At 37.5% G+C, this 70218-nt stretch overlaps 9 protein-coding genes and 1 long non-coding RNA gene across 12 annotated transcripts in view; 4 read left to right on the top strand and 6 right to left on the bottom strand.

Moving 5' to 3' along the window:
- Nucleotides 1–2213: 2213 nt before the first annotated feature.
- On the bottom strand, nt 2214–10674 carry LOC103407763 (uncharacterized). Its single transcript, XM_070809529.1, has 15 exons — nt 10178–10674; nt 9907–10037; nt 9686–9818; nt 9438–9594; nt 9277–9355; nt 8922–8962; nt 8722–8838; nt 8553–8633; nt 8236–8298; nt 8112–8163; nt 7876–7950; nt 7738–7785; nt 7541–7576; nt 7379–7453; nt 2214–2504 (listed from the first exon to the last, which is right to left on the bottom strand). Exons 1-15 carry the CDS (start codon nt 10335–10337, stop codon nt 2430–2432), a joined length of 1323 nt encoding a protein of 440 aa, XP_070665630.1. The 5' UTR covers nt 10338–10674; the 3' UTR covers nt 2214–2429.
- A 579-nt stretch (nt 10675–11253) lies between these two features.
- LOC103421924 (ethanolamine-phosphate cytidylyltransferase-like) lies at nt 11254–15285 on the top strand. The gene is made up of 9 exons (XM_008359971.4): nt 11254–11864; nt 11964–12199; nt 12313–12494; nt 12728–12799; nt 13150–13217; nt 14039–14159; nt 14450–14515; nt 14622–14744; nt 15063–15285. Exons 1-9 carry the CDS (start codon nt 11518–11520, stop codon nt 15132–15134), a joined length of 1287 nt encoding a protein of 428 aa, XP_008358193.2. The 5' UTR covers nt 11254–11517; the 3' UTR covers nt 15135–15285.
- A 1019-nt stretch (nt 15286–16304) lies between these two features.
- Nucleotides 16305–17357, bottom strand: LOC103407747 (protein LURP-one-related 5-like). The gene is made up of 2 exons (XM_008346625.4): nt 16980–17357; nt 16305–16786 (listed from the first exon to the last, which is right to left on the bottom strand). Exons 1-2 carry the CDS (start codon nt 17238–17240, stop codon nt 16382–16384), a joined length of 666 nt encoding a protein of 221 aa, XP_008344847.1. The 5' UTR covers nt 17241–17357; the 3' UTR covers nt 16305–16381.
- A 12876-nt stretch (nt 17358–30233) lies between these two features.
- LOC103450797 (uncharacterized) lies at nt 30234–31143 on the bottom strand. The gene is made up of 2 exons (XR_011574073.1): nt 30913–31143; nt 30234–30817 (listed from the first exon to the last, which is right to left on the bottom strand). It is a non-coding gene; the product is annotated as an uncharacterized lncRNA (long non-coding RNA).
- A 1762-nt stretch (nt 31144–32905) lies between these two features.
- On the bottom strand, nt 32906–36242 carry LOC103450796 (probable serine/threonine-protein kinase PBL8). 3 transcript variants are annotated; one of them, XM_008390186.4, is made up of 6 exons: nt 35905–36228; nt 35605–35820; nt 35009–35479; nt 34777–34913; nt 34550–34673; nt 32906–33459 (listed from the first exon to the last, which is right to left on the bottom strand). In XM_008390186.4, exons 2-6 carry the CDS (start codon nt 35654–35656, stop codon nt 32993–32995), a joined length of 1251 nt encoding a protein of 416 aa, XP_008388408.1. In that variant the 5' UTR covers nt 35657–35820; nt 35905–36228; the 3' UTR covers nt 32906–32992. The 3 variants fall into 3 exon arrangements, with proteins under 3 accessions (XP_008388408.1, XP_008388409.1, XP_008388407.1); XM_008390187.4 differs by having other exon boundaries at nt 35605–35806; nt 35905–36068; XM_008390185.4 differs by having other exon boundaries at nt 35605–36242.
- A 548-nt stretch (nt 36243–36790) lies between these two features.
- On the top strand, nt 36791–48235 carry LOC103451258 (large ribosomal subunit protein bL17c). The gene is made up of 2 exons (XM_029089761.2): nt 36791–37261; nt 47708–48235. Exons 1-2 carry the CDS (start codon nt 37003–37005, stop codon nt 48115–48117), a joined length of 669 nt encoding a protein of 222 aa, XP_028945594.1. The 5' UTR covers nt 36791–37002; the 3' UTR covers nt 48118–48235.
- A 534-nt stretch (nt 48236–48769) lies between these two features.
- LOC139189910 (F-box/kelch-repeat protein At3g06240-like) lies at nt 48770–50092 on the bottom strand. The gene has a single exon (XM_070809177.1). It carries the CDS (start codon nt 50090–50092, stop codon nt 48770–48772), a length of 1323 nt encoding a protein of 440 aa, XP_070665278.1.
- Nucleotides 50093–51989: 1897 nt separating this feature from the next.
- On the bottom strand, nt 51990–53300 carry LOC103451255 (putative F-box protein At3g21120). Its single transcript, XM_008390682.3, has one exon. The coding sequence runs from the start codon at nt 53298–53300 to the stop codon at nt 51990–51992; it is 1311 nt and encodes a 436-aa protein (XP_008388904.3).
- An 11526-nt stretch (nt 53301–64826) lies between these two features.
- Nucleotides 64827–66377, top strand: LOC103429254 (protein LURP-one-related 8-like). Its single transcript, XM_008367401.4, has 2 exons — nt 64827–65435; nt 65556–66377. Exons 1-2 carry the CDS (start codon nt 65169–65171, stop codon nt 65946–65948), a joined length of 660 nt encoding a protein of 219 aa, XP_008365623.3. The 5' UTR covers nt 64827–65168; the 3' UTR covers nt 65949–66377.
- Nucleotides 66378–70108: 3731 nt separating this feature from the next.
- Nucleotides 70109–70218, top strand: part of LOC103450793 (2,3-bisphosphoglycerate-independent phosphoglycerate mutase) — a 4759-nt gene continuing 4649 nt past the window's right edge. The window contains exon 1 of the mRNA XM_008390181.4: nt 70109–70218. This exon is cut by the window's right edge and continues 257 nt beyond it. The gene's annotated coding sequence lies outside the window, so the exon portion shown is untranslated.

The following is a 70218-nucleotide window of genomic DNA, read 5'->3' as shown; positions in this document are numbered from 1 at the left end:
TCAGGAATATTCCGTTAAAACCTAACGGTACCGTTAACGCCGTTAGGAATATTCCGTTAAAACTAACAGAATATTCCTGTTTCTTCTCTGATGGTCTCTCGCCGGACTCCGGTCACCGGAAAACTAGGAATTTTTCAAATTAACTATTCTCACACGTTTTTCGTCCATTTTTCTCGAATTTTATACCAAATCGAAGCCCTTAACATGTAGAACCACGATGGAATGGTTTTAAGCACTAAAAACCACGGGATCATACCTTCCAAAATTTCAAGAAATCGGCCAAACGTCGAACTAGGTGATTCCGACGTCCAAAACTTCCAAACGACACACTCCGAGCTTCCTTGGGACTTCCTAAAGCTCATTGTGAGCTTAGTTTGGCCTAAAACACAACCAATTCAAAGCTCGTGAACAGTACACATTATGGGATCTTTAGAAACCCTACGTGATCGTGGAGTCCTCAGGAATGCAATGGTAGCCTTAAATCTGACGATGGTAGAAGTTTTGGGTGGTTTTGGTGGTTGCTTGTACGTTCGAGAGGGAGAGAGAGAGAGTGAGTGTCTGAGGAAGAGAGAGAGTGACAGTATACGGGAAATGGGGAGGGAATTAGGGTGTGAGGCCCTACCTAAACCCCCAAACACAAAATTAATACATAGAAATGTAAATCTAAGTCCTAGTTTAAGTTCCTAACACTAATTAATATTCTAATTAACAATAGTTTAGGAACTTTAGGTAAAACTAATGTCGAATTTACGCACCTTAATCCCGTTTGAGGTCATTTTTGTAATTCCACGTCCTCGGAATTAATAATTCCGGGACGGGCTGTGACAATAATACTATTAGAAACAGTTACAATAAAAGAATTCAAACATTTTGATTGAATAAATGGATAAAAACTATGTAAAAATAAGAAATAATAAATGGCAAAAGAATGTATCCATAGTGTTAAAAAAATTGGTACATTTTACAAAAAAATTGGTTCATTACACATATGTACATTAATAAAGAAGAATGGGTACATTATAAATAAATTAGGGTACATATAAAAGATTAAAAAATTATGAGTACAAATGAATTTTTAAATAATATAGGCCCTAAAAGAAATTAATACATGGGTACAAAATAAAACTAAAAAGAAAATACTACAAATTTAAAAAAAAATGTTGCAAATTAAAAGTGGGTACAAACTAAAAATATAAATATATGATACAAAGTTTAGGCATAAAACATAAATATACCATATGTAATTTTTCTATCATTGATTAAATATACAATGTCACGTGACGGTATACACATGGGTACAAACAAAAATAAACCTTTAAAAAATATGGGCACAAAAAGAAACTAATATATGAGTACAAATTAAAAATGAAAAGAAAATAGGTACAAATTAAAAAAAAATATTTGCAAATTAAAAATAGGTACAAACTAAAAATAAAAATACATGATAAAAAATTTAGCCATAAATATAAACATACTAATTGTAACATTTTTAACACTAAAGGAATATATTTAAAAATAAAAATATTTTATTATTCAAATAATTAATGATGTTATTAATACCAAGGACCTTGATAAAAAATTAAAAATGAAAAGGATTTTAATCAATGGAGTAACAAAAAGAAGGATATAAACCTAATTTCTCCTTTTTCAATATTTATCGGAATCTAAATATTTTAAGGTTAAAATGTTCATAAAATTAAATTATGATAGCCTACATATTTAAAAAAAAAGATACTTTAAGAAAAAAATTATCCTAAATTCACTTTTTAATAATAGCGGGCTAAAAATTTAACCCATAAAGGTTTAAAACCTAAATTTTCTGGCTTAAAATTTTTAAGTTTTAACCCAGAAATTTGAGATGGTCTAACACCTTTTTAGTTAGTCAATGTGTTGTTTTGGTGACAAATCAATTAGTCACGGAGGCTTCAGTCTCATTTATAGATCTTTTTCGTGACTAAATGTTTTAATCACAATATTTTGTACCTTTAGTCATGAGACAATAGTTGTCACTGAAAGCCAAATTTTTAACGGGCCTTTACAGAAATAAAGAAATCAAGTGGGACTCCCTCTGCCCTTTTGCAGATAAGCAAATGCTCCCCTCTCTGTAAATGGTGATGCGCAAAGAAAGGAACGGACTTTTTCGGCACTTCAAAACTTTTCGGTTACAATTTTCGACAAATAAATGGTCACGGAATTTTGCTGATGGACTTGAATTTTCGATAACTGGCTGTCGGGCAGATATGTAATATACGAAGGATTTATAATACAACATTCTGTGCACCATCCAACCATCGCATGCCCTGATGATGCAACGTAAAAAAAACGAAATGAATAACGTGATACAATTCAATGCTGACGGAAAAGTGCGAGCATCCATGCGGCATGAAGTTAAAACGTCCACTCTTCAATCTGCGCAGATGCAACAACACTCATTCTTCAACCTCGTTCGCAGTTTGCACCGACTCTGCAACTGGCGGTATGCAATCTACCTTGAAGCGCAGAACCTATGTTCCAGAAGATGAAAGGATAAAAATGTAAGAAAATTCCCATATTGGACGTACCAAACAAGAAACATCGGCTCAAAACGGGTACCAAAAGATAACAATGATGCATGTAGAATTCAAATGCGATCAGTTCATGATACAACAACAACAACAACAACAACAAAGCCTTTTCCCACTAAGTGGGGTCGGCTATATGAATCCTAGAACGCCATTGCGCTCGGTTTTGTGTCATGTCCTCCGTTAGAACCAAGTACTCTAAGTCTTTTCTTAGAGTCTCTTCCAAAGTTTTCCTAGGTCTTCCTCTACCCCTTTGGCCCTGAACCTCTGTCCCGTAGTCACATCTTCGAACCGGAGCATCAGTAGGCCTTCTTTGCACATGTCCAAATCACCGGAACCGATTTTCTCTCATCTTTCCTTCAATTTCGGCCACTCCTACTTTACCTCGAATATCCTCATTTCCAATCTTATCATTTCTTGTGTGCCCACACATCCCACGAAGCATCCTCGTCTCCGCCACACCCATTTTGTGTACGTGTTGATGCTTCACCGCCCAACATTCTGTGCCATACAACATCGCTGGCCTTATTGCCGTCCTATAAAATTTTCCCTTGAGCTTCAGTGGCCTACGACGGTTACACAACCCGCCGGATGCACTCTTACACTTCATCTATCCAACTTCTATTCTATGGTTGAGATCTCTCTAATTCTCCGTTCTCTTGCACGATATATCCTAGGTAGCGAAAACGGTCGCTTTTTGTGATCTTCGCTAGATTGCTCCGATCATTAGTGTGGATAAGTATATAAATGGATATAGATAGGAAAGCAAACACAAGATGTACGTGGTTCACCCAGATTGGCTACGTCCACGGAATAGAGGAGTTCTCATTAATTGTGAAGGGTTTACACAAGTACATAGGTTCAAGCTTTCCTTTAGTGAGTACAGGTGAATGATTTAGTACAAATGACATTAGGAAATATTGTGGGAGAATGATCTCGTAATCACGAAACTTCTAAGTATCGGAATGTGGTATCGTCTTGACTTGCCTTATCTGTCTCACAGGTAGATGTGGCATCTTCTCTGGAAGTACTCTTCCTCCATCCAGGGGTGGTATCTTTAACTGGTGGAGATGCACAAGGTAATGTATCAATTTCACTTGAAGCTTACTTGTAGTTTCAGGCTTGGTCAAGCGCGATACAAACCATGTAGTAGGAGTCCCTCAAGTTGCCGAGCTAGGGGATTTGCTGAAAGAGGTGACAGACAAGGTAAGCAATCAGAGCTCCGGCTGATTGTTCACATTCTCCCTATCTTGCAGGCAGCATGAAGGATAAAGAGAAGAAAAATGAGAAGAGATGATATGGGATACTTTTGCTTTTGAAGAAGTAACTTTCCACAGGCTTATTCTTGAACTGAGCTGGAGGGTTTTCTGGTTTCCTCCAGAGTATAAGGCCGACTGAAGAATTTGAGGGTCAAAACAAGTCCATCAAATCTAGAGTACGTTCGACCCTACTGATATGGGATACTTTTGCTTTGACAGAGTAATGGATGTATCGGCACGTGTGCTGTTACGCTTGTCTCCACATGCTTCCTTGTATCCTTCTCACTTGCCCTATCTGTTCCTCAGGCAGATGCGGTATCTTCCCTGGAAGCATAAGATGTTGAAGATGAGTACTCGAGAGCAATGCCAGGTAAGTAAGTTCCAGGCAGTCAGTTCCTGGCTGGAAGCTTGATTCCAAGTGCTGACTGATTGCTCTCTTTCTCCTTGTCTTGCAGGTAAGAACAAGGCCAAAGGAAAAGACAGGGAAAAAGCATGATATGGGATACTCTTGCTTTTAACCCTGATGATATGAGATATTCTTGCTCTAGTATAACTTGTTTGCAGAGGTATTATCGGGGGGAAAGAAAGCTGAATATTTCGAAAGGCTTCGTTGAGAGTGCCCTCTCATATATGAGGAAGGGTTGAGCATTTTTGCAGGTCTGTCTGTCCGTTGGGGATGGAGGTTGACATATATAGGAGTCTCCTTAACAACAAGTAGTAATGCTATTCCTTTACCCTGTCAGAGCACTTTGAAAAAGTGGTCTGTGGTATGTGGAAAAATGATGTTGCGTGTGAAGATTACAGACAGCTTTATCCAAGGAGATCCGGCTCTTGTAGTTGGGAAAGTGTTGCCTCTTCGGTTTTCGAACAAGCAATCCTATCAGGGATCTGGCTCTCGAGATTCGGAGAACGATGTCTCTTCGATTTTTGAGAAAGCAATCCTGCTGGGGGTCTGGCTCTCGAGATTCGGAGAGCGGTGTCTCTTCGATTTTTGAGAAGGTAATCATGTTGGGAGTCTGGCTCTCGAGATTCGGAGGGCGGTGCCTCTTCGATTTTGGAGCAAGCAATCTTGTTGGGGGTGTTTTCTCGAATGTGAGTAAAGGTTGGGCATGTTTGCTAGTCTACCTTGCTACGAAGCACAGAGGTTGACACACAGGGACTTTCCAATTATCCAGCAATGGTACTGTTCCTTTACCCTCTCTTCGATTTTTGAGAAAGTAGTCATGTTGGGAGTCTGGCTCTCGAGATTCGGAGGACGGTGCCTCTTCGATTTTGGAGCAAGCAATCTTGTTGGGAGTGTTTTCTCGAATGTGAGTAAAGGTTGGGCATGTTTGCTAGTCTACCTTGCCACGAAGCACAGAGGTTGACACACAGGGACTTTCCAATTATCCAGCAGTGATACTGTTCCTTTACCCTTGTGGGTAATAATATGGGGTAGCTAGACCTTCAAAATTTATGTGTCTAAACTTTGTTAGTGCTGTTTCTTTGCTATTCTTTTACCCGTCTTGGTCAGAGCGATGTAGTGGAAGCTGCAAGCTTCACGTGCTCAACTTTGGCAGAGAACTTTGGCAAAGTTATCTGTGATACACATGAGCTACTATTGCGTGTGGGAAGTGGGTGATTGAACAGTAAGACTCATGTGCTTTCTACTTCACCAGAAGTCTTCGACAGAATGCCCATAATTTCCGCAAAGCTGAGTGTGCGTGTGACAGGTGCTGCCAAGGCTGGAAAAGTAGGTGCCTCTTCGATTTCTGAGATCGGCCCTCGTGGTCTCTGAGCAGCCCAACTTTTGAGAAAGCAAGCGCCTCTTCGATTTCTGAGATCGGCCTTCGTGGTCTTTGAGCAGCCCAACTTTTGAGAAAGCAGACGCCTCTTCGATTTCTGAGATCGACCCTCGTGGTCTCTGAGCAGCCCAGCTTTTGAGAAAGCAAACGCCTCTTCGATTTCTGAGCAGGCGCCTCTTCGATTTCTGAAGCTCCGTCGAGTGCAGATTTTTATAGGGGCTGGCATTAAGTTCCAAAGCACACTTGAATCTCCCCCAGTAGAAGCTCCATTCTTACACTTCTAAGATCTTGATTTGTTCGACCTCTTCTCTCTTCAACACCTTTGAAAATGTCTGGCCCCTCCGACCGTCGTTTTGACTTGAACCTTGTTGAAGAGGCAGCCCCGCCTTCTCCAGACAACATATGGCGCCCATCCTTCGTCTCCCCTACTGGTCCTCTTACCGTTGGGGATTCCGTTATGAAGAATGATATGACCGCTGCGGTGGTGGCCAGGAACCTTCTCACTCCCAAAGATAACAGACTACTTTCCAAACGATCTGATGAGTTAGCTGTTAAGGATTCTCTGGCTCTCAGTGTTCAGTGTGCAGGTTCTGTGTCTAATATGGCCCAACGCCTATTTGCTCGAACCCGCCAAGTTGAATCATTGGCGGCTGAAGTGATGAGTCTCAAACAGGAGATTAGAGGGCTCAAGCATGAGAATAAACAGTTGCACCGTCTCGCACATGACTATGCTACAAACATGAAGAGGAAGCTGGACCAGATGAAGGAATCTGATGGTCAGGTTTTACTTGATCATCAGAGATTTGTGGGTTTGTTCCAAAGGCATTTATTGCCTTCGTCTTCTGGGGCTGTACCGCGTAATGAAGCTCCAAATGATCAACCTCTGATGCCTCCTTCTAGGGTTCTGTCCAGTACTGAGGCTCCGAATGATCCCCCTCCGGTGCCTTCTCTTTCTGGGGCTCTACCGACTGCTGCGACTTCTCCTAAGCAACCTTTGTGAAGGCTCTCTCTTGTTTGTTTATTTTGACTCATGTATATGTACATATTTGTAGCTTATCGGGGATATCAATAAATAAGCTTTCCTTCATTTCAACGTATTGTGTTAAATACACCAAAGCCTTCTTCTCTAAGTTCTTTGAATTTTCTTTTGTTGGAGCTTTGTGAGTGGAGCATGTAGGTTGAGGTAGTGTTCCCTTAATTTCCTGAGTGAGGAAAACTTCTCGGTTGGAGACTTGGAAAATCCAAGTCACTGAGTGGGATCGGCTACATGAATCTTAGAACGCCATTGTGCTCGGTCCTGTGTCATGTCATTCGTTAAATCCAAGTACTCTAAGTCTTTTCTTAGAGTCTCTTCCAAAGTTTTCTTAGGTCTTCCTCTACCCCTTCGGCCCTGAACCTCTGTCCCATAGTCGCATCTTCTAATCGGAGCGTCAGTTCATGATAAAGATTGAAAAATGGTCAGATTTCACTTTCGATCTCTCAAGTTCATATTAAAGTCATCTGACTACCTTAGCTACTTTTGTAGAGATGGAGACTTGGCAGCCACTATATGCGGTAACAAACGATGATTGAATATAAATGTAACAGAATATATGGAAAAGACGCCAATTCTGTTGATAATGAGTTATGATCCAACAAAACTTAACGGTTCAAACTTCAAAGTAAAGCTTTCAAGTAGCATCTAAGGCCCAGTCGTTTTCAAGCAAGAATACGTAAACTGGCGTAGTAGAACAAAATAAGAATATATAGAAGATACCGAAACATGTCTGCGCACCTTCTTAAAAAAATTTGAATAGGAATTGTCCCAAATCAGTTTGTAGATTCCAGCCTCGCATGTGCAGAAGTTTCCCTGTAAACGAACACTCATATTGAGGCCAGGACATTTAATATCACAAATGATCTAACACCACAAAAAGCCCGAAATAGCAAAACTTACTTGGTCAGAATCGTAGCGTCGGTAAGGTAAAATGAGCTGTGGTAAAACCAGCAATGCCCCAAAGTAATTACAAGAAAAGAATTAAGTTAGAAACAGAAATGAGAAAGTGAAAAAGGAAGCAACAATACAAAGGTTGAAGAGGAGGAGACCAAAGTAAACATAGTAATTAACAACGGAGACATCATAGTTAAACTTACAGATTTTTCCCCAGAAGAATTTGTGTACTCGACACTAAATCCAATATCCTGACCAACAAACATAAATCTCAATATGGAATTTACACTGTAAAAACTTTAAGTAAACAACATATGACCAACAACGTTTAGGAACAATACCAAGTTTATCTTCCCCTGTACAAGCGAGAAATCCCAAGCAATATATGAATTTATCGCATCCACAGCCAATAAAACCTATAAGAGTAATGAAGCCACATTTATTACCGGCTGGGGTAATAGTTAAACGGCCAGCGTTGTTAAGAAATAAATCAATAGATTTACACACATGCATGTGAACACAAAGCATCTTCAGTCATGAGGAAAAAGAACAAGTATCACAAGATATATAAACAGACCTCATGAGTTTTCCCAGCTGGAACACTCGTCTCTTGGTAATCATCATTATTCCTATACAGAAGAAATTAGCAAAAGTTCTTATTTCAAAATTACAAAAGATAGTTTAGAGCTTCAGTGCCTCACCTTCCTTCTAATGCGCCCGCAACCTCTGCTGGGATAAAAAAGGGGGAATTTGCAAAGACCTCACTGAAAAAAAAAATGCATATGTAAATTGATATAGCACAACCTAGCAGCAGGACAAAGGAAAAACAGGCTTGCAGCCCAATAAGACAACACAGCTTTATTTTGGGTTTTCAAGTGTGCGAGTTCTATTATGCGTGTAATACACAAGCAACCATGATTAGCAATTTTTTACCTCGACACCTTTTTATGGATCAAAAGGATAGTCAAATCAAAACCTTAGCGAAAGGAAGGGGTATATAAATTGATAGGAGTAATACCTGATGAACGTAATAAACCTTTCAAACTCAGTGGTGTAGACATCAACAGCTTCTTCCAAGACAGCTAACTCTGGCTTCTTTCTGCCCAAGTCATAAAATAAAAGAGTCACCGTAAAGATAAATAGAACTACATCTTGAACATAAAAGCCAAAGATAAAAAGATTCTCACAATTTTCTATTCTCAAAGCGCCCCCAAGACAGCGAAATAAGGAGTCGTATAAGAAGCACCATAGTTGTAAGGCTGTATAAAGGGGGTCCATAACGTTGCCGTTGCTCTTCCATGGGCCTATTAATGAAGGATACAATAAGTGTATGAGACATTAATTTACCATAGAAAATGCAATTAAACTACAACCACGAAAATCTTACCCATCATCATCATTTATTTGGCAAATAAAATCAAGTAGAACCTGCACCCAAAAGGAAGCGCAGGAACAGTTACCAACACATGGAGTCAATAAAACATACTTTTGAAGTTCATCTACAAATAATATAAATAGAAGCTCCATTGAATAACCACCTCACTGACACATACAAATGCAGAACGAGAAATCTAAGCAGATAGGCAAGTAAAATTGTTAAGTATTTATCACGACATTAAGAACATTAACCATGCCAATGAACAAACTAGCAGTGGACATTCGGGTCGAAACCCAGCAGTGGATATGGAGTAGTAGGCAAACCCAGCGAATAATGTGGCAAGCAACTGCGTAGAGGAGCATACCTGTGGAACCCCAACCAAGTACTTGACAAGCGTCTTGTAGACACCAGTTGCAGAACCAAGCTGCGCTAACAGTCTCCTCCTGAAAAGTTTTTCGGCCAAGTAGAACGTAAGGTGGAGCACATGTTGCTTTTAACCTGACTGCCAAACGAAAGGAGTCTCACCTCTCCATTTGCTGATTCCACAAGAGAGCATAACGTTCACGTATAGTTGCCCCAGAACTAACCAAAGCTTCAACCTCTGCTTGCTTATTCCTCTCTGAACGCTCCCGCTGTTGTCTGATGAGCCTCCCCCGAAAATCCTGAGGAATGTAAGTCATAACTGCAGGCAGATTCAGCAATTCCATTATGATCAAAGCAGATTCACGAATACCTCATCTAAACACAACACGGGCAAGCGATAGGGAACTAACCCGTGTTGAACACACGTTCGGAATTTTTCGCTTGGAAAGACTCCAGTGTCTTCAAACTGGTTTGAAATTTCTGGCGGAGGCGATCAATCACAGTAGCAAGTTCAGCATCATCAGGACTCGACTGCTCTCGAAGCTGCCCAACCAAACACGAATTAAAAAACAACGAAAAGGCAGCATCTTTCGCAGCAAAAACCGCTTACATTAACTTAGCTTAGACTTACAGTTTGAGGCCAATGGGGTTTTTCAAGCAAAAACAGTATCTCCTCCATATGCTCTCGATTCTTCCACATGTTTTCGTCGACTTTGTGCGGCGGTTCACTCTCCAATTCACTCACTAACAATCTCTCCTCGCCTAAAAACCACACCCGTTTTATTCATTCATTCTCCAAAATACTGAAATTTTATAAATTGCAAGAAAAAAAATTTGAAAAAAGACGATCACTTTAGCAAAAATATGTAAAATTTTCAAGAGGGTTTTGAAATCACGATGACCTTGAGCCGCCGGAGAGTGGTGGAGCAAATCGGCGGTGAAGGAGCGAATCTCGGAGGAGAGGCGAGCGACGTCGTTTGAGAGAGCGGGGAATTGGTACGTGTCGTAGTAGGACGCGAGAAAAGCCCTGGTTATTGGTACTATACCCTCCGTAGAAGCCATGGTTGCTTGTGAGCAAGACCAATCCAAGGCGATCTCTCTCTCTCTCTCTCTCTCTCTCTCTCTCTCTCTCTAGCTTTCTGAGTTCGTCGGCAGGAAGAGGAAGAGGAAGAGGAAGAGGGGAGTTGCGGTGGAATAACGGAATTTGAAAGGGAATAAACGAAACAGAGAGTAGTAAAGTCCACGCCACCGGCCCACCGCCCACCACCCTCCACTCACCGATGCAGTTATTTTTAAACTTTTAAGTTAATTGTATTTCAACTCATCTGGTTTAGTGCAAGTTTACAAAATTGGAGTAGGATTCTACCTCTTTCAAATCTCCACTCCTCATCTCCTTTTTTATATTTCACTTTTTTCATTGTCTTTTTAAAACATCTTTACGAATTTGAAGAAGAGATGAAAAGATGATCTGTGATAACATTTATCGCAATTTAATAAAAATAAATTGATGTTGATAATTGGTGAATGAAATTTTATACAAATAAATTCATGTTGATAATTGGTGAATGGATCAATCAACAAAGTAGACTAAATTCAAGGTTTTTTTTTTTAGCCAAAATGACTTTTAATCATTCCGTGAGAATGCTCCTTTAAATAAGACCAAAATACTAAAAATACTCTCAAATTTTGTTAAATCATTTTGATATATTGTTTGCTAAATTAAGGATATTCCTATTATTTTGGTCCTTATAGAAACAAAGATATTTAACGAATGACTAAAATGATTGATGGTGGACAAACTCAGTCCACTGCTATCAAAATGAAGAGTTATATCAATCTCCGAACTATTTTGAATAAAATGCCAAAAATCAATAATAACTTACAAAATTTACTCAATTAATTTTTTTGGCGCAACTAACTTAATTTTGAAGAAAGAAAAATGGGCTTAACAAAGTCCAACTCAGAATCTGTTTGACCCAATAAAAATCAAAACTTTGAGTTGGACTGCAGCCCCAGACCAAGAATCACCCGCCGCACAAGAAAAAGAAAAAGTGAGAAAATTGAGCGTGGGAGAGAAAAGTGAGGGGAACCCCGAACCAAACCCAACAATTTGCAAATCAGAAAGTGCCCGACTTTATTCGATTTCCCGATTCGATACCCGAAAAGAAATGTTGGGTTGTATCAAATAACTGAAGCTATCACTTTCGTTTGATTTCATTTGGGAAATTTCGGAAGCTGCGAGATGGGTTTGGAAGATGGGAACTCAGAGAACGCGCGAAGCTGGGCGAGGTTTCTGGCCACGTGTCTCGCCGGTGGGGCGGTGGTGGCGGTGGGGGTCGGCGTCGGGGTGTCGCTTCTGGGTTCACAAGAACGCGGCGGACCTCAGCTTCCTCTGGGACTTCGATGGCGGAGGAAGAAGAACAGACCCGTGCGGGTTTACATGGACGGCTGCTTCGACATGATGCACTACGGCCACTGCAACGCCCTCCGTCAGGCGCGCGCTCTGGGCGACCAATTGGTCGTTGGGGTCGTCAGCGACGCCGAAATCATCGTCAATAAAGGCCCCCCTGTGACTCCTCTCAACGAAAGGTACCGACTTTTTGTGTTAATGGAGCTGATTAGATTCGAAATTTTGGGTTATGGCATTATGTGAACGTGTGGTTAATCCTAATTAGTTGTCTTAATTAGGATGATTATGGTTAATGCTGTGAAATGGGTTGATGAGGTGATTCCAGATGCACCTTATGCCATAACCGAAGAGTTCATGAAGAAGCTGTTTGATGAATACAATATTGACTATATCATTCATGGAGATGACCCATGTGTGCTTCCTGATGGTACTGATGCTTATGCTCTTGCGAAGAAGGCCGGTCGCTACAAGCAGATCAAGCGGACAGAAGGCGTTTCCAGCACCGACATTGTTGGTTAGTTCTATTTCTAGCATTGGAGCTGATTAAATAATGAATACTTATGTTCTGTATAGAATTACAGTTGTTTTTGTTAGTCTAACTTCGTTATTTGCTAATGCTGTGTATAGGTCGTATGCTTCTCTGTGTAAGAGAGAGATCTGTTAGTGAAATCCAACAGCATTCTTCCTTGCAAAGACAATTCAGCCACGGTCACAGCCAGAAGTTTGAAGATGGTGGGTCTGGAAGTGGAACCCGTGTGTCTCATTTCCTACCGACATCTCGAAGAATTGTTCAGTTTTCAAATGGAAAGGTAATGTTGTCTCCGTAACTGTTTCTCTGCTGGTTGTTTGAAGTGGAGCAACTTTTAGTATTCAATCCCTCACTTAGATTCCGAAGTTCGTCTCTTTATAAACAAGGGAGATGAAAGGGGAAAGACAAAACTTGATTTCTACGTCACATTATCACATATACTTATTTTAAGTGCCACACTCTGGCATTGCATTACTACTTTGTCACTTTTTAGTGGTTTATGCCTGACTGCAGGGGCCTGAATCGGATGCGCGCATAATTTATATAGATGGTGCATTTGATCTTTTCCATGCTGGACATGTGGAGGTAATGTGGATGAGTTTGCTCACATGATATTTATCCTTTACTCTCTTACAGTATCCTTTACTCTATTTAGAGTGATCTGATTCCTGAAAATTGCCACCTCTCTCTCTCTCTCTCACACACACACACACACACAAACCTAAACACACAACACAGACACATTACACATTATATCTGCACCATTGTTGTTAGACGTGGGATTTTTTTTTTTTTTTGTTCATTCTACTATATTCATGCCATTACGGTCTTCTTGTCTGTTTTTCTTTTGTTTTCCAATTTTTACTTTAGATTTGATAAGCTATTGAGGGAGAAAAAACTGACCTTTTGGTTACATGGCCATCTTTTTCATATAGATCTTAAGGAAAGCACGAGAGCTTGGGGATTTTCTTCTTGTTGGAATACACACTGATCAGACTGTCAGGTATCATCTCCATCTTACTCTCACTCTCACATGTCAATTTCTATGACCAGTAACCCTTTAATCATTTGGGTCTACTTTAGAACCATATATAGTTTGACCATAATAGAAAAATCAAATCCAATAGTAGTGACTTCCACACACGTGTGTGTATATTATCTCTTCACATGAAAAACAAATTAATCCGTAAGTCAATTTTGTACCTATTGTTCTAGGTTTTCTCATTGAATGGGTTTTCAGTAGCATACTAGTTGCGATAGAACCTTGTCACTGGTCACCACTTTGAAAAAATTGGCTGAGTATCAGTTTATCTTTCATGAAAGTTGATTTACTTAATCTACCTTTACGGTTGGTGCCCTTTTCCCTACCTTGTGTGCATTTTGGTGTTACATAAAAACACAACTTTGCTCTCACCATATATGTGGATTATTTCTAATTCCTGGGAAGCAACTTATCTTTATATAAATTTCACCAATACTTCAGTTCATGAGAGGTCGCACTTGGTGCGATGGCAAGTGCCTTCGCCCATGAGCGGTAGGTCTCGGGTTCGAGACTTGGGAGCAGCCTCCCCATAAATGGGGGTAAGGCTAGCCGACATTCACCTCTCCCAGACCCTGCGTTAAGCGGGAGCCTTGTGCACTGGGTACGACCTTTTTTTTTCAGTTCATGAACTTCCATCTCTTACAGATGTTCATTTATTCTTGCAACCTCTGATTAGGGTATTTTGTTTTACTTCCAAGTACACATCCTTTTTTTACTTCCATCTCTTATACTGTATTTCAAAACCCACTAGGTAATAGCTTTATCTAATATTTGCATTACAGTGCTAACAGAGGAGCACATCGCCCAATAATGAACCTTCACGAAAGAAGCCTAAGTGTTTTGGCTTGCCGCCATGTGGATGAGGTTATAATTGGTGCTCCATGGGTAATCTCAAAAGACATGGTGAGCTTGTCTTCTAATTTGTACTGAATTTGCTTCATTATGTATTTAGTCAGCCTTCATGCTTTTCCTGTATTCTTCTGGTTGTTTTTCTCATCGCAAAATTTTCTTATTCTTGAAGTTGGTTATAGTCTCTTTTTTTTCTCCCTCAGCATTAGTGTTAATTGAACTAGAATTTGGGTCTACCCGTAATCTTGTTTTAGTACTTTCCATATTTTTGTGAACTTGACTTGTTTAAAACAGTGCTCACACTTGTATTATATAATTCCTCATGGAATATCTTGTTGCTGCAGCTCACAACCTTTAACATCTCCTTAGTGGTCCATGGAACGGTAGCAGAGAATAGCAACTTTGAAAAGGTAAATTGCAAAACAAGTTCCTAATGCTGATGTCTTTACTTCATTAGCTTAATTCTGGAGCCGCCAAGATGCATTGGTTAGTTACACTTTTTTTTTTGTTTGGCAGGAAGAAGGCAACCCATATGAAGTCCCAATCAATTTAGGCATCTTCAAAGTTTTGGAAAGCCCGCTTGATATCACCACTTCCACAATAATTAGAAGGATTGTATCCAATCATGAAGCATACCAGGTTTTCCCCTATACCTGAGTTTCCTTGCAATACTATTGTTCGAATTTGGACCCGTCATTTATAATGAAAATTTCAAACATTATAAATACAGGGAATTGTTGTTAGCACTCCAAAAATTTTATTTAGCACTCCAAACTTCCTATAATTAGAAAGAAAAATACACATGTGACGAGTGTAGAATGATATTTTTGGAATGCTAATAACAGTTCCCTAAATATAAAGCATTTTTATGTTTGACTATTGTTTTACTTGATATCGTTTTGATTTCTACTTAGCATGCTTCAAACGTATGGCTTATCACTATTTCTTTTCCTGCAGAAACGTAACGAGAAAAAGGCAGCAAGCGAGAAAAGGTATTACGAAAGCAAGGGCTATGTTTCCGGTGACTGATAGACATAGATCTCTGAGGCCGATACATGGCTAGGCATTGAGTGCACCTGTTATTTTGGCACTTCGACGAAATATTACTAACTTCACAGATGACACAGCTGGGTTTTGGTACATTCACATGATGTTATTCACAAATCCTATTTTACGTGTATTTTACGAGTGATTCCCGAGTCTTGTTGTCTTGCAGCTATCTATTTGTTGTTTACATAGCTATTTCGGATTCAATCCAGAACCTCTAGAACTTGAGAAAAACTAGTTTGATGGGTTGATCGGGGCAAGCTTTTCGGAGTTTGCAAGTTCAAGCTCCTATTTTTAAAAATTAATACAAATTTAGCATGCAAGGAGTTTGCAAGTTCACGCTCCTATTTTTAAAAATTAATACAAAATTAGCATGCAATATGATTCTCCTGATGTGTAATGTCATACTGCTCTCGCATATACGCGCCTTGTGTCACTCAGGTGACGCGTGCGAGGATGATGCATACGTTATGATCTGAAGAGAATTTTTCTTTCTTTTTGTTTGTTTGTTTGTTTTTGTTTTTGTTTGGGAAATTGGTTGAATTTATCATTTTACTGTTTTAGTTGTTGAACCGATTTTGGTTGAATTTATCATTTTACTGTTTTAGTTGTTGGACCGATCAAAATCAAATAGCGGTGATATACAAATCAAAGATTTAACTTAATATCAACCAATCATTAAAAGAGAGCATCTCAACGAGATTAGTAAATAGATCATTTTAGCCGATTTCCATGTTTTCAGCTTTGAAAAAAAATTGTTTCTGTTGGGCTGTGAGAATAGGTTCATTTTTACTGCTTCACGTTTTTAGTTTTTTTTATCCAAAACTGTGAAAATAAGTTGTTTTTAAGTGTTTACCAAATATTTTTCTTTAACTCAGTTTTTTTTTTTATACCTATTTTTCATAAAATCACCTCAGTATCAAACTGTTACTTAGAAAGCAATATTCAAACTTTTCCGACTTTTCAGGAAAATAAATATGAACTGGAGAGCAAAAAGGCACTGTCATGGCCAGTTGACTTAATCCAAATACGCAAACTTCTGTTGCATTTAGATACAAGTTTTTATTTGGATACAAGAAAATTGGAGTGATGGCTCATATATATATATATATATATATATATATATATATATATATTGCTGGCTCTCTACCCTTACATAATATGAGATTCTATAGGGTAAAAAAGTATCCTATTTACATGGGTTTATTTCTGTACATTAGAAGGTAAAATCAAGAACACAAAATTGGTGTAAATGTCTTCCCACAAATCCGATCCAAAACCATTACAAAACCCATAATTAATTCAAGATCAAATCCAGGTTGCACCACCAAGCTGAACACGTCGTTTTCAAGCAAGACTGAATTATTTACTCTTTTTCTAGACACAGTGGCAACAAGTTCTCCACTGCGATCTCTGATTTTGCAGTTTCTTCTCCCAAAACAACCTTCAATTCTGAAATCTGGTGTACTATTTGAACTTGGCCCTCCCATGAACACCTCTGCCGCTTCACTTTTGTTTCTGCTGCCAAAAAGATTTGATCCACTTTTCATGGTGAAGACTCTGCTGGATTTAGGGTTCTTTCCATATCCATCTTCTCCTCTATATGCATTCCATTGAACTTGCAAGCTCAACATCTGTTCATTACAAAAATGGATTTGAATAAGCTTTCATGTATCAGATAATATATAGAGATACGAGCATGCTGCTCTGGTCAACTGATCTAATTCACGCTTGCTTTAACTCATATAAGTTCAACTTATTATTATTTGTATTGGCTACTAAACATGCATACTACACCAAAAGGAGGATTTGATAACAAATAATTACCTGGGGTTTGAGGGTTAGCAAGGCTCTTCCAGCTCCATCCATGAGGACAAGCCCTCCTCTAACACAACAGTTCTTCCTCGAATAATTGTCTACTCGAAAACTTAGTATTCCGCGATCGTCAAACACTGTAAATCCATCAGTTCCCTGGAAACTCATGCTAGATCTCTTCCACACGGTGAGCACAGACGGTGGCGCATGAACATCTTCCAACTGATGATGAACCCTTTCTTTCAACGCCGATGCTGGATGTATCCTGGACATGGCTAGCTAGCTAGAGAGATGGTAGAGAGGAATATGAGTAGTGACAAATGGCTTAGCTTTGGTTTTGCTGTCTGAAACTTGAGAATAAAACTATGTCCAAAGATGTGTGTGTATATAGAGAGGCAGGAGCCTATATATATATAATTTGGTATATACTCTGAGGACGTATGTACGTCGAAACAAAGAGAGAGAGCTTTGTGTTCTCTCTGTTGTCTAGCATAGTGGTTGGCACAGAATTCTTACGTAGGTCCCCAACTTTTTTAACGTTGCAAAAATTAGTATCCGGTGCTTAGTTACTAATGTTCATTGACTGAGATCTTATTAGTTTTTAAATTTTGATTGAAGTCCTAGCATTAATGTGATAATAAATTTACATGTTTATTACATATTTTTTAAAATAAAAATTAGTAATTGATTTAGGGTTTTAAGACTCACACCTCTATTAAACTCCTAATTAATTTTGAATTCAAACATTTCTAAAATTAAAAACAATAGAATAAGTTTGTACCCATTAGTTTTTTATAAAAAGATTCTTAATTTTTTAATCTTAAATGTACCCATCATATCATTTTCAATTTTTTTAATCTTAAATGTACCCATTTTTAAATATACCAATTTGTTATATGTAAAATGTACATTTTTTTTAATATAAAATGTACAATTTTTTTAATATAAAATGTACCCAATTTTTTAATATAAAATCCATTAAATTTTTTTAATCTATTTTAAACTTAATTATATGAGTACATTCTTTTTTTGTTGATTTGAGAATGTATCTATGTCAAGTTTAATCAAAGAAATTTACTAACGTTATTAAGTCTGATATCTTCTTTTTTCTGTGTTTTGGAGAATATATCCATGTTTTGGTACAATTTTTTTTTTTTGTTAATTTTGATGAATGTGCCCACACACACACACACAAAATATAATAGAGGGTATTAATTTATATTTTATTATTTTTAATCCCACAAATTATGAGTTATATTTAAAATCTCATTAATACAAACAAATACAATTTTCAATTTTTAATTTTTAATTAGAAAATAGAGTAACTTACATTATTACATTAATTCAGGAACTTCGATCAAAAACTAAAAATAGGCAAGATTTCAGTAAAAAAATATTAATAATTAGAAACCACATCCAAAATATCTCTATTTTTTTCATCATTTTTTATATGCAACTTACAATTATTTATATACAATTGCCAAGACTCTCTGACCTCACCAAATCACCAGTGACCAGCCCACCTACTTTACATATATTTACAGGTTGTTTGTAATAGTAAATTTATTTTTGTTGTCACATAATCTGGTACTTCAATAGATCGGGCTTAATTTGAATTTTTCGCATGTTATTCTGTGTTTTTTTAAGGAAGTAGCTAGTGACTTCGTCATGCCAATTGATTTTTTTTTGTCCAAAAAGACTAGTAGAGACATTTTAGCCTTCCTTTGCCACATCGTGTGATTTATGAGTACCATGAATCGAATCTAGAATGTGCCATATGAAAAACAAGTATGAAATTCATCTCCAACCACTAAGCCACCCCATGATGGTTATGTTAGTATGTGTTATTAACTATTGCCTTACCATTTATTAATATAACAAAAATATGACTTCATTATTATGTAACATTGAATTGTAAACTTTGACGATTGTAGTGTAACCTTATTTTTTCTTGTTATTCATACATTGAATGTTAACTTATTGTTGTAGCACCATTAAGCAGAGAGGTAGGGAGCCCATTGTATAACAATAAAGAGTAATTTTCTGACGTCTACTATAATAATACTTTTAAGTTTATACAAGGCGTTTATGGTTTAATAATCGACATTAGTAGTGTAATAAACAATACCATTTTATAAACCTCACCATTATTATGTAATGTTAGACGGTAAAGTTTGACATTTATAATGTAATTTTATTAAAACAAATGATATCAATAACTTTTTCTAAAGGGTACCGTAGAATTATATTTTTGGCTTTGTGAATGTTTTTAAGTTGTAATGTTCAATCTTTTGGGGGGGGGGGGGGGGGGGGGAGGGGGGGGCACATTAAGTGCATGGTCGAGGGGTTAGGCCACAGTAATCATTTTAATTATTTGGCTTTGTGAATCCATTAGCAAACATCATCAATTTTCATGTTTCTCATGAACCTAAAGAATGCATCAATGGCACTAAAGCCAGACAAAGTGGGACGAACTGTCTTGTTTGCTTTACAAATAATGATTAGTATAAGCCTCGATCGATCTGGCTTAAGATCAATGAACTTCATGATGAAAGTGATATAATTCAAACAATTATGCCCCAAGTAAAAATATTTGTTGCTCATTAGTCCAAACTTCATGCATACATTTGACTCCATTTGTCGGCATACTGAAACTTTGGACCAATAATTCCCATTTGTATATTTCAATTTGGGATATTATATAAGCTAAACATCCTATATTCTACTCTATATGACCAATATTATTCGAAACCAAGAATATATTTTGGTGGGATTTAGTTGGAAAACAAGAGATTTCTTGTTCTGATGTTGTGTGTCGTGATTCATAATATGTAGTTAGCCGATTAATTTGTTCATAAAAAAAACTCTTAAAAAAGAACTAATTACCTTGGGAAATAATACACAAGAAATGTTTTGATCAAGGGAATGTATTATTTAATATAATATCGTTAGTTTAGAGATTTAAGCAAGTTGCTTAGTGTTAGTGCCCATTGTTTTGAGTCACTGAATCACTACCAAATCACTATAATGTGTTGATAATATTTATGTCTCTACTGAAAAAATTACCACTTTTCTAAAATCATTAGTCAATTTTGGTTTTCATGATGAATTTTTGACACATCATAAGTTATGGATTAAGGCGGGATATGAAATTATTACACTAGAAAATGAAAGAAACTCTATGTTTTTTAACAATTGATATTATCTATAATAAGGGGATGGGGGAGTAGGCTAAGCCTCACAATGGGCTAGCTATGGCAACTCGTCCCTAATTTTACAATTTAATTAATTTTTAAAAGAATGAATTGACGAAAATAACCCTTAAGGCGATGACTTTGACTTTCGATGACTGTCATGGTGTAACATGTATGAACCATTCTCCTAGCATATTATCGTAGTACTCGTCGCTACAAGCGCGTGGGCTCAAGTGAAATCGAAATCGAAGTTACGGTTAAAATTTTATGGAACTACAAACGGGAAGGGCATTTTAGTAATTTCATGTTTACGGAGGATTTTTTTTGTTCTGTTTTTTGTGGTCTTGTTTAGTGAGCCAGTAGCGCCCACACCCCATTCTCCTCCTTTACCCCTATGTCTCCCTCTATTTTTCATCTTATTATTAATTTTTTTTTTTTAAAAAAACACACACACACACACTCTCATCTATCTCTAATTCTCCTGAAGTACCCTCTCTCCCTCCCAGACTCCTTCCCTCTTCTGTGAGACGCAGCTCCATTACCATCTTCACCCATTCCAGCTAGCACCACCACCGACTGCCATAATTTCCCTTCCCTCATTTCACTCACTCTCTATCTCTCTCTCGCTCTAACTCTCTCACTTTAACTCTTCCCTTCTTTGCTTCACGACGTCGGAGCTTCTTTACTACCCTTTCACCATTTTTCACGATGAACAACCCAGACCACGGAACCACCACGACTTTACGAGCCCCCAAACCCTCACTCGAGATTTGTACTCTCTGGGTGTGCACAGACTGAGGAGAGGTCCTTCTTAAGTTAAATTTCTCCAACATGACTCCGTCATTTACAACCTTAAACCTCGAGGTCCGCATTTTTTCTTCATCTCGATGAGATGGCTCAAACAGAGCTCTGGTTCCCTGCGCAGTTTCCGGCCGAATCTGGGAACCTGCAACCAGGTTGACCCCGCCCGATTAAAAAAATAAAAATAACCCAAAACTTGATCCATGGGCTAGCCCAATCCTTTGGCCCATAAACCCTAAACTGGGATCCAGCTTGGCCCACATCCTAATGGATTTGGAATATTCCACGAAATTTTCTCGGAAACCCTCCTAGGCTAATTTTGACACCCCAAGTCCGTTTTTGACATCCATTTAGTGAAATTCCAAAGTTTTAACGTAGTTGACTGCCAGGGTGGCTCGGTTGACTTTTTAGGGTTGACTGTTGACTTTTCTTTTACTTTTTACAAAATTTGCCCATGACTCTTCTTAACGTATTTCGACGCGTTGATTTTGAATCCGCTACCTATTTCTCCAAATTCAAACGTATTAAGTTTTACTAATGGGTCTCTATTATACTTAGGTACGATTAGTATCGTCGATCCATATTGGCTCGTTCGAACGGCTACGACTTCGCCAGTATCTATGAATTGGTCTTTTCTTTTATACAGTATACATATATTTATTTAGTTTCCATATTACTTAATAGTGAATTTTCTACGTGATGCCAAAATTAAATTAATGTTTATAAGAAATGTCGTATTGTTAGGAAATTGTGAAATAATCCTAAGGGATGCACATGTAACCTTGCTATAAGGGGATACCTTGATCAGATTTACGACTATGAATAGTTTTATGTAGACTAGAATTATCGAATTACCGTGCATATTTATATTTACGTTATCTGCTCATTGTGTGCTACACTAGTGTTAGTACTTGGCCGGGCCAGGGCCAGGCTTCACGTGTATGTTCACATCGCACCGCATGCTCACTTTGGATCCATTGTAGGTGCTAGTCATGTCCTAGATTGTTATAGGCAATTAGGATTTATATGTGATGCGCATAACGCCAGTCTTCATATTATTGTAGTATTAGAGAATAAATCATTATTACACCCAGTCATGTTGGTGTCAGAATATCTCTGTATGAACTCGAGTGATAGCATATGTCGATGAGCACTTGATATGATATGTTTGTATCTGTGAGATTACACGAAACTGAACATTAGGTGTTTATTTACGAAATATTGTGACTTATTGAATTCTTAAGATATTGCAGGCTACGGTAAGTATTTTCACATTATATGTAGTATGTATATTTTGGAAACTATACTTGTTTTACAGCGAGGGGTTATTATGTTTTCGAAAAGGTTTTTACAAAACTTTATTTTTAGGCCTATTCACCATTGTTTTTCGCCTCTCCAGGTTTTAGTAGCAAAGTTTTCGTATCGACAAGGATTCTTGGCAAACATTGGTATAGGAGGTTACCTTCGATGATATAATTCTCAATTTACTCTACTGTACTTTACTTATGCTTTGACATCACGTGTGGATTGGGTTCATTCCCGCTCACTAACGCACTCTTACATTTAGACACTTTTAGGTTTAAATTTACTCACATTACATGTAGGCACTTTCAGGTTTAAATTTATTCACATTTTCCACATCACTACCATTTATGGCTTCGTCACCCTCCTGGTGTCGGCCAACATAGCTCGATTCAGAGTCCATGTGAACATTCTGGGTCCGGGTGTGTCACTAGCAATAATGTAGTTCAAGTTCGCCTTTGGAGAGAATTGAAACCTAAGACCTTTCACTTACAAGTGAAGGCGAATATCACTATACCATAATACTAAGTGGCAAACTTTCATTTTGATAGTTAATAAAATAAATGAAAAGTGAAATTAAATAAAACGAAAGATTACAAAGATACCCAAAATAAATAAATAAATAAATAATTGTTTTTAACCCACTAAACATTATTAAATGCCTGAAATTCATTGTATGTCATGGAAAAGAGATTTTTTTTTTGTCTCGTCGTTCTCTTTTCAAAAAAGTATTTGAACCGGAAGCGAACCTTGTAAACTCCAAACACACTCTTCAATGCAAAAAAAAACTAACAATATGGAAATCACTATTCATGCCGAAACTCTCCAATTCTAAGTTGTTCTTTTAGTTGTTCTTTTAGTTCTATGTCAATTATAATTATTATAAATAATGAATTTTAGTTAGAAACACAAAATTAATCACATTGGTAACATTTTTTTTTTTAAAGACAAGGCCCTATCATATATATGTGGTATTCATATGTATTCGAATATTAATTAATAACTAATGTGGTTAATTTTATGTCTAAATAACATTTCTTTTTATTTTATCATGTACGTATAGAACAATAACAAAAAGGGAGCCTCTCAAATGGAAGCCGACATCCATTAATTCAAAAGGTTAAAGTTAGGTGATAAGCAGCCATCGATCTATATGGGTATACACGCATAAATTCGGCTTCTCTCCAAAGAGTTCCCCGTCCACTATTATTTACTTTAATTCGGACATCCATGCTATATTGGTATACCATACTTGATAAGAAGATGATGATGATGATGTCGTCTTTTTACTTGAGTATATAGCATGTGTTTAAATAGGGCCAATTACTTCTGGGGTTTTTAAAAAGGGTCAATTTTTTCACCGACCTTTAAACGGAGAAAAGTTGTACATAATTCTAAAAAGGCAAATTGTTATCCTATTCTTATGTTATGCTAAGTACAAAGCTAAACGGTGGTATAGGAATACAATGCTAGAATTCACAATCTCCTACCAACTTTGAAATTGCGTTTGCATAATATTTAAGAGTTGCTAAAGTCTAACCATTTTCTTTTGTCTTTTTATAGTTTCATTATTTTATAACCTTTTATTTAATCTTAGCTTCTTCTATTGTTTTTTTTTCTAAGTTTTAAGTTGAAGTTCTTAATGTATCCCTAAATTCAAGGTAAAAATAGACGGAGTTAGTGAAAATGACCAAATGTGCAACATCATGTTAAATTCGAGGACTAAAGAAACTAATATGAGAGTTTATGGTCTAAAATTAAGCTAAGGGTTAGCTCCAATTAAGCCTAACATATAAATAGGAGTCTGCATAAAGAGACAAAAAATTGTCCAATATCATTTACATATATGTATATATATACCATCATGTAACATACCTATGGATCATGTATTCTTTATTAAATCTCTCACAAAGATTTTGAATTTGGTATCATGAATAAGGTCGCTACATATATCAATCACAATTCACAATACAATATCACATCTCTTAAATCTATAATATTTGTAAGTGTATTATATCATATGAAAAAGGATTCGGAAAAATAGTTATTATTCGAAAAGTTCAAGCCAAATGACACTTTCCTCTTCTTTTACGTGCATGCATGGCATGTTAACTAAAGTGTCCCTTCATGACCAGAAATCCCGAAGTCACGCGGGTTCATGGTAATGGAATAGTGGAGAATGGAGATATGACTACGCAGACACAGAAATTGAAAAGGGTTGGATCAATTTCTCCTCTAAGATTAAAATAACATATGGTATACGTGTAAACACGATATATATGAATGTTTATGTAATATGTTGGCGTGAGTGGCCTAAATAGTAATTAAACATAACATTAACATAATCCAGTATAATTCAAAAGCTTCAGTACTTTAGGTTGAGTTGTTAGACCTAAATGGTTTAAACAAATAAAACGCTACTAACCTGGAGCAGCCATGCATGGATGAAAGCTTTTGGTTGCTTGAACCTCAAGGAAACTTCTACACGCTACTAACCTTTATGCTATCGACTTAATGGGGATCAGGTTTGTGACTTTCATGCGTATGTTAGGCGTGCAGGGACCCCTTGTATGTATAGTGATTAGTGACATAAGCTATAGAGTTCCGTCCATAAAAGAGCTCCACAACTCACCTCAAAAGCCTCCAACCTAATCCTCATGTCAAAACAGAGTTCTATACACTTTAGTCTTTGACAATTATAATCCAACACGACTTAGAAGACCTCTAGCATAAGTCTAATCCAATCCCTATCCTAGTCAAGTTTTATAGGAAAAATTTGATATAAGTTCAATTTTTTAGAGCCAAGAATAGTTAAGTTTATTAAAATAAGTCAAATCCTCTAAGTTTAGAAGTATTTAATTATCAATAATTATCTTTTTGGTGATAAGAAATATTATAAAAAATAAATTTCTTCCTAATTATCTCTTTAATTATTTCTTCTTTTTTTTGTTATTTCTTGTTCTTCTTCTTGCTCTAAACACTATTTATAGATTTTTTTTTTATAATCAACCTATATCACAGGTAAATTTTATTTATCTACTTATATGACATATTTTTTATTTATTTTTTTATAATCAACCTAATTAATATGTCTTATTTGTAGGTATATTATGTCTTTGTACCTTGTAGGTATATTAATTTTTTGTTAGAAGATATTAAGTAGATTTATTGGAGCTAGGAGATGCATGAAATTAGAAGATTTTAATTTATTTTTAATATTTTAAAAAATATAAAAAATTTCAACAATTTAAAATATAAAATAAGTATAAAAGAAATAAAAGTGGAGAAAATATAATACTAAACCTAATAATCAAACCCTAAAGTGAACACATGCGTAGTAAGATTTCAACATGAGTTAGATCATCGGATTCTTCAAATACGGCAACAGGTTAAAGCAAGCAAGAGTGGCATCCGTACGGACAACGATGAACGACGTTTCACAATTTTATAGTGGATAATACGTATTATTATTAAACTAATAACTGTTCTTTGGTCGAAATAAAATAAAATATTTCGAGAAAGCGCAGCCTTTTTACTATTTGACGGAGGTGACTGGTGAGAGTAATCGGAGTAATGCCCCATTAAGTAAATTCCACCATTATCCAGCCAACTGGATAAAGTTAGAAGAGCTGCAGCTTTCAGGATTATAAAAATAGCCGCACCTGATCAATTTAAAAAGAAAATTATAAGAATTAATTACTGACGGAGACATGCACCACATCGTGTTTAATTTTATGAATCCATAACTCTAATCCGGTATTAAATTTGTGTTATTTTATCATTTTAGTTGTTCTTTCCCACTTTGAAATAAAACAAATGAAAACTGACACATGAAAGCAAAAACAAGGAAAGAATAGATCAGCAAAAGCCCAAAGAGCCAAAAAAGGAGCCAAATAAAAAATAAAATAGGAACACAGCGAAAACGGACAGATTCCCAAGATCTAAACTAGAGAAAACAAACCAAAGGAAAAGCAAAAACAAAAGAAAGAACGAGACATCAAAGGCGAATTACTCTAGAGGGAACACACCGCTCTAATATCATTTAACAAATTAAAGAACAGAAAGAAGAAAAACTAATTACAAACTCTGATTTTTGTTACATATATAAGACATGAAATAAAGAAGAATGCTACAAATGTACTAAGATAATTACGTACATAATAGAGGACAACATCTTGTTAGAATTTTACAAAGGTGTATTTATAACGGTCTAAATATGAAACAAATGGAAAAACAGTTTAAAAAAAAAGGAAAATAACCCTAAACCCCAGTAGATTATAGAAAAAGCAGTCTTTATCTTGCTAAAAAAACCATAATAGATAAAATTCCAAAAATACCTTAACATAAAAATAAATTCAATTACTAACTTGCTACTTTTTTAAACAGTTACCTTTAACCAGCCACCTGATGAAATTATAAGAATAGCCGCCGCTTTCAGGTTTCACAACTGATCGAGACATGCATCACATCGTGTTAATTTGTGCACCCAAATTAGGTTAAGTATATTAGTCTAATCCCGAATTAATTTGTGTTGTTTTACTATTGTTTTAAGGGAACTTTAACGAAAAGCTCCTGGTACTGTTCATTTTAACGAAAAATCACATTTTTACACTAAAAAATCAATCCTGGTACTATTCACTTTACCCTTTATTTTGTCCTTATCATTAAAACTCAAAGTTTTCAAGCCTTTTTCATTAGTTTTCCTTTATTTTAATTCTTCAATTTTAGTTAACTTTTCCCACTTTGGTGGTGATGTTGATTGGAGAGCGGGAAGAGTAAACTAGTGACAACATTAGTGAGAAGCGTGCAACTGCTAATTTGACTTCCTTCTCCATAACCATGCTGCATTTAGATTATTCCAGTAATTAGTTAAGCATATTACCCTTCTTCATTAATTTGGATTAACAAATCCTTTTATGGGAAATCAAACGAGAGAATGTCTTAATGTTGTGTTGATTCTAAAAACTATCAAGCCTACATGGCGCGCATGCCGAGTAATTAATAAGCTAACTACGTCATTCGGTTATGTGCGGGATGTGCCAACTCGACGACCGAGCTCAGCCGGGAAGTAAAATTTGTTGATGTTGCATTGAGCACATGATTGACTTCTTGATCTTGCGACTGCGGCCGAGGAAGGAACACGTCTCAGCCTTTGCGTTCTAGAGCTTGAAGAAAGGCTGCTAGCCTTGCGAGGATCGTCGATACTGGGTTCGGTCACGGTGATTATATTCGTGAGAGTATAAGCAGGCCGAACTGGCACCAAACTATACGGATACAAGTACTCAAAAGAGATGTATGTCTTGATAGTAAATGTCGTTCGGCCATCAAAATGTTGAACTCTAAAACTTACTTGTGAATATCCAATCATAAACAACTTGGCTTTCAATATGCCGAGCCCAATAATCTATAACACCTCACTTCGCCGAGAATGCTAATGAGATGACCTCTGCCAACAAGAACTCGAAAATCCTTCTTGGCCGAGACTTGGATAAATGCATGGAATATAGTCTGCCATACTCTAAGTCCATTCATGATAGTCATGCTATCTATCCACGAGATTGCAGCAATATTAATTCACACGACATCATATCAAATCACCACAACTTTATCACCTAGCTGTGCTTTAGATAATTCAATATATTATTAAGAGATAATTATTATGATAAAAAATCACAATATTATCCCTTAACAATAACTAAAATTATCCTGACTCAATCACCTAACGGCTTAGAACTTCATTCACTCAACAACATCGATTGTTCGGGCCGATTGTGTAATTTTGGGTCCAAACATGTTAAATCAGATATACACACCTTCACTAATTAATTGATAACACACCTAATATAATTAAGTTTTATTATCCCTAATGAGAATATATATTGGTACTTAAAGATGAAATGAGTGGTGACAATTAAACTGGTGGCAGCAATCTGCTTTTGTTGTCTCATCTCTACATGCTAATTGCTTTTGAAAGGAACCTTACGATAGTAGTATACTGTGACTAGGGATCGGATAGACAAAAGGAATCTATATTACAGATAGAGGTTTTGTCAATATATTTTACGTTCTTCACTTTAAATTGAGTATTTTACAATCTTTTTACATTTACTGAAGTAATTTAAAACACTAAACAATGAGTGCTAAAATCACTAGCTTAAATATATAATTGAGGTCATTCTCTGGATCGATCTGATTCGAACATGCAAGGCACGATGAGCTCGGTACCCTAATTAATTAGGGAGATGACCTAACAAAAAAGTCAGCTAATTAAAATTTGCAAAAGCACTCCTCGCTTACTATATATTATCAATATGGTCTTTGTCTTCCCATTATAATTCATTAATCATCTTTTAAGATGTAAAGCATCAACAACGTCCATTAGCTCCAAAGATAAGTATTGCGGTTTGTTTTTTGAGGAAATAAAAGGTACAATATGTTGTTTTTTTTTTCTGTGTTCAGACTATAAACTAATGGGGCAATACCACCTACTCTAACTTTATAAGAGGACTTTTAACTTAGGAAGAGAATACAATTATATATATATATATATATATATTTAAGTGTTAATTGAGATTTATTTATATATTATATAATAAATTTAATTAAAATTAAAAGCTGCCTAAACTCCGCCCACATGACTAAACATTAGGTCTCTACTTGCCGCCCGCCAATCACCTTTTAGAACCTTGAATGAGGCTACAATAGCCTTTATGATAGTAATTTGGTAAATTTTTCATTAGTATTATCATGTAAGAATCGATCTTCATGCATGGCTATATTTTATGAGAAACTTGAAAGGGTTCGTCTTATGTTATTGGGACTAACTATTTGCACATATATGAGTCCAAGTTTTATCAAAAGTGGTTTTTTTTGAAAATTTATTTTACCGAGGCTCGTAACAGCAATAATCTACCCCTCCATTTGATTTCCTTGAAGTTTGTCTTCAAGATATGTATTTTATTTTCTTTTTTCGTTATTCTTTTGTTCTTTGAAGTTTGAAATGACGAGTTATGGGCCCAAAACAGGCACTAGAGTCCAAACATACAAAACATTCATTCCTGCTACCAGATTTGCGCCTTTATTTTTTCAATCTATTCCACTCATTAATCTACATCAAAGTGCTAGGTGCTTCGATGAGCCATACGTACTTTTAAGTTTATTTACCAAACTTAATCACAAAAGTGTTTTTTAATTGTTATAAAACTATTTTAGCTCTCCAAGAAACAATCTTAAACATTACATAAAAGCATTTTCAAAAAATTAAAAGGACTTGTAACATTCTGAAAAAGTTTGAAATGTAATTGTCTACTTTGTTAGTAGTTTCATGATGGGTAGCACTTTCTTTTAAGAATACATCTGGTTCCGTCTTTCTTTCATTAGTTAACCCACTTTTTTCTAAAGGGAGTTGTAGAATTTTAGTATTACACTATTTGGAATGGATCTCTCATATTGAGAGATTCTTTGCAATGACATTCAATCATAGAATCCATACACAGCTGCATGAATGACGAGAATTTGTCTTTCAACCGGAAGTGGTGCATATATACGTTGTTTTTGTAAGCCTTACACCTCTGTTGCATATATGCCTGAGTCTCTTCAAAACACTGTTAAGTGCTACTCATTTCTATGAAAATATAAATGTACCTCTAACAAAGCGAGCTTCAAACAAAATTAGAACGATTATGAGCATAATTAATTCCTACCAACACACTCAACAACTTGTTGGTTTTAAGATTTCTAAACATCGAATAATAATCTTTACCCTCTGAAGCCTCAGACAGTGCAAGGACGTCATCATTTGTATTTTAGCCATCGGCTCAAAACCCTAATTTCAAATCTGTGTAGTGATGTTTCCCTTCCTCCAGTCAAGCGCCGTACTTGCGGAACTCAAGTAACTGGCCGGACGGCGAAAAGATCTAATAGGCTAGACGTAAAAGATATAGGAAAAAAACAGAGTGCACTTCTCAAATTTCGAATTTGTTATATGTTATTACCTTCGCTCACTCTAATCGGAAAATTTACCTATAATGTGTTATTGTTGCACTATAAGTCAATCACACATAATTACACATCCTAACTTTCTCATATGACAATACCTGATTGGCTTGTGAGAGGCAACTAGTGTGACTCAAATATGGGCTTGCTAAGATCTAATACACAAGTATATACCAGAAGATGTATATATTTTCAAGGAGAAAGAGAGACCTAAATATATAGCTAGCTTAGCTATAATATATATATATATATATATATAGCATCAAGCAGGAGTTGTGCAATTGGTGCAGTTGCAAGTCTTGGGGACAAAACCGCAAACTCCAAAGGGTTTGTTGGGGAGTTGGCAGTTGATGCCGAAGCAGCAAGGCATGGAGATGCAGGTGATGGCTGAGCAGCACTTGCACTGCAAGCATAGCTGATACGGCGCTAGCCGCCGCCTTTGTGTATCGTGATGAGTTTTAGTCACGCCATCGATCAATAGCTTATACTCCGTCGAACAGGCGGGATGAAATGTTTCCGTTGTTGTTGATTGGTTTAGGTTTGGCTCGTACGTCTCTACTGCATGATAAAAAGAGTAATTATATATGCGATTATATATAAATTAAGCTTAAGTATTTGTTGCTGAAATTCAAATATATAATTAGTTAACTTACCAGTTGCTGATGCAGGGTTAACGGTTAATAGCAGCCCCATGATGAAGATTAAGAAAACCACCAACTTTATGGTGTTACTGTTTGTGGCGTCGTCCATGTCGGGTAGCTAGCCAAGCATACACACCAGAGAGAGAGAGATGATTGGAGAATGAAACTTTGTGTGGTGGGAAGGAGTGGAGGAAGAGATTTGTTAAAAGGGAAGTGGGACAATGAGAGTGGATATATTTTTTTTAATTTTCTTTGGTTCTTAGACTTTTCCTATGTATATATAGTCGAAGTTTTAAGAAAATGGTCGACAGTGATGGAATCTGGGGTTAATTGGGTGTATATGTTAATCGTGGTGAAGATTTGACTTAATTTTTTGTCGGTTGGCAACAAAGATAAGTTTTTCTTAAAGAAGAAATTTAAGGTTACTGTTACTTAAATTTTAAAGAACACATATGAAACAAGTAAACATAAAGATAGGAAGATATAAAATAAGGAAACTAGAGGTCTAGTTTCCTTCTTGTTGAGCAATGTTCTTGCTTCTCTTGTATACAAATTTGAATTCCTTTTTTTGTTGAGAAATTTATGTGTAGTTAAAATACAACCATGTGACTTACTATTCTATTTAATTTATAACCCATGAATTTATTTTATTTGTTAATATACGTACACTAGAAGTAAGATATATCAACATTGTCATTCATTCTAATTATAACAAGTAAAATAATACATTACACATGGACGGAGCTATTATAGGCTCATTGGGGACAGATGCCCCACTCAAAATTTTTTGTAGGAAAAAAAATCTACATGTAGTACTACATGGCTAAGTAATACAACCCACTTAAATGAAATAACATAATCTTGTTAATATTGACAACACCCTGCAACAACAACAAAGCCTTTTCCCACTAAGTGGGGTCGGCTATATGAATCTTAGAACGTCATTGCGCTCGGTTCTGAGTCATGTCCTCCGTTAGATCCAAGTACTCTAATCTTTCCTTCAATTTCGGCTGCTCCTAGGTCTTCCTCTACCCGTTCGGCCTTGAATCTCTGTCATGTAGTCGCATCTTCTAACCGAAGCGTCAGTAGGCCTTCTTTGCACATGTCCAAACCACTGTAACCGATTTTCTCTTATCTTTCCTTCAATTTCGGCTGCTCCTACTTTACCTCGAATATCCTCATTCCTAATCTTATCTTTTCTCATATATCCACACATCCAACGAAGCATCCTCATCTCCGTTACACCCATTTTATGTATGTGTTGATGCTTCACCGTCCAAAATTCTGTGCCATACAACATCGCCGACCTTATTGCCGTCCTATAAAATTTTCCCTTGAGCTTCAATGACATACGGCGGTTACACAACAGGCTGAATGCACTCCTCTAGTTCATCCATCCAGCTTGTATTCTATGCTTGAGGTCTCCACCTAATTCTCCGTTCTTTTGCAAGATAGATCATAGGTAGCGAAAGCGATCACTCTTTGTACTTCCTGATCTTCGATCCTCACCCCTAACTCATTGTGGCCGATCAAGATTAATGATTAATGATTACACATACACAGATCCGAAAGAAATTATAGAATTATGAAATCAGATGGGAGATCAAAATGAAATGATAAAATGGTTACAAACAGAGGTGGTATTTGATGATACTGATGGGTTGTCTTCGTTAGTCGAGATTCGAGACTAACGAGTAGTACAAATATTTAACCATATTTGTTAATGTTAATGTTACTTTATGGTTTGGAGTTGCCCTATTCAACATAATTTAAATTTTAATTGTTAATTTTAATGGTAGTTTATAGTTTGGAGATGCCCTATTCAACATAATTTCTGGCTTCCTCCCCGACTTGTATTCCTAATACTCATAAAAAATTCCCTCCTCATTAATTATATATAATAGTTTAGATCAGCTCTTGATTTACTATCATTGTTTATGTGAAAACACGTACCAACGTCCCTCCTCCCTTCGATGTGAGATTCATGCTCAACAACGATACTATATATAACAAGCAAATTCTGTCATTGCAAAAAAGGTTGGGGGGATAATTCATACAAAGTACAAACAAGTATACAATACAGATGACATTTTCATCTAACTCTGCACGCTGCAGGACCTCCTGGCGATAAATTTGGGTTGGGAGATCGACAAACAACACCCGGACCTACGTTGTTAGAAAACCTGTGACGCGTTCGGTACTCAGGGATTCTGGTCATGGCAAATGGACCGCCAGTTGAGTCACTTGCTTCGTTGCAACTTTGTAGAGGTTCCAAAGTTTCAACTACATCACTCATTAAGGGCCTTGCTTTGGGGTTTTGGCTGAGACAGTAGTATGCCAAGCTGCAGGCCTTCTGTGCTGCTCTGACCGAGTACTGATTCTCCAACCTAGGGTCGATTATTTGTAGCAACTTTCTCTTGTCGTTCAGTTTTGGCCGCGCCCAATCTACCAGGTTCTGCTCCTTGCTTGGTCTCGTCTTGTCAACAGATCTTCTTCCTGTCAAAAGCTCAAGAAGAACGACTCCAAAGCTGTATACGTCACTCCTGGCAGTCAGGTGGCCTGCTCATTTCACATGAAGTTGATTCAGAAAATTATCACATTAGAATGCACAAAACATACAAATTAATACCCTTACATTATGTGAGCAAGAAAACTAAACACATGGGCAACCAATGTCAGCATTTCTTCATCAGCTCATATATACAATTTTGAAGTGGAAAAGGGACCACAGGAAATACTTTGAATCAGCAAGTTACAGAGAATAAATAACAGGGTAAGCGGACGTAACAACACTCTCGAGTCAAATCAACAGGTTCGTCATCACTTCAATAATAAAATGTATATGAATTGGGTACTCATAGTGAGAGCTCTAATCTTAGATCAACCCGGTCAGAATTGATTACTGATGCGTATTTGCACCTTAAGGTTTGGGATTCCTATCTAAACAAAAAAATGACTATTTCTGCAGCTCATGCATTGTTATCTTTTTAATGAAATTTTAGCAGTTATGAAAAGATTTGAACAGAAAGTGCATTGAAGCTGACAAGAATCCATGAATTTAAGTACAGCTCTAAGCATTTATGAAAAGACCTGGCCAGAAACTGCAATAGAGCTGCTAAGAATGTATGAAATCAATTTTCAGTTGCTATATAGAAGCCAAGATTTTATGAAAAGATCTAAACAGAAAGTGCAGTGAAGCCAAGCATTCAGTACTACGTAAAATCGGGGTTTATCACAACCTCTTACGTTTATCACAAGAAAAGATAATCTCTAGATCTCCCCTTCCAAGAACCTGCTTTGGAAGTGTCTACCCAGGTGCAGCCTACCCCTTTAAAAACCAATGAATCTAAATTCTGACTCTTTCTTTCACTAGTGAAAGGACGAAAGTCGAAAGACAACTACTTCCATAGCAAGCACAGTATTTCTGACATGGTATTACCACTGGTGATACCCAACATCCCAAGTAGGCAGTTTTTCTGAAGCAATCAGAATTCGGAGTTACTTGACCTAAATGTTGTTCATCTTTACCCGAGAAAAATCAAGACACTTTCCCACCCAACTAATTCAATCAAAACCATCCATATTCATCATGTTCCAACTAGTACATTAGCTAATTCAAGCATTTCGAACATGTAAGAACACGCCATACCAGTCATTACATACTCCGGTGCTGCATATCCATAGGTACCCATAACGCGAGTAGATACATGAGTCTCATCCCCTTGAGGTCCAGCTTTAGCAAGCCCGAAATCCGAAAGCTTGGTAGCATAATCCTGCAACATGCAATCAGTGAGACTAATTCGAGCTTGCATGCAATCATTAACACTTAATTTTCTTGTGCATACGGAATCTTAAAACTCAAGAAACGCAACTTACAGAATCCAGCAAGATATTCGAAGTCTTGAAATCTCGATAAATCACAGGCCTTTCGGCATTGTGAAGAAAAGCAAGCCCCTTGGCAGCTCCCAGAGCAATCATCATCCTCGTCCCCCACGACAATGGGACAGTTGCCTCTAAAAATGTTCACAAAACCCCTAATTAGCCACACCAAATCACCAAAACCCAACACACAAAACCCGAAAAATCGAAAGATGAAGAGCTCAATTACTCCGGAAAAGATGATTCTCGAGGCTCCCTCGGAACATGAACTCGTAAACCAGCAATCTGTGATCGTCCTCGCAGCAGTATCCAATCAATTTCACAAGATTGGGGTGACGGAGCTGGCCAAGGAAGTTGACCTCCGTCAGCCACTCGCGGTGGCCCTGGTAGCCCTCCTTGTTGAGGACCTTGACGGCAACGGGCAGAGATTTCAACCCGACCCGAACGTTCTCGTCAATGTAGCCCTTGTACACCGTCCCGAAGCCGCCTTCCCCCAAAATGTAGTCGGAACGGAAGCTCTTAGTGATGGTCTCGAGCTCGAAGAGCGTGAAGGCGATGACGTGCGTGTACAGCACCGCATTCTTCCGCGCGTCCTCGAAGTTGCGTGGCGTCGAAGGATCGATCAGATCTGAAATCGAACGGCTTTGATTCTGCTTCCTCTCGCCGCCACCGTTCTTCACCAGAGTGCTTAGCTGCTGAACTGCTCAGTAAAAAAAAGCCATAAGTCAAACCCCATAAGCCAAAAGCTGAAAAATCATAAAATCCCAATATTTAAGCAGAAAGATCTGGACTTTTGAAGTTATCTGGAGCTAGCAAAGCACCAACCTTGAGCATTGGTCACCACAGCTGATTCCTCCCTCGTGCCGCAGTTCCCCATCTTGACTTAATTTGACCGTTACAAGTAGCAGAAAAAGCACTTCCAGCAGAAGCAGTCAGTAAAAGCAGAAGTTGTTGTGCTGCTCCGACTCTGCTGGTGGTGCAGAGTCTCATTCTTCAACGGCTTTCGCTTTTCTCCTCCTCCCCTCACCTGCTTATTACTTACTAATTAACTACTGTAATTAGTAAGTAATCACTATTTTTTAACCGACAAAAAAGCAAATTATGGGGTTTTAATCAGAAAATTACAGGGCAAAAAGGGTAAAGAAAATCTGGGTTCCTTCTGCAAGTCGCAGTGGCGGTTGAAGGTGCAAGCTTTAAAATCTGGGTTCTCCTTACGCTCTGTGACGGGAGCAGCTTTGATGGTGATGGACCTGTGGCTGTGGATCTCTCTCTCTCTCTCTCTCTCTCTCCCTCCGCTGTTTTAACAGTTTGTGGGGACCACTGTTGGTTTTTATTGCTTTCTTTCCAATTATGTCTAGCAGACAGATTCCGTTTTGTTGCCAATTGGGGCAAAAGCTCGAAAGGCCCAAGTTGAAGAACCGAAGGGCTACAAGAGAAGCCTTGTCCAATAATTATGTCCCCCAGGTTGTGAGGAATTAATTCTCGTTATATCTTCGTGATAATCAGTATCGTTCTTTTTTTTTTTTTCAAATCGTGTTTTTTCATAATGGTTTATATATTATTTTTACAAAAATTTAATAAAAAAGGTGTGTTTAATCATATATATGTATTGAATAAGTGAACGATTCCAGATCATTGCTTGTTCGATACAGATTGATAACTTCAAAGTCTCTAATTTAAGTAATTTCTTTTTTTAAAGAGGATATATGCTACCACATTATCGCTCCGCCTAAAGCCCAATCTCCCATTCCTTAAAATAGATAATATTGTTTGTTAAAAATAATAATAATAATAATATGTGATGCTTTTGTTGGAAAAAAAATTTATTCATAAGCTCTATTTTTAAAATTTCTTTTATCATAAACAAGTTAAACTTTTCTTTTATAAAATCAAGTGTTACACATTGAAAAAATATTTGGAAGTATTTCTATTTGGAAAGTGCTTTTCCAAAATGCGATTCTAAGAACTATAAACACTTTCAAATTTTTATGTTAAACATGGTAAGAAGAGTTTTAATTGTCAGATAACGCTTTTAGTACTCCAAAAGCAGTTCTAAAGACACACTTCCTTTGTCAATTATTGGGGCAAAAGTTGAAAAAGGCCCAAATTGAAAGACCGAATTTTGGGCCCTGAGGCCTACCCACTAACCCAGAAGGCGTTATCCAGATAAGGAGTGACAAAACAGGAGGAACAGAACCAGAGATTTTGTTGTATGGTTTTGCAATGGCGATGACAATGGCATTGGCGACGGCTACCGGAGTAGCAGAAACCAGCAGATGGAGCATGGCGTCTCTGAAGGCGGCGCTGCCATCCCCGCCGGAGAGGTTCACCGTTCCTACCGCTTCTTCTTCTTCTTCTTCTTCGGCAACGTGCGGGCATCGGAGCCTGCGCCTCAGCGTCGGACTCCGCAAACCCGAGCTCCAATTCGGGTCATTCTCGGGTCTCTCTCCCCTGAACCCGCTCCTCTCCCTCGGCCTCTCCGGTACCATTCTCTTCTCCGTCACATCCGTTTCCTTTTGTTGCTGAATTTTCTGTTTTTATCAACGGTGGCAACTGGGTTCGTATTCTCGAGTGCAATTATGTATCTTTTTGCATTATTTCAGCTCAATGTGGTATCTTTTTGCATTATCCTCTTCATTTTTGGTATATTTTGGATTATTTCATTTCGATTTCGTATATTTGTGCATGATTTTAGTTCAATTGAGTATTTTTGTGCATTATTTAGCTCAATTGTACTTTGAATGTTTTCAGTTTTCATTTCCTTCAGAAAACAGTTTAATTGCATCCGCGGCAACATTGTTTATACTTCCTCCAAAATAACTCTAGTTTTCAAAATTCATTTGTGTTGAGTTCCGATTTCGGAATGTAGTTCAAATTGTTTGGGGACTTTTACATTGGGAAATTATGTATCTTTGTTCATTGTTTCAGCTCGCTGTGGTATCTATGTGCATTAGTTCTGTTCAATGTGGTATCTTCGTGCATTAGTTCTGTTCAGTTTGGTATCTTTGTGCATTATTTCAGCTCAATTTCATATCTTTGTGCGTTATTTCAGTTCAGTCTTGTATTTGTGCTCAATTTGGTATTTTTGTATGTTTTCAGTTTTCCTTCTCGTCACGGTACTTCAATTGTTCTGTAGCTACACATTTTTTAATTTCTAAGGCCTCGGTTGACAGCCATTTACGTTTTTTGTGCTAGAGATAGAGGGAAAGTTTATGTGAAAAATGAGGAATTGAGAAGGATGAAGGGAGGTGGTGGGAGTGAGGAGGGAAAGCAATTTAAAATTTTGGTATTCAGTCTTCAATTTTTGTTCCATTCCATACACATTGTTCCTTTACCCTTCTTCACTCCTCCTTTCTCCACATATTGTTCCTCTATCTGTAGCACAAAAAATGAAAACAACAACAACAACAACAACAACAACAACAAAGCCTTTTCCCACTAAGTGGGGTCGGCTATATGAATCCTAGAACGCCATTGCGCTCGGTTTTGTGTCATGTCCTCCGTTAGATCCAAGTACTCTAAGTCTTTTCTTAGAGTCTCTTCCAAAGTTTTCCTAGGTCTTCCTCTACCCCTTCGGCCCTGAACCTCTGTCCCGTAGTCACATCTTCGAACCGGAGCGTCAGTCGGCCTTCTTTGCACATGTCCAAATCACCAGAGCCGATTTTCTCTCATCTTTCCTACAATTTCGGCTACTCCTACTTTACCTCGGATATCCTCATTCCCAATCTTATCCTTTCTCGTGTGCCCACACATCCCACGAAGCATCCTCATCTCCGCTACACCCATTTTGTGTACGTGTTGATGCTTCACCACCCAACATTCTCTGCCATACACCATCGCTGGCCTTATTGTCGTCCTATAAAATTTTCCCTTGAGCTTCAGTGGCCTACGACGGTCACACAACACGCCGGATGCACTATTTCCATCCAGCTCGTATTCTATGGTTGAGATCTCCATCTAATTCTCCGTTCTCTTGCAAGATAGATCCTAGGTAACGAAAACGGTCGCTTTTTGTGATCTTCGCTAGATTGCTCCGGTCATTAGTGTGGATAAGTATATAAATGGATAGAGATAGGAAAGCAAACACAAGATGTACGTGGTTCACCCAGATTGGCTACGTCCACGGAATAGAAGAGTTCTCATTAATTGTGAAGGGTTTACACAAGTACATAGGTTCAAGCTCTCCTTTAGTGAGTACGAGTGAATGATTTAGTACAAATGACATTAGGAAATATTGTGGGAGAATGATCTCGTAATCACGAAACTTCTAAGTATCGGAGTGTGGTGTCGTCTTGACTTGCCTTATCTGTCTCATAGGTAGATGTGGCATCTTCTCTGGAAGTACTCTTCCTCCATCCAGGGGTGGTATCTTTAACTGGTGGAGATGCACAAGGTAATGTATCAATTTCACTTGAAGCTTACTTGTAGTTTCAGGCTTGGTCAAGCGCGATACAAACCATGTAGTAGGAGTCCCCCAAGTCGCCGAGCTAGGGGGTCTGCTGAAAGAGGTGACAGACAAGGTAAGCAATCAGAGCTCCGACTGATTGTTCACCTTCTCCCCATCTTGCAGCAGCATGAAGGATAAAGAGAAGAAAAATGAGAAGAGATGATATGAGATACTTTTGCTTTTGAAGAAGTAACTTTCCACAGGCTTATTCTTGAACTGAGCTGGAGGGTTTTCTGGTTTCCTCCAGAGTATAAGGCCGACTGAAGAATTTGAGGGTCAAAACAAGTCCATCAAATCTAGAGTACGTTCCACCCTGCTGATATGGGATACTTTTGCTTTTGACAGAGTAATGGATGTATCGGCACGTGTGCTGTTACGCTTGTCTCCACATGCTTCCTTGTATCCTTCGCACTTGCCCTATCTGTTCCTCAAGCAGATGCGGAATCTTCCCTGGAAACATAAGATGTTGAAGATGAGTACTCGAGAGCAATGCCAGGTAAGTAATCAGGTAAGGGGTTCCAGGTAGTCAGTTCCTGGCTGGAAGCTTGATTCCAAGTGCTGACTGATTGCTCTCTTTCTCCTTGTCTTGCAGGTAAAAACAAGGCCAAAAGAAAAAACAGGGAAAAAGCATGATATGGGATACTCTTGCTTTTAACCCTGATGATATGAGATATTCTTGCTCTAGTATAGCTTGTTTGCAGAGGTATTATCAGGGGGAAAGAAAGCTGAATATTTCGAAAGGCTTTGTTGGGAGTGCCCTCTCAGATATGATGAAGGGTTGAGCATTTTTGCAGGTCTGCCTGTCCGTTGGGGATGGAGGTCGACATATATAGGAGTCTCCCTAACAACAAGTAGTAATGCTATTCCTTTACCCTGCTTGGTCATAGCACGGTAGTGGGAGCTGCCAGTTTCACATGTTTTAACTCTGTCAGAGCACTTTGAAAAAGTGGTCTGTGGTATCTGGCTCTCGAGATTCGGAGAACAATGCCTCTTCGATTTTTGAGAAAGCAATCATGCTGGGGGTCTGACTCTCGAGATTCGGAGAGCAGTGTCTCTTCGATTTTTGAGGAAGTAATCATGTTGGGAGTCTGGCTCTCGAGATTCGGAGGGCGGTGCCTCTTCGATTTTGGAGCAAGCAATCTTGTTGGGAGTGTTGTCTCGAATGTGAGTAAAGGTTGGACATGTTTGCTAGTCTACCTTGCCACGAAGCACAAAGGTTGACACACAGGGACTTTCCAATTATCCAGCAATGGTACTGTTCCTTTACCCTCTCTTCGATTTTGAGAAAGTAGTCATGTTGGGAGTCTGGCTCTCGAGATTCGGAGGACGGTGCCTCTTCGATTTTGGAGCAAGCAATCTTGTTGGGACTGTTTTCTCGAATGTGAGTAAAGGTTGGGCATGTTTGCTAGTCTACCTTGCCACGAAACACAGAGGTTGACACACAGGGACTTTCCAATTATCCAGCAGTGGTACTGTTCCTTTACCCTTGTGGGTAATAATATGGTAGCTAGACCTTCAAAATTTATGTGTCTAAACTTTGTTAGTGCTGTTTCTTTGCTATTCTTTTACCTTTTTTGGTCAGAGCGATGTAGTGGGAGCTGCAAGCTTCACGTGCTCAACTTTGGCAGAGAACTTTGGCAAAGTGATCTGTGGTACCCATGAGTTATTGTTGCGTGTGGGAAGTGGGTGATTGAACAGTAAGATTCATGTGCTTTCTACTTCACCAGAAGTCTTCGACAGAATGCCCATAATTTCTGCAAAGCTGAGTGTGCGTGTGACAGGTGCTGACAAGGCTAGAAAAGTAGGTGCCTCTTCGATTTCTGAGATCGGCCCTCGTGGTCTCTGAGCAGCCCAGCTTTTGAGAAAGCGAGCGTCTCTTCGATTGATTCGGAGAACGGTGCCTCACCGATTTTTGAGAAAGCAATCATGCTGGGGGTCTGGCTCTCGAGATTCGGGGAGCAGTGTCTCTTCGATTTTTGAGAAAGTAATCATGTTGGGAGAGTGGCTCTCGAGATTCGGAGGGCGGTGCCTCTTCGATTTTGGAGCAAGCAATCTTGTTGGGAGTGTTTTCTCGAATGTGAGTAAAGGTTGGGCATGTTTGCTAGTCTACCTTGCCACGAAGCACAGAGGTTGACACGCAGAGACTTTCCAATTATCCAGCAATGGTACTGTTCCTTTACCCTCTCTTCGATTTTTAAGAAAGTAGTCATGTTGGGAGTCTGGCTCTTTAGATTGAGAGGACGGTGCCTCTTCGATTTTGGAGCAAGCAATCTTATTGGGAGTGTTTTCTCGAATGTGAGTAAAGGTTGGGCATGTTTGCTAGTCTACCTTGCCACGAAGCACAGAGGTTGACATACATGGACTTTCCAATTATCCAGCAGTGGTACTGTTCCTTTACCCTTGTGGGTAATAATATGGTAGCTAGACCTTCAAAATTTATGGGTCTAAACTTTGTTAGTGCTGTTTCTTTGCTATTCTTTTACCCTTCTTGGTCAGAGCGATGTAGTGGGAGCTGCAAGCTTCACGTGCTCAACTTTGGCAGAGAACTTTGGCAAAGTTATCTGTGGTACCCATGAGCTATTGTTGCGTGTGGGAAGTGGGTGATTGAACAGTAAGATTCATGTGTTTTCTACTTCCCCAGAAGTCTTTGACAGAATGCCCATAATTTCCGCAAAGCTGAGTGTGCGTGTGACAGGTGCTGACAAGGCTGGAAAAGTAGGTGCCTCTTCGATTTCTGAGATCGGCCCTCGTGGTCTCTAGGGAGCCCAGCTTTTGAGAAAGCGAGCGCCTCTTCGATTTCTGAGATCGGCCTTCGTGGTCTTTGAGCAGCCCAACTTTTGAGAAAGCAAACGGCTCTTCGATTTCTGAGATCAACCCTCGTGATCTCTAAGCAGCCCAACTTTTGAGAAAGCAAACGCCTCTTCGATTTCTGAGCAGGCGTCTCTTTGATTTCTGAAGCTCCGTCGAGTGCATATTTTTATAGGGGCTGGCATTAAGTTCCAAAGCACACTTGAATCTCCACCAGTAGAAGCTTCATTCTTGCACTTCTAAGATCTTGATTTGTCCGACCTCTTCTCTCTTCAACACCTTTGAAAATGTCTGGCCCCTCCGACCGTCGTTTTGACTTGAACCTTGTTGAAGAGGCAGCCCCGCCTTCTCCAGACAACATATGGCGCCCATCCTTCGTCTCCCCAACTGGTCCTCTTACCGTTGGGGATTCCGTGATGAAGAATGATATGACCGCTGCGGTGGTGGCCAGGAACCTTCTCACTCCCAAAGATAACAGACTACTTTCCAAACGGTCTGATGAGTTAGCTGTTAAGGATTCGCTGGCTCTCAGTGTTCAGTGTGCAGGTTCTGTGTCTAATATGGCCCAACGCCTATTTGCTCGAACCCGCCAAGTTGAATCATTGGCGGCTGAAGTGATGAGTCTCAAACAGGAGATTAGAGGGCTCAAGCATGAGAATAAACAGTTGCACCGGCTCGCACATGACTATGCTACAAACATGAAGAGGAAGCTTGACCAGATGAAGGAAACTGATGGTCAGGTTTTACTTGATCATCAGAGATTTGTGGGTTTGTTCCAAAGGCATTTATTGCCTTCGTCTTCTGGGGCTGTACCGCGTAATGAAGCTCCAAATGATCAACCTCTGATGCCTCCTCCTTCTAGGGTTCTGTCCAGTACTGAGGCTCCAAATGATCCCCCTCCGGTGCCTTCTCTTTCTGGGGCTCTACCGACTGCTGAGACTTCTCCTAAGCAACCTTTGTGAAGGCTCCCTCTTGTGTGTTTATTTTGACTCATGTATATGTACATATTTGTAGCTTATCGGGGATATCAATAAATAAGCTTTCCTTCATTTCAACGTATTGTGTTAAATACACCAAAGCCTTCTTCGCTAAGTTCTTTGAATTTTCTTTTGTTGAAGCTTGTATGTTGAAGCTTTCTGAGTGGAGCATGTAGGTTGGGGTAGTGTTCCCTTAATTTCCCGAGTGAGGAAAACTTCTTGGTTGGAGACTTGGAAAATCCAAGTCACTGAGTGGGATCGGCTATATGAATCTTAGAACGCCATTGTGCTCGATCCTGTGTCATGTCCTTCGTTAGATCCAAGTACTCTAAGTCTTTTCTTAGAGTCTCTTCCAAAGTTTTCCTAGGTCTTCCTCTACCCCTTCGGCCCTGAACCTCTGTCCCATAGTCGCATCTTCTAATCGGAGCGTCAGTAGGCCTTCTTTGCACATGTCCAAACCACCGTAACCGATTTTCTCTCATCTTTCCTTCAATTTCGGCTACTCCTACTTTACCCCGGATATCCTCATTCCTAATCTTATCCTTTCTCGTGTGCCCACACATCCAACGAAGCATCCTCATCTCCGCTACACCCATTTTGTGTACGTGTTGATGTTTCACCGCCCAACATTCTGTGCCATACAGCATCGCCGGCCTTATTGCCGTCCTATAAAATTTTCCCTTGAGCTTCAGTGGCATACGGCGGTCACACAACACGCCGGATGCACTCTTCCACTTCATCCATCCAGCTTGTATTCTATGGTTGAGATCTCCATCTAATTCTCCGTTCTTTTGCAAGATAGATCCTAGGTAACGAAAACGGTCGCTCTTTGGTATTTCTTGATCTCCGATCCTCACCCCTAACTCGTTTTGGCCTCCATTTGCACTGAACTTGCACTCCATATATTCTGTCTTTGATCGGCTTAGGGGAAGACCTTTAGATTCCAACACTTCTCTCCAAAGGTTAAGCTTTGCATTTACCCCTTCCTGAGTTTCATCTATCAACACTATATCGTCTGCGAAAAGCATACACCAAGGAATATCATCTTGAATATGTCCTGTTAACTCATCCATTACCAACGCAAAAAGGTAAGGACTTAAGGATGAGCCTTGATGTAATCCTACAGTTATGGGAAAGCTTTCGGTTTGTCCTTCATGAGTTCTTACGGCAGTCTTTGCTCCTTCATACATATCCTTTATAGCTTGGATATATGCTACTCGTACTCCTTTCTTCTCTAAAATCCTCCAAAGAATGTCTCTTGGGACCCTATCATACGCTTTTTCCAAATCTATAAAGACCATGTGTAAATCCTTTTTCCCATCTCTATATCTTTCCATCAATCTTCGTAAGAGATAGATTGCCTCCATGGTTGAGCGCCCTGGCATGAACCCGAATTGGTTGTCCGAAACCCGTGTCTCTTGCCTCAATCTATGCTCAATGACTCTCTCCCAGAGCTTCATTGTATGACTCATTAGCTTAATACCCCTATAGTTCATGCAATTTTGTACGTCGCCCTTATTCTTGTAGATAGGCACCAAAGTGCTCGTTCGCCACTCATTTGGCATCTTCTTCGTTTTCAAAATCCTATTGAAAAGATCAGTGAGCCATGTTATACCTGTCTCTCCCAAAACTTTCCACACTTCGATTGGTATATCGTCTGGGCCTATTGCTTTTCTATGCTTCATCTTCTTCAAAGCTACAACCACTTCTTCCTTCCGGATTCGACGATAAAAGGAGTAGTTTCTACACTCTTCTGAGTTACTCAACTCCCCTAAAGAAGCACTCCTTTCATGTCCTTCATTGAAAAGATTATGAAAATAACCTCTCCATCTGTCTTTAACCGCGTTCTCTGTAGCAAGAACCTTTCCATCCTCATCCTTGATGCACCTCACTTGGTTTAGGTCCCTTGTCTTCTTTTCCCTTGCTCTAGCTAGTTTATAGATATCCAACTCTCCTTCTTTGGTATCTAGTCGTTTATACATATCGTCGTAAGCCGCTAACTTAGCTTCTCTGACAGCTTTCTTCGCCTCTTGCTTCGCTTTTCTATACCTTTCACCATTTTCATCGGTCCTCTCCTTGTATAAGGCTTTACAACATTCCTTCTTAGCCTTCACCTTTGTTTGTACCTCCTCATTCCACCACCAAGATTCCTTTTGGTGTGGGGCAAAGCCCTTGGACTCTCCTAATACCTCTTTTGCTACTTTTCGGATACAACTAGCCATGGAATCCCACATTTGGCTAGCTTCCCCCTCTCTATCCCACACACATTGGATGATTACCTTCTCTTTGAAAATGGCTTGTTTTTCTTCTTTTAGATTCCACCATCTAGTTCTTGGGCACTTCCAAGTCTTGTTCTTTTGTCTTACTCTTTTGATATGTACATCCATCACCAACAAGCGATGTTGATTAGCCACGCTCTCTCCTGGTATAACTTTGCAATCCTTACAAGTTATACGATCCCCTTTCCTCATTAGAAGAAAATCTATTTGTGTTTTTGACGACCCACTCTTGTAGGTGATCACATGTTCTTCTCTCTTCTTAAAGAAGGTGTTGGCTAAGAAGAGATCATATGCCATTGCAAAATCCAAGATAGCTTCCCCATCCTCGTTTCTCTCCCCAAAACCATGGCCACCATGAAAACCTCCATAGTTGCCTGTCTCCCTGCCCACGTGTCCATTTAAATCTCCTCCTATAAATAACTTCTCCGTCTGAGCAATTCCTTGCACCAAGTCTCCAAGATCTTCCCAAAATTTCTCCTTCGAACTCGTATCCAACCCTACTTGAGGTGCGTACGCACTAATCACATTGATAAGTTCTTGTCCTATTACAATCTTGATTGCCATGATTCTATCTCCTACCCTCTTGACATCTACAACATCTTGTACCAAGGTCTTGTCCACGATGATGCCAACACCGTTTCTCGTTCTATTTGTGCCCGAATACCAAAGTTTAAACCCTGAGTTTTCTAGATCCTTTGCCTTACTACCAACCCACTTAGTTTCTTGTAGGCACATAATATTTATCCTTCTCCTCACCATAACTTCCACTACTTCCATAGATTTTCCCGTTAAGGTTCCTATATTCCACGTTCCTAAACGCATTTTGCTCTCTTGAACTCTACCCTTCTGTCCTAGCTTCTTCACCCTCCCCCGTCTAATAGGATCAAAGTACTTCTTTTGTGTGTCCCGGGTAAAGTTGATAGGAGCATATGCTCCCAAACAACTTTGAGTGGAGTCGTTCGAAAAGAAGTTTCTATGGCCCCCTTGCTCATTTAACACTGCATCCGGGTGCCGATGGAGATACAGCGACCCTTGCTCACTTATCACTGTGCTCGGGCCACACAGCGCGCCACTTACGGGTGACGCCCTAGCTTTAGCGCGATTTTGTTCTGGATTCATTTTCATAAGGATTCGACGTGATCATGGAGTGCCGGCTGTCGACTACCTGACGCCCTCCCCCTCCTCCTTTATCCGGGCTTGGGACCGGCCATGTAAGACATAGGCGGAGTTAGCACAAAAAATGAAAAGTAGAAACAAAAATGAAATGGTTATTAGACGGGCCCTAAGTGACTTCTGGTGTTCATTTTCAACATTGTGTTCAGCTTCTATGACAACGATGTAGTTCGGGTGGTTTTGGGACTTCCGAAACGGGAAATCCATACTGCATTGCATTGTGGATTTTGTATCTTACTTTCATCCAGAGGTTATTTACTGTCACGTTTCTGTTTAGATATATTTAGATGGTTTTGGGACTTCCGAAACGGGAGATCCATAATGCATTACATTGTGGATTTTGTATCTTACTTTCATCCAGAGGTTATTTACTGTCACGTTTCTGTTTAGATATGTTTAGATGGTTTTGGGACTTCCGAAACGGGATATCCATACTGTATTGCATTGTAGATTTCGTTTATCTTACTTTCATCCATACATTTTTTACTGTCACATTTCTGTTTAGATATATTTAGATGGTTTTGGGACTTCCGAAACGGGAAATCCATACTGCATTACATTGTGGATTTTGTATCTTACTTTCATCCAGAGGTTATTTACTGTCACGTTTCTGTTTAGATATATTTAGATGGTTTTGGGACTTCCGAAACGGGAGATCCATAATGCATTACATTGTGGATTTTGTATCTTACTTTCATCCAGAGGTTATTTACTGTCACGTTTCTGTTTAGATATGTTTAGATGGTTTTGGGACTTCCGAAACGGGATATCCATACTGTATTGCATTGTAGATTTCGTTTATCTTACTTTCATCCAGACATTTTTTACTGTCACATTTCTGTTTAGATATATTTAGATGGTTTTGGGACTTCCGAAACGGGAAATCCATACTGCATTACATTGTGGATTTTGTATCTTACTTTCATCCAGAGGTTATTTAATGTCACGTTTCTGTCTAGATATGTTTAGATGGTTTTGGGACTTCTGAAGTGGGAAATCCATACTGCATTGCATTGCATTGTGGATTTTGTTTATCTTACTGTCACTCCAGAGATTATTTACTGTGAAGTTTCTGTTTGGATGGTTTTGGGACTTCTGAAACATGAAATCCACTTTGCATTGCGATGTGGATTTTGTTTGTCTTACTTTCATTAGATTGTAACTGTCACATTTCTGTATAGATATGTTTTCTGTCAGTTGGTGTCTATTGGCAGGACCCACAAATGCTTTTTTCTGTCTTGCAGAGTCCACGAGTTTTGAACACAACTTCACCATCATTGATAATGGTGGTCGTATTTCTGCCATGAGACATGGCAGGAAAGTTCCTAAGCTCAACAGGCCTCCTGACCAGAGGAAAGCACTTCTTCGAGGCCTCACAACTCAGCTCCTTAAACATGGACGCATCAAAACTACTCGAGCAAGGGCAAGTGCTATGAGGAAGTACGTGGACAAGATGATCACACTGGCCAAGGATGGATCTCTCCATAAGAGGAGACAAGCACTGGGATACATCTACGAGAAACAGATTGTCCATGCTTTGTTTGCAGAGGTACCTGACAGATATGGGGAGCGGAATGGTGGCTATACAAGAATCATCAGAACTCTGCCAAGGCGAGGGGACAATGCACCCATGGCATACATTGAACTTGTGTAGGTCTGTAATTCATTTCAATTTTGAACTTGTGTAGGTCCGAGCTTTTTTTACATCTTCCTGGAATTTTATGAAATATCTAACGGCATTAGTTCTTATGGAAGCATGCATTTCCAGCCTATGTTTAAGCTCATTCTCGCGTTTTGGCCTATAAATCTTTACATCTGTAGACTGCGGTTCATCAATAGGTCAGTTAATTCATATTTATAGGTCGTTGGCGCAATCTGATATGTTTTTCGTGTGTTTATTTTTCCTCATGCTGATTTCCTTTGATCTTACCTCTGCTGTGTTAGTGCTCTTACGTAAACCGTACCCCGTTATATGGACGTTGGGGTTGATTTTGTATGTGTATTAGCATTGCAATGTTTGTAAATTATCCCATCAATGTCCTATAAAGTTGTCAATTATCCATCTCGAGATCGTTTTTCCCTTCATGTATCACTCGGCACTTTGCAGTGTAGAGTACGCCGAAAGTTATAACTTTGGGTGCGTAAAACTCAAAGGGAACGTGAACATAACATGTAATAAAAAAGTGAGTTGTTATTGACATTCTTAAGTTTATAAAAAGCTAAAACGAAAATTTATTTAAGGAGTTCCGATGACATTTTCGGAGCCTTAGCCTCGTGCTACCTTCTCAAGAAAAAGGAAATTCTTCCTACTTCTGCTTCAAGAGTGTTTCCACAATCCGTTTGAAAGTTTTACCTTTCCAGTAATGTTCTTCAGGTTGGATAACATTTTTCTTGAAGGTCCATTTAACCTCGCCAGATTCCGAATAAATAGCGGACACGATGTGTTCTTGGTCAATCACATTGCCATAGTGTTCGAGGGCAATCAAGCTCAGAGTACAACTGTGAACACTAGCGTTACTGGCCACCACCGGGTCTCTCGGAAATAACATTGGATATGTCGCATGTTTTATGGAATGACATCTTACGTCGAAAAACAATGCACTGTCGTCAGAATCCAAGAAAAAAATGCCATGCTCCCACTGACCACAACCAGCAATCCACGAATAATCCCTGAGCGTATGACCATGAACCCGAAGATCTATGGCGTATTCAAGCGTCCACTCTTTTTTTTCATAATTTTTTAGCGCCCATATCTCAACATGCGTACCTGTGACGGCCATAAACGCCATACAGCCTCTCAGAATAAATAGATGCATATTCCACCTTGTTTGAATAGGATGGGGAGTGCAATAGAACTCCTCTTTCTTGAAGTCGAAAGAAGTTATACGGCTCTCTCTTTTAGTTAAGTAATTGTCGATCCGTTGAAGCAACCAATGCATGTCTCCGTTTACAGATAAATTTGTGGAGCTTAAATCGTAAGGAGGAACTGAGCGTATCTTCCGCCACGAGCTTGTGCCCAAGACAAGAACTTGGGCCACGATATTGTTCTGCATATCTGCAGAAACACGAATAATTTTATGGGTGCTGGTTAAATCATCAAATCCCATACTGTACACATCATAACCGAGTTCTACGGGAACTGGGACGTCACTCATCGGGAGTGGTAAAACTTGTCCCTTAAAAGGATCAAATAAGATGCAGAAGTTCCCAACTGTAAAGCAAAACAAGTTGCAGAAAACAAATTGTTGAACGATTGGAGCGTTGAAACTGTCGAATCCAATCTCTGAGACAATTGCATGTTTTCTCTCTTTCAAGGAGGAGTTGCCATCGTATTCGAATAATTGTACTGCCGCTAAAGAAGCCATGCCGATGTTATCAATAAGTATAAGTTGAGGTACTTCAGCAACAGCATTGGTAGCAGTAAGTAACCGCGTGTGAAGTGTAACGAAAGACTGGTCGTCAACTATGTTCTTCAACATCTTGGACAAACGTCGAATGTGATAAAGTGACTTTACAGGCAGTCTCGAAAGGATGTTGACGAGGATTTCAAAAGGTAGGTCAGTTAACAAGGTGTGCTTCCGGCGTCGTCTCAGTCTAAGCTTCTTCAACCAACCAATATTGGCTCTCATGATTTCCAACATCTCCAATCCTACTGAGTCAAATATCTTTGTGTTCTTCTTCGTTTACACACACACACACACACACATATATATAGGGATATTTTGGATTAGCTTTCTCCTTTTGCATGCTCATTGGCAAGGGAATTCGGATATAGGAAAGGTAAGAAAATCGGGATGGAATAGGGAAAATATAATTTCTGTCGCAGTTGAAAGAAGAGGAACAAAATCTGTTTTCGAAAAGGACAGAACAAAAAATCAAAACAGAATCAAGAAACCTTCCTTATATTATTTTCTTTATTTTCTTCGTGTTGAGCCGTTTTGGTTGATCTTTTGTACCCGAGACACATAGGGATTTCAAACTCGATATGCATGGAAAGTTTCGAATCCGAGATGTATGGGAGTTTTGAACCCAAAACGTACGGAGAAGTTTCGATACAAAGAAAGAAAAACAGTTGGAGTAAATTGTAGTAATGGTCCCTGAACTTTAATCAAATTGGAGCAATGGTCCCTCAACTAAAAATCCATTACCATTGGTCCCTCAACTTATCAAAATGTGTAGCTATAGTCATTTTCATCAATTTCTTCAAAATTTTGTCAAAATATGTTATGTTGGAATAACCATTTATATAAGTAGGATCCCTCGACTCATCAAAGTGTGTAATTATGGTCATTTTCATCAACTACGTAAAAAACTTTGTCAAAACGAGTTATGTTGGAAGGACCATTGCTACAATTGGATTAAAGTTAAGGGACCACTTTTCCAGTTGAATTAAAGTTGAGGGACCAAATGTAATGGATTTTTAGTTGAGGGACCATAGCTGCACATTTTGATAAGTTGAAGGACCAATGGTAGTTGAGGGACCATTGCTCCAATTTGATTAAAGTTCAGGGACCATAGCTACAATTTACTCAAACAGTTGTATTACGAAGTGCGTATTCACCTTGAAAAATTCTTTTAACCTTGCAGGAAAAAGTGGCTATCTACTTATCCGCACGTGGTAGGGATAATAAAATTAGCCTTTCCTCACAGTAATGTTAAGAAGACCAAATTTCTAAATCAAATTTTGTAAATAAAATAATGTGAACTTTGATTATTGAATTATTACTTAAGTGTTGATTACCATGCTTATTTTCTATTATGACACATAACTTTATTTGTAAATTTTGTTTAAAAATTCGGTTTCCCTGGCATTAACCTTCCTCATAGGCAAACATGAACGCACTTGGATACGGATGGGGTATCCAATACGATATTGTGTGTCGATACAGTAAAATTTTAAAAATTAGGTAAGGATACGTCAAATAAAATACTATATGTTATTTAAAATATATTTTATATGTTCATATTTCATCATATACGTTAAATCACAAAAGAGTAAAACATTAATGTTTATTTTTAACATCAATAAAATACAATTGTGTCTAGTCTTTTTTATTCTTGAGATTGGTCCTCGCCTCTTTCAGAGCCGGAATGATTATCCTTGCCCTATGGGGCTACATCCATTTGTAAATGTCCCGATCAGTCTACCAACCCCAGAAGAACAACGGAATTTAAAAACGTCAACAACCCAAATTCTTCGATCAAATTTAAGGAGTATCTTGGTCTTATAAGTATCTGATTGTCAACAACACAAAAAAGTCGACGATACTCCAAATAGAGTATCCAAAGGGTATTGCACAGTGTAAGTACGTATCCACATATACTCACCTCTGTCCAAATTTGAAGTATCGGTGCAACATAATCTATATATTTCTATTATTTGAAGCAAATTCAAAGAAAAACAGTAAAAATATATAGCAACATAACATCTAACAAAATTGGGAGCTTAATTATTGGAGCTCCAAATTTATTTAAAAAATTCTTCCTACTCTTTCTTCTACTTCAAGAATGTTCTTGTTGATAAATTTACGCTTCCGGTAATGTTCTTCTGATTGAATAGCATTTTTTTTTAAGTCCATTTGAACTCGCCGGATTCCAAATATTATTAACACCGAACAACATTTGTTCTTGGTCAATCACATTGCCATAGTGTTTGAGGGAAATCAGACCCGGAGTACAACTGTGAATACTAGGCACAATATTCACCACTGGGCTTCTAGGACGAGGACATAACATTGGATAGGTCACATCTTTGATGGAATCACATCTTACATCGAAAAACAATGCATTTCGGCGAGAATCTAAGAAAAAAATGCCATGCTCCCACTGACCACAACCAGCAATCCTCGAATAATCCTCCAATGTACGACCATGAACCCGAAGATCTATGGCATATTCACGCGTCCACTCTTTTCTTTCATAGTTTTTCAGCATCCATATCTCAACCTCCGTACCTGTGATGGCCATAAATGCCATACATCCTCTCAGAATAAATAGGTGCATATTCCGCGTTGATTGAATAGGATGTGGAGTGCAATAGAACTCCTCTTTCTTGAAGTCGAAAGAAATTATATGACTTTCCGTTTTATTTGAGAATTCGTCGACCAGATGAATCAACCAATGCATGTCTCCATTTGCAGATAATAATCTTGTTGATGTACTTAAAAGATAAGGAGGAACTGAGCGTATCTTCCGCCAAGAGCTTGTGCCCAAGACAATAACTTGGGCCTCCATATTGTTTTGGGTATTTACATAAACACGAATAATTTTATGGGTGCTGGTTAAATGATCAAATCCCATACCATACACACCATAGCGTTCTTTGGGATCTTGGACGTCAATCATTGGTAGCGGCAGAACTTCTACCTTAAAAGGATCAAATAAGACAGCGTACGGGCTTTCATACTTTGATAAGTTCTCAACGGTGAAGAAAAACAAGTTGCAGAAAACAAATCGTCGATTGCTCCAAGGATTGACTGTGAGTCCAATCTCTGAGACAACTGCATGTTTGCTCTTTTCCAAAGAGGAGTTGCCATCGTATTCGAATAATTGTACAGCCGCAAAAGAAGTCACGCCGATGTTAGTAATAAGTATAAGTTGAGGTACTTCAGCAACAGCATTGGTAGCAGTAACTAACCATGTGTGAAGTGTAAGGAAAGACTGGTCGTCAACTATGTTCTTCAAGATCTTAGATGAACGTCGAATGCGATAAAGTGACTTTACAGGTAGTCTCGTAAGGATATTGACGAGGATGTCTAAAGGTAAGTCAGTTAAGTTGGTGTGTTTCCCGCGTCGTCTCAGTCTAAACTTCTTCAACCAAGCAATATTGGCTCTCATGATTTGCAACATCTCCAGTCCTACAGAGTCGAATATATTTGTGTTTCTCCTCACTTACACACACACACGTATATGTATAGGGATATTTTGGATTAGCCTTCTCCTTTTGCATGCTAATTGGCACTGGAATTGAGTAACAGGAAAGATATAGTTGAACGAAGAGAAACAAAATCTGTTTTCTAAAAGGAAGGAAAAGATTTGACCAACAAAAAAAGGAAAGAAAAGAATCTAAATAAAATAGTTAAGTTCTTTATTTTCTTTGTGTTGATCTCTTTTGTTCCTCTTTCTTTTTCTTTTTTTCTTTTTTTTTTTTTTTTTTTTGCTTCGGCCTGGCTAAAAACATAAGGGAAGTGATTCCGCATAATCATTTTTTCTCCTTACACATTCTGTTCATTTCTGATCTTCAAATTGAAAAATCAAAGAATGATCAATGCAAATAAATAAATAGAAATGTGCATGAGCAGAATTAAGTGCTACGAAGTTTACCAACTATCCATAGTTTAGAAAAACAATATAATGTCTTTTAAATTCGAGAGTTGTTATTAGTATTCTGTCATCCACTTTGACTTTCGTTCTTTACTTTTTACGTTAGAGAAGAGCGTAAGATGACAATTGGATCATTAACCAAGTCAAATCCATTTCATGATTCATGCAATGATCTTAAATCTGGTGTCTGGCTCAATATATGTCTTAATGTGATTGGCATGCATTTAATCATCGTTTTCTAAATTTGTTTGTTTGGAACTGGGAACTAGTTAGCCACTGTTGGTGATACAATTCCCTCTGCGAGTGTTGTGAACATTTGTCAGTTTCAAAGTGTCTTTCGATACCTTAAGGAAGGCATCAGGCTCATTAAATAGATGATTATGATTTTAGGAGTGCCACTGTTGACTAATACCAATAAAAATGTTGAGTTACATTGCTATTTGAATGAAAAGTTGCACCACAAGTAAAACTAAGCTTCTAATCAATGGAATGTGTCATGGGTGGGTTATAATCCATGTTAGATCCTTTTCTATGGATTGTTTGTAAAAGCAACTTAAATATTTTTTTTATGTATGCCAAATAATAACCCCAAACTGACCAACTCTTGGATTGACTCAGTTTGTAGTTTTTATGCAAGTTTGATCACAAAAATGCATTAAAAGTTGTATGAAAGTGAAACAACATAATGGAAATGATGTTAAATACTCAGTAAATATCCAACTACAGAATAATAACTTGAAAGAAATATAAATTATAAGGGATCGGGCAAACTTCCTTTGCAGTTGAGCACGTTGTTGATAGCTAAATACAAACTGCAGAAGTGCTTTAAATGAACTTTTCTTAATGTAGCAGAGCTAAAACATAAATACAAGTACAAAGATGCTTAATTAAAAGGATAAATACAAGTACAAAGATGCTTAATTAGAAGGGGATTGGAAAGAAAGTAGGCTGCAAAGCTTTAAAAGTTTTTTTAGTTGTAAGAGTTGAGTGTAACTTTTCTTATGTCTTACTGTTGCCTTGTATAAAACTAACATTCCTTCTAGTTTAAGCCTCTCCATCTCAAATAATTATCTCTTCTCCCACTTGTTGTTGTCATATTAGACAAGGGATAAGAATTTGGACAAGGATTGTCTGCCCTCCCACTTCCCGTGGCCCTCCGGTGCCTTCTTATTTGTATGGTCACGGTTAAACCACTTCAACATTTTATATTACTATTCATTTTTGTCTTATTATCTCTATAAAAAAATAATATAAAATATTAATGTGGCTTAACAATGACCACACAAAACAGGAGAGCACGAAAAATGGAAGGGCAGACAATCCTTGTCCTAAGAATTTACATCTCAACTTGAGCTTTTTACTTCAATAAAACTACCAAAATGCCATGACAGAGTACTTTTTCTCTGTAAAAACCAACTAGGTTAACTAAATTATAGAGCGTGATTACCGCTCGCAATGGAACCAGGATCCTCTTCAGAGCAGTTCCTAGGGATCCTAGGGATCCCGCAATCTTGTCTGTTCATTTTATATCGTGCGGTCAGTTTTCGTTAGGTACTATTCATATTTGAATTTTAAAATTTAAAATTTAAATAATTTCTGACCGCACGATATACGATGAACGGACATGATTGCGGGATCCTTAGAATCCCTAGGATTCCTAGGATCCCTAGAGAACTGCTCAGGATCCTAGTTCCTCGCAATGCAACGTGGAAAGCACTTTTGAAACCTCTTAGACCTGTTCACTGTGCATTTCTATTAAAAATAAATACCCACATAGAATTTGAGCGAAATAAAGGCAGTTGGGCTTTTTGGACATGCCGAACTTTATTTTAAGTTCAAACAGCCATGACGAATATTAAGAGTGTTTTCACATTTTCATTTTCTCCTTTTTAGTTTTCCTTCTTTGACTCTCATTTGATTTATTTAATTTTGTCCAAGAGATGGCAATGCATGCGGAAAAAAGAGGAGTTCAAAAATCGCTTCTTAAAAGCAATTCAATGCCAAGATTTGGACTGTAGGAAGAGAGTTTTCACACAGCTGATTTTTGAAGATAGTAGGGATCAATAAAAATTAGAGAACTTTAACGAAAAGTTCTCGGTACTGTTTATTTTAACGAAAAACCATATTTTTACATTACAAAGTCAATCTTGATAGTATTCACTTTATCCTTTATTTTGTCCTTATAGTTAAAACTCAAAGTTTTCAAACTCTTTTTATTAATTTTTCCTAAAAATTAATGCTCAAAATGTTACAGTTGGTCTTCCATGCTTTGTGTTCTTACTTCCACCTAAAAAGTACATAGTACTTGTCTGTGTGCTTGTGGCCGCGCGTATATATATATATATATATTTCTACGTGTCTAAGGGCACCTTTGTGCTCGAAGCCTTGTTGCAGATGTCGACAGGGTGTTTAAGAGCTTATTAGTTGTTTGGCAGATGGCAGTTTTGCTTGGGATTGGAATAATTAGGAAAAGTCGACGTCATAACATTTCTCATTCAGGACAAGGGACTGAAGTGACTGAATCTAAACATACTCTCTCATCTCCTACGCGTAACGGACTAATTAGTCCAGCAGTCCTTCTCAGCACATGCAGATTGATACTGTCTTCCTTTAAAATTGACTCAAACCCTAGACCCGTCTCCACCGGATCATTGTGCGTTGTAGTTTGGCTGCTGCACGTTGCTGTTCGAGTCGGCTGGACCTTTTGGACCATATGAAACATGAGCGGCCGCAAGTTCTAAAGCTAACAAACGTTTTTTTTTTGTTTTTTTAATTACGCGCGACTTACATGTTTATATGTAAATTGATAAAAAGAAAGTCAAATATTTAAAGTAAATGAATAATCTCATATCATGTTAGAAGAAACCTCTCATAAACCAATTAAAACAGTTAAATTCACATAATAAAATCACTCTTTATTGAATTTATATTAAGAATAGAGAAAATAATATTTAATAAACAACTGATTGAATCACATTATTGTTAGTCCATTATCAGGCTAAGCACACTCCCTCTCCCTTAGTGTAGATAATATTATTTGTTAAAAAAAACATTTGACAACTAATTCAATCACATTATTATCCGCATGCAAAAGACATTTTTTTATAACTAGCATTACATGCCTCTTAAGATGTTTTGTACGTGTTTGAAAATAGATAAAATAATATTTAATTAACAACTAATTGAATCATATTATTACTATCCTATTGTGAGATACTAATTATTAAAATAAATAAATAAACAAAAACGGTACAAAAATAATAATTATTAAAAAAACACTATTAAAATGACAAAAATACTCTTGCCACATTTGATGCATTATTTTGGGTTGCTTTTGAAGTTTTTTGTTTGAGGGCATTTTTGTCCACATATACTGCATTATTTTGGGTTGTTTTTGAAGTTTTTTGTTTGAGAGACATTTTTGTCCATTTATTTTTTGTGAATCTTGTGACACCAAAATAAACAGTGTTTGTTAGGCCCTTGACTTTATATATAAAGATTATCATCCTGTCGGTCTGATATTTTCCCTTGGTGGTTCATCTTCTACAGAGTTTTCCATTTGGGTTAGCACATGAAATGTGTATAAATAGTATGTATAACCTTGGGATTTACTCTTCTTGTTACAAAAATAATACGGTAATTAAATGTTATCGCACACATTTTTTTACTTCACACACACATCTTTTAATTTTATATTATTGGATCAAATGAATTGAATAAGAAAATCAAATGAATTATGCATTTGACAATGGGTCATGCTATGAAAACTAAATTTGTAGGCATAATTTGCAAAGTAAATTATGTGTCACAAACTGGAATGAGCACGTTTGTCAACGCTTAAGTCATAACTCAATCATCAACTTCTATGTCATTTAGTTTACAAAATTTTGTCTATAAATTTAGTCTTTCTAGCATTACTCTTTAACAATTAAGTATAATCTTGGAGCTGTTATTTTTTGTGATTTTGTATGATCCAAGATATAGAGAACCTCGTAGTTATGAGATAGTCTCTGTGCATTTATGATATGTGACAATTGAATTTGAATATATGGATGTCCATCCATTGGTATGGAGATCTAGGGTTAGGACATGGTAGGAGTGGCAAATTCGAACACAACTAATGTAGTTTAAATTGTAATAATTTGTACTAAAAAAACTAACAATGTTCAATAATCTAATGAGTTGTTAGCATGAGTACCAGTTATTTTAGTTTTATCGTTTTTTTTTGTTGAATAGTATGAGTTATTTGTGCTACAGGATGATTGTTAGCACTAAAATATTCACTCTTTCATTTCTATTTATTTGATTAGCGAGGAGCGCATGCGACTTAGTGTCAATAGTAGCTCCCAGTTCTATCTTTCGGTGCAACAATGAACATGTTGATTGACATATAAAAGGGTAAATCATAACACAAACCATTGCCAACCCTAGGCTAGGTATTCTCTTTAATTGCTTTTTGTAAAGAGAAAATCGACCTCTGACCTAATTTGATATATTTGATATGACCATATTTCCTCATTCACCTTCACTACTTGAACACCTCCAAAGGTTTAATTGAACTTTTTTAATTCAACTTTATGTACAAACATATTTCTACTCCAGTAGGTCGTGATTCTCAGACTCCTAATTATCTTGATGAATTCTTTCTTTTTCTCTTGCATGTTAATTTTTCTTTGATTTAATCTATTTCAAAGCTAGAGCGGAAAAAAATGTAGGAGAAAACCGAAAGAGTACAAAAATCACTTACCCTTATACTTGTGCTACAAACATGTCATAGAAACAAAGGAATATGTATCACGTATACAAGTCGATCCTTGTCCAAGTGCAGAAAGCATATAAGCAAAAGGGCAATCAAGAAAAGGTAGATTTTTTTGGCATAAATACAAGGCTATTGGTCGTTGAGAGGTTGATTTATGTTTTGGAATGGAATTAAAGAATCCATTTCATATTTTTTGGGATCGGAATTTTATCATTGATTCATGGTGTTATTTGGTAAAATAATTGGTGGAAGTGGAGGAACTGGAATTCGAATATTGGGTTCCTTTCACTTGAAAGCCCCAACCCTCCCACCACCACACACACCATACAAATGCGCATGTCCTTTTCAGCGTGAGCATGTTTTCCTCTGTTTCCACCTCCTTTTTTGTATCAATTTCAACGCCTTTTATGCATTCTACCCATATCATCATGTAAATACATTTCACTCACCATCTTATTTATTATCGTTAACGTTAAATGAATTTAAATTTGTAAAATTTATGTCTATCCGCTATACAGATTTCAAAATTTAAACTCATACTACAAAAAGCAGTCATTACCGATGAAGATTTTCCGATGGCACAAAGAAACCGTCGTAAAAAGCACTTTTTGCAACCATAAAATATGGATCATCGGTAACATGACACGAAACAAAATTTTATTACCGATGCACATAATGTCCTCGAAAAAAGTCTCAAGTTTTGTCGGAAATGAAATTTTGTTTGGCGGGAAGACTTGGGGCTAGTTGTACTAACAACAAATAAAATTCTTATAAAAAATAGAATGGTTATTTTCGAAGGTTTACTCATGTTGATTTTAGCATCGTCGTTACTTAAAGGTGGTGAACAAAAATATTTCCTTTTTGCAGTGATCACCAAACTTGCTAATTGGTACAATCCCCGACCTCAGCCAGCTACCCATTCTAAACACGGTTTCTAACTTTCTACTGTGTGGAATATTGATGGGCAGTCCCCACAGCCATGTGTTCTTGTCTTCTGGTGTTGGAAATGGAATTCAGGGAATCCAGTGATAATTCATCGGTTGGGCTCTTCAAAATGTGTTGTCCTTGTTTCATACGAAATGATATTATAGCGATATTTCATGAAAATGACGCGCAATTTTAATGAATATTCTTTGTTTTTCATTATTTTTTGTGACAATATTTTAAGCAAATTACACATAGTATTAGGGTTGGGCTATGCTTAAATCACACATAGTATCGGATATCTTAAGCAAATCAGAGATAGAGAGAATGGAATCCAGTGATAATTCATCGGTTGGGGTCTTCAAAATGTGAAGTTGTTGTTTCATGCAATGAAATGATATTGTAGCGATATTTTATGAAAATATTGCGCAATTCTAATGGATATTCTTTGTTTTTCATTATTTTTTGTTTTGCGATATTTTAAGCAAATTTCACATAGCATCAGGGTCGGGCTATGCTTAAATCCCACATAATATCAGATATTTTAAGCAAATGAGAGAAAGGGGTCGATGTGTTTAAATGGCCCTATTGACTATGCCCCTTGGTTTACTAATCTTGTTCAATGTTCATTCTCGACTCTTGACCCCTAAGGATTGTGGGGCATGATAGTTGGAGGTAGGGATGGGCAAAATACCTATGGATTTGGGTAACCGCGGTTACCTATTCATTTAAAGTTCACGGTTATGAGTATTATCCGCTGTTATAACAGTTATCCATTTACCCATTTAATTTAATATATGTAAAATTAAAAAAAAAACAATTAAAACCCCTAAATTTTCAATCTCTCTGCTAGACTTAGAGTCTCAAACTCCCCGTCCCCCACTCATCTCTCCCTCCTCTCTGCTCTCTCTCTCATCTCCGACGCAAAGCACAAAAATAATAGGGAAATGCTTATGGAAAGATCAACTGGTCGGATAATGCGTCCAATGCGCTTGACATGCCCATATGTTTGAATCGAAAACCGAAAAGATTATGCAGAGAGCAATATATGTAACTTTGTGGTCCAACTGCTGTGTATGCCCATTAGACGGTACTGCTTTGCACGGTTGCAAACTATTATTTTTGTAAGATTGTTTTTGTGCTTGGGTGTAGCAGAAAAATATCGTTCGTAAATTATTATTTCAATTATTGGAATTGTATGAGGACTTAAATGAATAAAATAGGGAAATGCATGCTAAAATGTGCCTATAACGATGTTTAATTGTCAGAAAACGAAAGGATGACAAAATTTTCTTTTGTAATTTTCAAGTTGTTAAAAAAGAAACATGTAGACGGGTGAAAAAATGGGTAATTGGGTAAAAAAAAGATAAATGGGTAAATGGTTATGGTTAAATGGATAAACGGTTATGGTTAAATGGATATACGGTTATGTGTATGGTTAACTGTTTTTAAACGGTTATGGGTATAGGTATAACCGTTTATGCAATTACCCAACAGGTAAACTGTTATGTGGGTATGAACATAAATGGTTATGGGTAAATAATCACGGTTATCCGTCTGCCATAACCGTTGCACATTCCTAGTTGGAGGTTGTGAGGTTATAAGCTTCTTTAGTTAATCATCGTGTCTCTTAATAAACTTCTGACACCGTCACTGATCATATATTGATATTTAGAAATCATGATGATGTCTGTTAGGTTTAGTACTCTATTTCTTTTTTGAAAATAGTCGTTTATCCTACTTTTTGAGTAGTTAAAAGGGAACTTTAACGAAAAGCACCCCGTACTGTTCACTTTAACGAAAAACCATATTTTTACACTAAAAAGTCAATCCTGGTACTATTCACTTTACCCTTTATTTTGTCCTTATCATTAAAACTCAAAGTTTTCAAGCCCTTTTCATTAGTTTTCCTTAGTTAAAATGCATAACATATGTAATTCACTTTAGATACCGTCACAATAATAATTCTATTGTAGGTATGTTTCTATCTTATTGTTGGGACCTATTTGTAGTTTTCATCCTAAGTAAATATCAGAGTGCACAACGAACAATACTAACAAAATAAGAATATTATTAAACAAACTGAGAATGCCGAAACGGCTACAAAACCCTAAAAGACTACATTGTGGCTAACTTGTTCTCTAATGAATAACAAAGCACCCTATTTATAATAAACTAACCCTAATCTCTAACAAAACCTAATTCTAACGGACTAAGCCCATAAAACCAAACATTCAAATAAACCAAAATACTAATATTTTCCAACACCCCCCCCCCCCCGGTCAAACTCATGGCGGTACACGACATGAGTTTGCCAACAAGTAGATATGGATGCAAGCTTCCAAATTCCAATGCCGATGCCGATGCCAATACCAATGCCAATGCCGATGCCAATACCAATGTCGGTGCCAACTTCCGAACAAACAAACAAAAAATCCAACCAATTTTTATTTTTTATTTTTTTTCCTTTGCAGCAATACAGACTTGCAGATACTCCTGCAGGCTGCAGTGTTCAAAGGTGTAGAAGCAGAGTCACGGGACAAAAAACGAATGAACAATTTTTTTCTCTTGCAAAAAATCAATACCAACTATAACAATCTGAACATGAACGACAACGGAAATGAGCAAAGAGATAACAACCCGAAGCAGATTAAATCCCGAAGGATCAAACCTGCTCTGATACCAAGTTGAATATCAGATTGCGCAACGAACAAGACTAACAAAATAAGAATATTATTAAATAAACTGAGAATGCCGAAACGGCTACAAACCCCTAAGAGACTACATTGTAGCTAACTTGTTCTCTAATGAATAACAAAGCACCATATTTATAATAAACTAACCATAATCTCTAACAAAACCTAATTCTAACGGGCTAAGCACATAAAACCAAACATTCAAATAAACCAAAATACTAATATTTTCCAACATGATCTTTATATATCCTAGCTAAGCTAGTAGCTAGCGGATGGTTTCAATGCTTGTTAGGTGACCTTTTTAGGAATCAGGAAGAGTTTTGGTGTTGGTCTACAAATCTCTTGCATGGGGCCATGGGCAGCCCCCGGTCTTTTGGTTAAATGAATTCAATGTTTTGTGAGATTGGTTGGGAAAAAAAACTGGTGAGATATCCCATTGCATGCCGTCTTCTTTTCTTTTTATAAAAAAGGGCATGTTGGTGGCTTTAGCTATGACAATTCATCTTTCCAGGAATTGAGAAAACTCAGAAAAGCATTTCAACCTTCTCTAACCATCATCATGTGACTCCTCCTCTAACCACCATCATGTGATTCATTAGCGTCGGAAATCAAATTCAAGACATACCGTGTGAAATACGGACGTATAATTTATTTCTAACCACTAGACCAACCCGTAGCGGTTCCAAAACTTCCATTGCATACAGTCTTGAATTGCATTGGATTATTAAAAAAATTATAAGACCGCCAACAACGATATAGAAAGCGCAGTAATAGTATAAATTATATAGCTTACCACTCTCTTTTATCATCACAATGGTAAATAAATAACTTAATTTCTACTTGCTCGGTTGCTCCAACAGCAAACAAAAATATTGCCTAATAAATTAGGGAAACTTGCATGTTGTAGGAAAAAATGTTAACTGACGTCAGTTTTTGTGTACAAACGTAATATTTACGATTTGAACAATTTTTGTTTAATTAAAGATTTTGTAAATAGGGAGGCGGAGTAGGTTTGGATCCCAACCTATACAAAACTTACGGTAAGACTGCAAGTTTTATTCAGCAAACTCGGTAGTTTGGAAAAATAAACGGTGAATATACTTTTAAAAATTAAATGGTGAATTTACTTGGTTGTTCGAATTACTAAGGACAAAGACAAACCCAATAAAATGATATCAAAATAATTAAATCTCATACTTTTGTAAGATTTGTCGTACGTATGATATAGGCAGAGTACTTTAATTTATCTCAGATACAGGTAAACTTACTTACGAAGAAGGACATGAAAATAAATTGTGGATGCAATCATGCAAGAAAGAAAGAAAGAAGTTATCCGAAACCAGAGAGATTTTTCAATATATCGGAAATACGGCGCGATACACTAAAATATTATAATATAATTAGTTGGATATTTGAAAACAGAAATTTTAACCATTTATATTATAACACTTGGTGTACTCAATCGTATTTCTATTACAATAAAAAAATTCTTCTAGAATCATTGGAGTTTAATTTCCCTTTTTCTTATAATTTTTGGGGACCATCGCACTGGGGAAATGGATGCCCAAATAGAATCGGAACAAACCAACCTAGCTCTGACATACGCAAAAGTTTGTCTATTGAATCTCTTGATTTTTCAATTATATCTTCTTCAAATAAATAAATAATTTATTACAGAAAAAGTCAGAGGTCTTCCACTTCTTAATTGGGTAAGGGAGTCTGCACAAACCGCCCTAGCCAATAGCATCCCTATCTTCCACAAAATAAATTAAAAAAATAGCATCCTTATCACTCCGATTAAACTAATTAAAAGGCTAGGTTCAAATCTATGATAGATAACGAATTCAATATCAAATTAGGTTACTTATTGTGTGATTTAGCCGAATTTTTCCATCTTCTTAGTATAAATATATATCATTGAACTCCAAAAAAAAATTAAAACTAATTACTTGCATGATTAAGAAAATTAAAGATGATAAATTAAGAAATAACTATGAATAAGTCTGATGATTTCTTGCATGACTCATTAACACGACATGAAAAGGCACAAAAATAATAATTTTAGGGTCAACCCATTAGTAAGCCGGATCATTATCGGGTAACCTGTTAAGAATCCGATAAAATATGGTGTATGACATGAAACAACATAAACATGATCCTTTTTCCAGGGCTGAACATTAAGCCTGTGAGTATCTTGCATGACCAGTTATCTGAACACAAAACAACATGACCTCTCAATAAATCAAATCATTATTGAGTGACTTATTAAAAATCTGTTAGGATAATAAGTTTGAAACTAAACGACTCATTAATACGACAATGATAACATAAAAACAACACTTTGTTAGGTCTAAGAAGTACAGAAATATCTCCAGCCCTTGGGGGAACAAAGGGACAGGTGTCCCTCCTTTCCACCACAAACGGTCGAAATCCAGACAAATATATTATTTTTATTTACCAAAACTTGTAAAATGAAGTAATTGCAAGAATTTTACATTGGCTTAGAAGTAAGGATTAGGCCTCCACTGACCACATTAGAAAAGTATATAATAAAAATTTGTTCCTTATAAATTTGCATCGGACGGTAGAAAGACAATAGATCAGCCACCTTTCTCATCCCATCCCTTCATTTTTTCTATTTTATATTTTCAATGCTTTTTTTTTTGTTTTTTCTCCTGTCTGGTTCATAAAGTTTGTGACGTCACACCTCGGTGGCGCACTCGCGGTAGGACTTTTTAACCCCAAAACGACGGTGCTTTAATGGATGGGTGCGCATCCCGCGAGTTCAACTCTTATGATACGCTCATTTAATTTGCACCACGCAAATTTCTCACCACACCCACCACAACCCGTTACCCCCACCCCCCGAATCTACTTTTCTGGGTATATATATAAATCCTCGCTTGTTCTTCAACTTACTCACACAACCACCCAAAAAATAAAAAAATAAATTACCTGTCTTCTGCTATTACTTGCAGCTTTCATATTTCTGGAAGGTCAGGGATGACAAAGGTGTACCCAAACAGTGCAAATGCCAATATTGTCCCCGCCTACGAGCCTCAGAGGCTCAACAGTTCCGGCTCCGACGACGAAACCGCGACGGTCCTCACGGTGTGGAAGAAGTCTTTGCTGCTGAACTGCAATGGGTTCACAGTGTTCGACTCCAAGGGGAATCTGGTCTTTAGGGTTGATAATTACTTGGCCGGCCATAAGGGCGAGATCGTCCTCATGGACGCCGCCGGCAAGCCTCTCCTCACCATCCGTCGCAAGGTATATATACTCGCAATTATAACGTTATGGGCGACAGTAAATTAGTGTTACGTACATTTTGCTGGTTTTCTTTGTTTGGTTGCTGATGGTTGTGCATAATTTTTGTACGTGTTATATCAGCGGCTGAGCTTGGGAGACAACTGGGTGGTGTACGACGGAGAAACCACGGAGAATCCGCGGTTCTGCGCGACCAAGCACGTGAACATCCTCAAGAACAAGTGCTTGGCGCACGTGACCTCCGCCAACAGCCGCAAAGGTAGTGACGCGTCGAAAAATTACGACAACAAGAACGCGGTATTTTATCAGATGGAAGGGTCGTACGCGCAGCGGTGCTGCGCGGTGTACGACAGCAAGAGGAGGAGGGTGGCCGAGATCAAGAGGAAGGAGGCGGTGGGTGGAGTAGCGTTGGGAGTCGACGTCTTCAGCCTCATCGTGCAGCCCGATATGGACACGTCGGTGGCCATGTCCCTCGTCATCTTGCTTGACCAGATGTACGGGACGTCAAGGCGGTAAAAGATAAAAACTTTTCTAACTTCGTCACCCACCTTTTCCCCCTTGGTGGATTCACATCCCCTCCTCCTCCATAAATTCTCTGCTCAAAATCTCTTTTTTTTTGTTTTTGTTTTGGGTCTGAATCTGTCATCTCGTCGATCTCTTGTTGTCTCTCCAAAATTCCCACGTACGCTTATCGTTTTTTCCCTTCCTTTTTTCCCTTTTTTTTAATTCCGAAAAAATCCATGAAGCTTTGTTTTTTCCTTTTATATAAAAAGCCAAGCTTCTTAAGTGGGGATGTAAATATGATTTAGAGACAACAAAGTTTTATCGTACGCAGATTTATATTTTAGTTCTAAAGAATTTCAGCAAAAACATATGTAAGTGTGAAAAGTTGATACGATGAATAAATTTTTACAGCAATTATCTTGTTGCTGTTTTCGATTGAAAGTTGATTCTGGTATATGTATTGTTAATGAGTTTCTATTTTAGCTTATATACATTGAAGTTTAATCGAGTTCGAATCACTTTCTTCTTATATTCGAGTAATTTAGACTATTGCTTAAAACCTTAGATATATAAATAATGAACTCGCAATCTTAATTCTATACAATTTTGTTTATAAAATTCACTTATTATAGATGGATAATGCTATTCACATATTCATTTTTACCTCCACACACTCTTGTTAATTTTTTTCATTAATCTTCTTCAATTCATTCTATATAGCAGCCAAAAATTAAGAGAAATATGTGAGAAATAAAAAGAAGTGTGCAGATAATACTACCTATTGATGGACTAGTGATTAAATACTAGAACAAGTCATGTTCTGAATTGGTGATACATCAACATCAATTGTGATAGCAATAGCATTTCTAGAAGACTCTTCACAGTTGGCTCTTCAAACACGACTTGGCTTTAAAAACCAAAATTTCTTTTTTTTTACCCTAAATGTTATAGTGAAAAATTGCGAAGAAGTAAGGTTATCTACAGAATCAAATATGAATTTACACTGGACTCTAGAGATATATAGTCCATTTTTTTTTATGCATTGAAGATAAATGAGTCATATTTAAAGTTAAAAGTTATATTTAACTATAACTTTTCATGTGCATCGGAGATAGTCTAAAGAGAACATCCAGCCAAGAAATCAATTCAATTGAAGAATATAAAGTCATTCTATTAAGAGCATCTCCAACTTAAGAAACAAATTTTAGTCTTCAAATAGTACTTTGTTTTCAACCATTAAGCAATGTAAAGGGTAAAATTGATTAATATGTACATTGCAAGAGACTCTTCAAACTCGATTAGTTTATAAATTTTCAATTCGTTATTATAGTTATTCCTTTATGTTATTCCAATGAGCACAACATTTTATTTTTAATGAAGAAAATTGAGTTTAATACTAAGAAAGTATTGACCAAATTCTTGTGTTAGAACTGTTTTGGTTGAAGTGGCTCACCAAATCAAAGCATTTCAAAGCCTTTGAAGAAGCCATCGGAGAGTTTGATGACCTCCTTTAAGAGTTTGACGGAGGACAAGATATTGACATTGTTCACCAAATTGGGTTAAAGAATGGCTTTGACAAACCTAGTCGGGCAGCAGACAATGCCTAGTCTAGGCGTTTAGGCAGGGTCTAGGCAGGGACTTAGGCTTTTTTTTTTTTTTTTTTTTTTTATAATTTTAATCAAGTTTTTATATAACATATAATAAATATCTATATATACTTATATATATATATATATATATATATATATATATATATATATATATATATAATTGTATTGTGATACAAAAATTACGAAATAGAATGATATATAGATTATAAGTATTAGGACCCATAATGCAGAACAAGCATATAATGAGAGTCATTTAAATATTCAAGAAGTCTCTCACAATTTATTGAAAAAATAAAATGCAAAATGAAAGTCATATATTTTATGTCAAAAGTGAGAGTCGCAACCTAGACGTCATTTCTTAATTTTCAAACGTCAAAGAATTAATCGGGACAAGACAGTGACCCGCTAGGTGGACCATTAGGCAGAAATTTTTAGAACAGTGTAATTAAGAATAAAATCAAAGATCCATAAAAGGAAAGAAAGGGAAACAATTATGGAAGCCGTTGGACATCATCATTTTCCAAAAGCCAGATTGGGCCTTGAGGCAGAATCCTTGGATCCCCAAATTGAAGCACATATAGGATTTAGGGCCCATATATGTCTCTAGAAGAAACGACTGCTTGTTGAAACTGTAAATAAAGGACTTGAGCCCAAGCAAAACCACAATTCTTTGTCATGTCAAATGCCAAAGAGATGATTGAATGATTCAGAAGATTAGGGAAACTTTTCCCCAGTCGTCTAGTAACCTGTTGGCGTTGTGTTACATTCAAAGTCCAACAAGTTTCAAGTTCAGTTGGTATCGATCTGCTCATTAACTATGGAAAAGTTTTTGACAAAAAACAGATGAATCGAAAATTCTTTGTAGATGAAGAGATGTCAAAGGGCTTATTACTTCCCAAACGGATCTCTGTGTGTGGACTTGAGTCCCATACAAGCCCAATATTAAATTGACTTGCGTGGAGGAAGGCAGACTACGGTGCAAACAACCGAATCAAGTGGTCGTTTGGCCGCACACATAAAACACCATACACACTACCTCAGTACCTCCCTTGTATTTGGTGGCGACTGGACTGAAAAATCTCTCCTAGGCATGCTTGTAGTGTTGTACCAATTCTTTTTCGTCCGATTAGCTTTTGTTTTAGAAGAAATAATCGCTTTGCAAGTGCAGAATTGTAGTTTCAATTATGTCCCTCAGGCTTCTAATGATGTTGCACACTGTGTTGCCAGGTTTGACCTTAGTATTCGTGATAGTTTAGTTTGGTTTGAAGACCCTCCTGACATTATCCGAGACGTCTTCTTCCAAGACTCTCTGAGTTGATGCTTCATTAATAATTGATATCACTAGATGGATACGTCCCCTTGAAGGTTATATGAGTTGCGTTCTTATATAGAATATGCACGCATGCCCTTTTCTAGTGCTTTGACTCTTTTACTAAAATGTAATTCAATGACCTCAACATTATTGAAACAAAAAGTATTTTGTTAGGTAGTTAAAAAACTGAAATTAAGTAGAACAAGAGCATGAAGTTGCCACACACAAGGGTCAATTGTCTATACAAATTGGACGCATGCACCTAAACATCAGAAAATCGAACCTGAAACATCTCGTTACTTACAATTAAAACGGATAAGTTTAGCATTTATACTTCATTTGTTGTATGATTTCAGTGTGTCGAAAATCCATTCTTGGTACACCAAGTATCATAATACAATTGGTTTTTTTTTTCTTTTTCTGAAGTATCTAACCAACTGTATTATTACACTTAGGGTATCAAGCTGTGTTCCCGATACACTAATTTCAATTATGTCCCTTGGGTTTCTAATGATGTTGCACACTGTATTGCCAGGTTTGGCCTTAGTATTCGTGATAGTTTAGTTTGGTTTGAAGACCTTCCTGACATTATCCGATACGTCTTCTTCAAAGACTCTTCTCATATTTGAGTTGATGCTTCATTAATAATTGATATCACTAGATGGATACGTCCCCTTGAAGGTTATATGAGTTACATTCTTATATAGAATATGCACGCATGCCCTTTCCTAGTGCTTTGACTCTTTTACTAAAATGTAATTCAATGACCTCAACATTATTGTTACATAAAGTATTTTGTTAAGTAGTTGAAAAACTTAAATTAAGTAGAACAAGAGCATGAAGTAGGCACACACAAGGGTCAATTGCCTATACAAAATTGGACGCATGCACCTACACACCACAAAGTTGAACTTGAAACATCTCGCTACTTACAATTAAAAGGAATAAGTTTAGCATCCATACTTCATTTGTTGCATAATTTCAGTGTGTCAAAAATCCATTATTGATGTACCAAATACCAAGTATCATAACACAATTGGTCTATTTTTTTTAAAGTATATAATTAATTGTATTATTACATGTAGGATATCGAGCTGTATTCTCGGCATACTTAAAAATATCTCAAATTTCAAGATATTTTCACTAATGAGTTAAATAATTAGAACAAAATTAGATGCTTCTGGAATATTCGGTTAATAATTTTAACCAAACTCTCTTTCTACCTACGCCAAAAAGCCAAGACGGTAGGTGGCATCGGTCGCGGCTTTGCCAAAGCTATCACGTGCATTACCCCGCCGCTGGTTTTCGACTCACGTGGATTCCGCTGCAGTGCTGCACCAATGGTCGCGACTTTTCAATC

Source organism: Malus domestica, chromosome 12, assembly GCF_042453785.1.
Source record: "Malus domestica chromosome 12, GDT2T_hap1".
Classification (NCBI taxonomy): domain Eukaryota; kingdom Viridiplantae; phylum Streptophyta; class Magnoliopsida; order Rosales; family Rosaceae; genus Malus; species Malus domestica.
Note: the sequence above shows the minus strand (reverse complement) of the source record. Positions and strands in the feature narration are given on the sequence as shown.

Bases quoted from the DNA above. Each gene is read 5' to 3' on its own strand.
- LOC103407763 (XM_070809529.1), bottom strand. From the start codon at position 10,337: ATGGCTTCTACGGAGGGTATAGTACCAATAACCAGGGCTTTTCTCGCG. The intron at 8,963-9,276 runs GTATGCTCCTCT...TTTTGGGTGCAG, and splicing joins ACTTGGTTGGGGTTCCACAG to GTTCTACTTGATTTTATTTG. The intron at 7,454-7,540 runs GTAAGTTTTGCT...GTTCGTTTACAG, and splicing joins GACGCTACGATTCTGACCAA to GGAAACTTCTGCACATGCGA.
- LOC103421924 (XM_008359971.4), top strand. From the start codon at position 11,518: ATGGGTTTGGAAGATGGGAACTCAGAGAACGCGCGAAGCTGGGCGAGG. The intron at 12,495-12,727 runs GTAATGTTGTCT...GCCTGACTGCAG, and splicing joins TTCAGTTTTCAAATGGAAAG to GGGCCTGAATCGGATGCGCG. The intron at 14,160-14,449 runs GTGAGCTTGTCT...TTGTTGCTGCAG, and splicing joins GGGTAATCTCAAAAGACATG to CTCACAACCTTTAACATCTC.
- LOC103407747 (XM_008346625.4), bottom strand. From the start codon at position 17,240: ATGTCCAGGATACATCCAGCATCGGCGTTGAAAGAAAGGGTTCATCAT. The intron at 16,787-16,979 runs GTAATTATTTGT...TGTAATGAACAG, and splicing joins TGCTAACCCTCAAACCCCAG to ATGTTGAGCTTGCAAGTTCA.
- LOC103450796 (XM_008390185.4), bottom strand. From the start codon at position 35,656: ATGGGGAACTGCGGCACGAGGGAGGAATCAGCTGTGGTGACCAATGCT. The intron at 34,674-34,776 runs GTAAGTTGCGTT...TGCATGTTGCAG, and splicing joins CGAATATCTTGCTGGATTCT to GATTATGCTACCAAGCTTTC. The intron at 33,460-34,549 runs GTATGGCGTGTT...TGAAATGAGCAG, and splicing joins ACCGGAGTATGTAATGACTG to GCCACCTGACTGCCAGGAGT.
- LOC103451258 (XM_029089761.2), top strand. From the start codon at position 37,003: ATGGCGATGACAATGGCATTGGCGACGGCTACCGGAGTAGCAGAAACC. The intron at 37,262-47,707 runs GTACCATTCTCT...TCTGTCTTGCAG, and splicing joins CCTCTCCCTCGGCCTCTCCG to AGTCCACGAGTTTTGAACAC.
- LOC139189910 (XM_070809177.1), bottom strand. From the start codon at position 50,092: ATGAGAGCCAATATTGGTTGGTTGAAGAAGCTTAGACTGAGACGACGC.
- LOC103451255 (XM_008390682.3), bottom strand. From the start codon at position 53,300: ATGAGAGCCAATATTGCTTGGTTGAAGAAGTTTAGACTGAGACGACGC.
- LOC103429254 (XM_008367401.4), top strand. From the start codon at position 65,169: ATGACAAAGGTGTACCCAAACAGTGCAAATGCCAATATTGTCCCCGCC. The intron at 65,436-65,555 runs GTATATATACTC...GTGTTATATCAG, and splicing joins TCCTCACCATCCGTCGCAAG to CGGCTGAGCTTGGGAGACAA.